This window comes from Microcaecilia unicolor, chromosome 6 (genome assembly GCF_901765095.1).
Source record: "Microcaecilia unicolor chromosome 6, aMicUni1.1, whole genome shotgun sequence".
In the NCBI taxonomy this organism is placed as follows: Eukaryota; Metazoa; Chordata; class Amphibia; order Gymnophiona; family Siphonopidae; genus Microcaecilia; species Microcaecilia unicolor.
The window spans coordinates 167,309,407-167,381,495 of NC_044036.1; the positions used below are offsets into that span (position 1 = coordinate 167,309,407).

Here is a 72,089-nt window from a genome sequence, read left to right on the forward strand (position 1 = left end):
TATCTGCTGCTCAGGACAAGCAGATAAGGAAAACAAAATGTTACACACTTGTAACAGGTGCTCTCCAAGGACTGATTACTGATAAGAAGTCATCCACCAGAACCCATGTAGGAAACACCCCAGTGACTATTGTAAAAGTATTTACTGCATCTGCATGCATATTTACACTTGTCACTGTCACACAGGACTAGTCAGTTTATCATGTCAAGCTGATAAAATTCAGCTCCAATAGGAGGAAGGCAGGAAGTAAGAATATTCACCCTGCTGCACCTGCTACAAGTATTGTTGTCTCTAAGAATATAATATTCTTACTGATGGGAATCCTCAGTTAGCAGGCTTCCTTAAAAACAGAGAAATATAATTAGTTAGGCCTGCAACCAGCAATGCCTAAGGTTATGCACTGAATATGAAACACTATTCTCTACAATTTTTTGGGGGGTGGGGGGTTGCAGTTTAGAACAAAAACAAAATGTGCCTAGGACAGTATAGCTAGATTCTAACACCCAAAAATACACTGAAGGACTGACTGAGCAAGCTGATGGGTGCATCGCACACCAAAGTTGCATAAACAGGAATGTAAAAACTGCTCCATTGGTGAATCATTGGCACAGTACAAATCAGTCTATTGAAGACTTAAAGTTCTTGCTATTCAAAATCTTTAAACTCCACTGGGGCAGAAATATCAACAACTTAATGTTACAAGATCATCTTATTTACGAATTTAACACTGCTACACTATCAGGCCTTAATCAAAAAATTGACTTCCATCCATTCCTTTGAATTTCCTAATTCAGCCTGTTATGTTGTGTTTTAAAAAAATATATATAGTATTCTCTGCCATATATTGTTTATGGCATCATCACCATTAATTCATATTAGCAGAATAATCATTTTCCCTATTTCAGTTTTTACACAGTTCATAAATTCTAGCCTTTTGAAATACAGCATATATTTATGTTAAAATTAGGATTGTGATGTTTTGCCACCAACATTAATACTTCAAGATGACATTCGTTTCTCTGAGTGTTTAAAACATTGGAAAGATTTTTACTTACTCTGACCGATTTCTTTACAAATATCCACCTTTCTACGGTCTATTCATCAGGATCCTTGGCTTCCTGTTTCATATACAACCCCTTTTTTTCCCTTTTTAAATTTCATACCATACATTTTCCAACTTCCCATCACATTCCCCTTTTTTTTCTCCCTTTCATTTTTACCAGTTGGCATACTTTTTAGGCACAGCCCTCCATTTCTTAATGTATTCCCCTCTTTTTTAGTACATTTAAAGTCATCTTATAGTTCCTACACCATTTTTATTTTCCATCATGCCACTAGCAAGCATGTGACTTTCCCCAGTATAGACAACTCCACATAACCAGTAAGTTGACAGCTCTCTTTGCCCGATAAGCATGCACGTTTTCTTCTCCACACTCTGCATGCTACTTTAAATAATAGTTGATCTTTCTTTTTTCCTGTGCAAAGATTAGAACCAGCGCTTTACCAAAATCTTGAACTCCATCTGTATGTTAACAATTTTTTTTAGGGGGGGGGGGGGGGGAGAGAGAGAGTTGTCGCCACAGCACAATTTTCTTAAGTCTTTAAATCCAATGTAGGTAGCTCATTACTTGAAGACAGTATTGCTGGCTCTTTGCACTTCCTACCGGTTCATTCACTTGTCACTGGCTTTTTTTCGTACTGCACATGTTTACTGTCTTGTTCCGATGCAAGACTTCAGTATGTACATTCATTTCACTTTTTTTGCGACTCTTTTCCCCCCGAGTTTTACCATGTGCAATTGCTAGCTCACACACTCTGACATCTTTTTGTCCACAGCAGACTTTTTTCAGTACAGCATTTAAACGTTAGCAATCACTGCAAGATAACAGTTTGGTTAAGCTAAAGTTTCCCTCTCTTCTTTTCCTTTTTGGTTTAGTGTTTTTGCTTTTAAAATTTTAAGTCCATTAAGCACAGTACAGTTATGTGCTTCTTTCTTTACTATTGCTCATATTTTCACATCAATATGTGTTTTTTTTTTTTTTTTTAAACCATTCTAACCCTTTGTAATCATCTCAATAGTCATTTACTTAAATTAGGGGCAACTCATTATTCCTTTGTAATCTGCTTCTGTTCAAATCTGTCGTTTGCTTCTCTTTATTTACAGGAGTATTTGGCTTTGTATTGCCACGTTTTTTTTAATAATGCATCAATCAGTTTATGCATGCACGGTCTTTTTAAAGGTATGCCTTCTTCCATTTTCTGCTTTTATATACATTAATAGTTTATTTGCACAATAACAGAGACAAAAAAAACAGAACACTGGGCCTTCAAGACTGAGACAACAGTAGTATTTATTGATAAAATAAATATTTGGTGAGGCAAGTAACAAAAACATCTCTTGGGCTACACCCACCTTTGGAGACCAGCAGTAAGGTTTCATCAAAACACCTGCTGGTTCTCTTTCCCCACCTGGTAAATGGCATCAGCCCCTGGGAGATGTCCTGCTTCCACATCATGACTGCTCCTGACAGAGATATGAGCCTACGGCTCCCTGCTCGTTAAGATAATACACTGCAATCTGATTTGGTTGATCAACTGATCTCTGAAAACCTTTAGAGCAGTCTTATCCAATCTTTTCCTACTGGGGCCCACAACACAAAACCATTTTATTGTGGCACATGTTTCATCAAATAGTGGCCTGTCACTCATGTGACTTCCTCAGCCTTCACCCACTTTCTTTTCCCTACAGTATCAGCTACAAAACCATAGGATTCCTACTTCCCTCTACCATAACTTGGCTCCAGAGAGCCATGCTTTGCTTGAAGTTCAGGTTGGTCTCAAGAGACTTGAAACCATAAGAGCAACCTGGACTTCCAGCTTTATATGGCTCATGCTTACAGAGAGCCAAGTCACAGCAGGCAAGCAGGAATCGCGCTATGCCACAAGAATCGCTGAGCTTCCGGGGGGGGGGGGGGGGGGGGGGGGATCACTTGTTTGGCCAGCTTTTAGGCTACAGGCCAATATGTTGGAAGCCTGCTTTACCTCATTCCAGCTTGCTCTTAACTCACCAGATTTGATAAATGTCTCTGTAGTATAACACAATGTTGGATATAGAACCCATCTACATGAGCTCCCCCACCCCACCCCAAGTTGGATGCATTCATCATCAAAGTTATCTGAATTTAAGCAATTTGGAAAGCTACAGCCCTGGCCCAGACTGTCTTGATTTAGTCACCATGACAGCAACTCCGGAGGGGTACTATAATGGAAATGATATCCTGTCGATACCCAGTGGCCTGTGACCGCTGGAAAGATGTGGGTCCATTGAGGCTACCTAAGACATGCCATGAAAGCTACACGGTCAATGGAAGCACTGTAGTCTTGCACACTCATCTGCTAACAGCTGCTAACGCTAATGAACCATTGTTACCACCGAAGTAAAAGACTGCAGACAAAACATGCACTCAAGTGGTATCAAGCAAGGTGCTTAGGAATGTCAGTTTCTGGGACACAGTGGGCTGTGACTTTGGCTAGCAGACAATGAAGACTAGTGGCTCCTCGCTTGATATGTTCTTTACCAGGCAGACATCCAAGAAAACACATGACAGTGGTTTGACTGCATCAGCCTACAAGGGAAGAATTCCTTTGGAAGCAGTTCCTGACAGAGCTTAAGTTTTATACTCTGGGCAATCTGGAGTTGTTTCCAAAGGCTGACTAATTCATCTAAACTAATTTTCAGCACACACCTGAGATTATAACTCATCTAGATTAATTTTCCAAACCCATTTGTCAGATTATAAGAGGCCACCTTTTCTAGAAAAGAACAGTATCCCTATACCATCCAAGATTACTAAAAGTTGAGCTTTTGACTGACTACAAGAGAGCACAGCTTCATACTTTGCTTTGATTGGAGGACAGACTACAACTTCTAGGTCCTCTGCTGCCTTTGGCACGAGGAAAATGCTTGTTGTGTCTGGGGAGAGCAAGCACTAAAGCGACAGACGCCTTCAAACATAGCAAAACCGCTGTTGCTCTCCTCTACAATACCTCCTACATGTAGGAGCTAAGCTGGGAGTAGGCCTGGAGAGAAACTTCATTTTATCCAACAGAGTACAGCTTCAACTCTTGCTTTGACTGTAGGACAGACTAGGATTTCTGGGCCCTCTGCTGCCTTTGGCAAGAGCAAAATACTACTTGTGTGGGGGAAGCGCAAGAACAAAGGATACCAATGCCTTCAAGGGTAGTAGGACCTCTGCTGCCCTCCTCTTCAATACCCCCTAGCCATAGGGGCTAAGCTAGGGGTGGGCCTGCAGCGTAACTACATTTTATTTAAGTATTTCTTGATGAGGTCTGCAGCCTCATCTACCTTGTCTCCCAAAATATTGCCTCATAGCACAAAACATCCACAACCTTCTCCTGCAGCACTAGATTGAGGTCTAAGGCATGCAGCCGGGCAAGTCAAACACATCACAGGTTGCCTATACTATATATTTTCCATATTCCTATTTGGCTACCAACCAGCAGAGCTCCTCTGCCTTTTCATGCAGCTGAATGGCTGCAGCCTGTGGATGATGTTCCACAGGTGCATGCTCATTAAATAAGACACGATGTAGAATGCTAGCATAGTGTTCTAAAATATTTTTTCCCCAAAAGGATGTCAAGTTCCTAGTCTCAGAATTCTTGGCTTAAAGGCAAATTCAACAACACTAGAAGGGTAAGCAAAAACTAAAGCTTTTCAAATGCCAGAGCCTTCTGGACTATATACACCTGGACTAAACCTTGCTCCCCTGCCGTACAGAGTGTGGCATTGCCTATCTCTTCATCTGTACTAGGTTACTGGTGCAGACACCATCACAGCCTGCAGGGGAAAGGGAGACGTGATCAAATTACAGGATGTCTAACATCTCAACCCATCTCCAAATCAAATAGGATGGACTTGGCCATCTCCCTGACAATATTTAAAAGCACCTCAGAGGGAGTGAAGGTGTCCAAGGGAGACCAAAGGACACCTTCTATGAGGGCCTCTGGTGTCTCCTCAGACACAGAGTAGTCAGAATCACAGTCATAGGAGTATTCTCCTGAAGACATCCAAGTCTCCACCTGCCTTAAACAGAACACACCAGTCAGGCCTAGACCTGAGGCATTAAGGATTCACTGTGTTCCAAGACAGCTTCACCCCCTGGTGAGCTGTAAATTGACAGCAGTTCAGTGTATATTAGCTCTGAAGCTCAGCAAGGTCTCAGTATCAATGCACTACCCACAGTCCATGGGCCTCTAGAATAGACTGAACCGCCTCTGGCCTAGACACTGGTGCTCTTGATGCTATAGCATCTGCCAAGTTTGAAGATGCTACATCTGCTATGATCATAGGCCCAAGTGGTTCCTTGAGGGCTATCAATAAAGGCTGGGGCTTGAGTTTTAAATCATGACCTGGTCTTGGCTTAATGGAGGCTATTACAACCCATCCAATGCCACCAAGGGCAAGCTATGCTCTGGTCAGAGGTTACTAGTAACCTCAATACCACACCTGGAGGGGGACTGATGTTGATGCTGCTTTGGTTTCCGCCTGCCACACTGCAGCACCACTTAGCATCAATGAGGCCGAATCGTTCTTTGGGTGGGGAAATACACCAATGGATATGAGCCTTTGGCACCTGCTGCACTTTTTAAAACCACACAGTTTTTAATGGCAATTTTAGAGTAGATGCCTATATTTTTCTATTCTTTTGTAAAGAAAATGATTGACACTATCCTGTCTGTACAATGGTATTCCTTTCTATTCTTTGGAAACTTTGCATTGTAAACTGCTCTGATCTGAAAAATTCTAAACAAGTGTATCTGGGGAAAAAAATGGACCACAGCAAAATCAAACAGCTTAATGTTGTAAAAATTTAAAGCTGACCAGGGTCCCAAGGACTAAGAGGATCTAGTTGGTCAAGGAGAGAAAAAAAAACAGAGCAGTAAGAAAACATGGGATGACCACCTCCAACATTACTTAAACCACCGGGGGGGGGGGAAAGGAGGAGGAGGAGGACGACAATGACAGTGGCACACAAGGAGACCAACAAAGAAATGCATCAACTCACAGTAACAACTTTTTCAGGTACACCAGAAGCAGAAAGCCTGTAAGGGAAGTTGTGGGAGCGTTGGATCACAAAGCAGGAAAAGGGGCACTCAGAGAGGGCAAGGCCATAGTGGAGAATCTTAATGAATTCTTTGCTTCTGTCTTTACAGAAGATGTAAGAGATCTGCCTGTACTAGAAATGGTTTTCAAGGGTGATGATGCGGAGGAACCGAAAAATCTTGGTGAACGTGGAATATATATATATATATTTTTTTTTTTTTTTGTTACATCTGTACCCCACGCTTTCCCACTCATGGCAGGCTCAATGCGGCTTACATGGGGCAATGGAGGGTTAAATGACTTGCCCAGAGTCACAAGGAGCTCCCTGTGCCTGAAGTGGGAATCAAACTCAGTTCCCAAGGACCAAAGTCCACCACCCTAACTACTAGGCCATTGACAAATTAAAATGAAAAATAGTAGCAAATCACCTGGACCAGATAGCAAATACGTAAAGGTACTCAACGACCTCAAGCATGAAATTATACAGTTCTGCTGTTAGTAATATGTAATATGTCATTAAAATCGTCTTTAGTACCTGAAGATTGGAGGGTGGTAAGACGCCAAATTTTAAAAAGGGTTCCGGGGTGATCTAGGAAATTACAGACCGGTAAACCTATCGGTGCTGGGCATAATAGTGGAAACTGTTATAAAGAATAAAATTACAGAACACAAACATGGTTTAAAGGGACAGAGTCAGCATGGGTTCAGCCTCACCAATTTGCTTCATTTCTTTGAAGTCATGAACAAACATGTGGATGAAGATGAGCCAGTTGACATATATATGAGTGGGAAAGCGTGGGGTACAAATATATATCTAGATGTTCAGAAAGATTTTGATAAAGTTCCTCATGAGAGACTCCTGAAAAAATTAAAGAATCATGGGATAGGAGGCAGGGTTCTGGTGTGGCTTAGGAATTGGTTGTTGGACAGAAAACAGAGTAGGGTTAAATGGTCATCTCTCAATAAAGGAGAGTGAATAGCAGAGTGCCACAGGGATCGGTACTAGGACCAGTGCTATTTAACATTTATAAATGATATGGAAATCGGAACAAAGAGTGAGGTGATTAAATTTGCAAATGACACAAAACTATTCAAGGTTGTTAACACACGTGTGGACTGTAAAATATTGCAGGAAACTGGAAGACTGGGTGACAAATGCAAGGTGATGCACATTGAAAATAATAATCTGAATCAGTCACCTGCTGCTAGGGTCAGCACTAAAAAAAAAAAAAAAAAGCTAGGTGTCATTTTAGATAATATGCTGAAATCTGCTCAATGTGAAACAGTGGCCAAAAAAGTAAGCAGAATGCTAGGAATTATTAGGACAGGGATGGTGAATATCCGAGACGGAAAATAAATGCCTCTGTATCGCTCTTGCAGCCGAGTATTGTACTCAGTTCTGGTTGCCATTATCAAAAGATATAGCAGAATTAGAAAAGTTTAAAACAGCAACCAAAATGATAAAGGGGATGGAACTCCTCTTCTTTGAGGAAAGGCTAAAGAGGTTAGGGCTCTTCAGCTTAGAAAAGAGACAGATGAGGGGAGGAGATATGATTGAGGTCTATAAAATCCTGAGTGGTATAGAACGAGAAATCAATTTTTTTTACTCATTCCAAAAGTTCAAAGATTAGGGGACACTCAAGTTACATGGAAATACTTTTAAAACAAAAAGGAGGGAAATATTTTTTCACTCCACAGATGTTACACTCTAGAACTCAGGATGTGGTAAGAGCGGTTAGCGTATCTGGGTTTAAAAAGAGGTTTGGACAAGTCCATAGTGTGCTACTGAGTACCACGGGGAAGCAACTGCTGGTGCCGGGATTTGTAGCATGGAATGTTGCCACAATTTGGGTTTCTGTACTTGTGACCTGGCTTGGACACTAGGATACTGGGCGAGATGGACTACTGGTCTGACCTACTATGGCTACTCATGTTCTAAAATAGCCTTTGCTGCTCAGGCTCTGTAAGAAGACATCATCCATCACGTAAGAATATTACAGCATGCTTGTCCTCAGAATTCAATTTCTAAACTTACTGTCATATTACAAATAGGAAGCCCTTAATCCTGCACACCACAAATACCGATAATTGCTCTCAAAAGGAAAAAATTAGTTCTTACCTGGTCAATCCAGAGATTTGTAAGTTGTCCCCCTACCAGCAGGTGGAGAGAGAGAACATTTGAGATATGCTATACATGGTCCTGTACAGCAGAACTTCAGTACTGTTGATACCATAGCACTGGAGAACAAAACAATAACACCAAGCACTCTCTTGCCTCTAACATACTCTAAAACTTGTGCCAAGAAAAAGGAAAATCCAAACTGTGAACCTATAATGCAGAAACAAAAAGGAGCCACAGCCACCGAATGATCAAGGTGTAAGGTAAATCCCATAGTGTGGCAAAGAACACACGGAAGGGCAAGCATCTGGATTGATCTGTTGGGACTAATGGAAAGAAAAATCAATCAAGAAAGAACTAATTTTTCCTTCCACAACATCCCACGGATCAATCCAGACTGTGGGACTTGGCAACCCTGGCCAGTAAGACAGAAGCCCTGAAAGCGGTATTCCCGCATGCTGCAATGTCGAGTCTGTAATGCTTTGAAAAGGTACGGGCAGAGGACCGTGTAGCAGAATGGCAAATTTCCTCAATAGAAACCGCCCGAGACTCAGCAAAAGAAGTTAACTGTGTCCTCGCAGAATGCGCCCTCAAATGCGGTGGAGGCAAGTTCCCCGCCAAGACTTGCACCAAAGCAATGGCTTCCTGCAACCAGTGGGAAATTGTGGCCTTAGAAGCCTGCTCCCCCTTCTTCCGTCCTGTGAACAGCATGAACAAATGGTCTGAACATTATTCATAGCCTCTATGTAGAATAGAACATGCCACACATCCAAACTCTGCAGGGCCCGGTAGTCCTCTGGATAATCCTCCCCGTGGAAAGCCAGGAGAGACAACGGACGATTCAGGTGAAACCGGGACACAATCTTAGGCAGAAAGGATGGAACTGTTCCAGCTTCCATAGAAGGGAGTAGGGTGTCCTGACACGGCAGCCCCTGCAGCTATGACATGCGATGAGCCGAGGCGATGGCCACCAGAAAGACCGACTTCAGGGTAAGGTCCTTCAAAGATATTTGATCCAGAGGCTCGAAACGTGGTCTCTGTAAGGCTCGCAAGATAAGATTAAAAATCCAAGCAGGTGCGTCCGCCTGCCAAGGCACACACAAGTGGTTCACCCCCTGAAGAAAACGAACGACGTCCAGGTGGGCCACCGAGATGTTACGTAATGTCCCCAAAAAGCAGGCCAATGCCGCCACCTGAACTTTCAATGAACTCAGGGAGAGGTGCTTGTCCAGACCAGCTTGCAAGAAACTCAGAATGGTAGCCACCAAGGCTGACTCTGTACAAAGTCCTGCCTCAAAGCACCAGGACTCAAAAGTCTGCCAGACACAAGCCAGGTCGTAGACATAGAATGCTTCTACGCCTGCAACACAGCGGTAATCATCCTATCAGGGTAACCCTTCTTCCTCAGGTGCGAACTTGAAAGAGCTAAGGCTTAAGACCAAAGAGAGGGATCCTTCACGAGAATGGGCCTCTGCACAAGCAGACCCCTCGCAGAAGACAGATCTGGTCTGTATACCATGGGCACCAGAGCCAAGTCGGGCACTACCAGAATCACCAGACCCAGATGAGTCACGACATGGCCCAGCACACACACTACTATGGTTTATGGTGGAAGCACAACAGCTGAGACACTGGACAGATGAAGCAGAACACTGATGCCTTCCGAGCCTCACTATCTGCCCCTGCTGAAGAAGCGGGGCACCTTCGCATTGGACTTCCACACCATCGGCTCCATTGTCGGACACCCCTACCTGGCTGTGATCCGAAACAAAGCCTCCCCAGAGAGCTCCCATTCCCCAGGATCAAGCAGAGTCCGACTAAATCCACCTGGACATTGAGGAAACCTGTAATAGGCGCCGCCGACAGCAGCGCCAGGTTGGCATCAGCCCAGCAGAACAGCTTCCTGTGCCGGAGCACTCTTGGTGGCCCCCCTGCCAATTGAAAAAAGGTCACTACTGTGGCGTTGTCCGAGAGCACACATACCGTCTGACGCCAGAGAAATGAGAACTCCCGAAGGGCCAAGCAAATTGTTCAAAGCTAGAGCTGGTTGACTGATCAGGCGGCTTCTACTGCAGACCAGGTCCCCTGGACTGTCCTGTCCCAACAATGGGCTCCCCAGCCCGAAAGGCTGGTATGCGTAGTGACATCCAACTCAGACTCCATCTTCCTATCCTGCGCATCAAGGGCAAGATGGTCTTTTGGGTGACCGAGTCCACTGTAGGGAGCAACAAGGCCTCGCGCTCTCCGGAATCAGGTAGAGCCAGACATGGCATATGCCACCTACAAACCTGCATCCGGCATATCTCACTGTGCCAAAATTCAGAACCTTAATACGTAAGTACTGCCATACTGGGACAGACCAAAGGTCCATCAAGCCCAGCATCCTGTTTCCAACAGTGGCCAATCCAGGTCACAAATACCTGGCAAGATCCCAAAAAAGTGCAAAACATTTTATACTGCTTCTCTCAGAAATAGTGCATGTTCCCCAAGTCCAATTTAATAATGGTCTATGGACCTTTCCTTTAGGAAGCCTTCCAAGCCTTTTTAAAACTCTGCTAAGCTAACCACCTTTATCATTCTCCAGCAACAAAATTCCAGAGTTTACTACTTTGTAGCTTCGTCGCATGCCCCCAAGCCCTAGTATTTTTGGAAAGTATAGATGCTTCACATCTACCCGTTCAACTCATTTTATAGACCTCTATCATATCTCCCCTCAGCCGCCTTTTCACCAAGCTGAAGAGCTCTAACCACTTTAGCCTTTCCTCATAGAGTAGTAGTCACATCCCCTTTATCATTTTTGTTGACCTTCTCTGAAACTTTTCTATTTCCAATATATCTTTTTTGAGATGAGGCGACCAGAATTGAACAGCATATGATAAAATGAGAACGGTTTAAACAAACAAACAAAAAAAAAACCCAGAGCAGCTGCGAGGGTCAAAAATTTACATCAGGCGTGGATGCTGGTCAAAAACACAATGCTGGAAGACCAGGCCTAATATATTCCGTGTATTAAAAAAAGGAGGACGGAAGACCAAACGACAGCCGGCATGGTTAAAAAGTGAGGTGAAGGAAGCTAAGAAAATCCTTCAGAAAATGGAAGGAAACGACTGAAAATAATAAGAAACAGCAGACGTTATGTCAACTCAAATGCAAAGCGCTGATAAGGAAGGCTAAAAGGGACTTAAGAAGAAAAAAAAAAAAAAAAAAAAAAAAAAAAAAAAGACTGCGTTGGAGACAAAAACATAGATAATTTTTTTTTAGGTATATTAAAAGCTGGCAAAGAATCGGTTGGACCGCTAGATAACTGAGTAAAAGGAGCGATCAGAGAAGACAAAGCCTTAATCGCCCCTTTTACTCCTCAGTCATCTAGCAGTCCAATTCTTTTGCCGGCTTCCTGCTTTTAATATACCTAAAAAAAATTTTTACTACGTGTTTTTGCCTCCAACGCAATCCTTTTTTCGAAGTCCCTCTTAGCCTTCCTTATCAGCGCTTTGCATTTGAGTTAACATTCCTTATGCTGTTTATTTTCAGTCGGTTCCTTCTTCCATTTTCTGAAGGATTTTCATTGAGCTCTAATAGCTTTCTTCCCCTCACTTTTTAACCATGCCGGCTGTTTGGTCTTCACACCTCCTTTTCTTTTTCACCGTTCTTCTTTTATCATAGTCTCCTTTTTTTAAGTTAAACACTAACGTATTTGATTTCCTATGTATACTTACTTCAAAGCTAATATCAAATCTAATCATATTATGATCACTGTTATCAAGTGGCCCCAGCATCATTACCTCCCGCACCAGATCATGCGCTCCACTAAGGACTAGGTCTAGAATTTTTCCTTCTCTCGTCAGCTCCTGTACCAGCTGCTCCATAAAGCTGTCCTTGATTTCGTCAAGGAATTTTACCTCCCTAGCATGCCCTGATGTTCAATTACCCCAATATTGACTGGGCAAATGTACAATCACCCATTATTATTGTGTTGCCCAGTTTGTTTGCATCCCTAATGTTAATATTTCTGCATCCGCCTGTTCATCCTGGCCAGGCAAGACGGTAGTACACTCCTATCACTATCCTTTTCCCCTTTACACATGGAATTTCAATCCATAGTAATTCCAAGAAGTGTTTTGTTTCCTGCAGAATTTTCAATTTGATTCAATACTCCTTAATATACGCTACCCCTCCACCAATTCGATCCACCCTATCACTACAATATAATTTGTACCCCAGTATGACCGTGTCCCACTGGTTATCTTCCTTCCACCATGCTTAAGAGATGCCTATTATATTTAATTTTTCATTTAGTGCAATATATTCTAACTCTCCCATCTTATTTCTTAGGCTCCTGGCATTCGCATATAGACATTTCAAAGTATGTTTGTTGTTCCTATTTACATGATGCTTAGTACTTGACAGCATTAATTTGCAATCTTTTGTCTGATTTTCATTTAAGGACACCTGATCTACTACGGTCTCTTTTGCAACCTCACTATCAGAATACTCCATCTTCTCTGTTTTGGTGATATCTTTGAAAGATACCTTATCCCGAACCATGCGCGCTTTTGAGCTATCATTTTTAGTCGCCCTTCGCTGCACCGTTTCCAATTCTACTATATCTTTCTTGAGATGCGGCGACCAGAACTGAACACAATACTCATAAGTACATAAGTAGTGCCATACTGGGAAAGACCAAAGGTCCATCTAGCCCAGCATCCTGTCACCGACAGTGGCCAATCCAGGTCAAGGGCACCTGGCACGCTCCCCAAACGTAAAAACATTCCAGACAAGTTATACCTAAAAATGCGGAATTTTTCCAAGTCCATTTAATAGCGGTCTATGGACTTGTCCTTTAGGAATCTATCTAACCCCTTTTTAAACTCCGTCAAGCTAACCGCCCGTACCACGTTCTCCGGCAACGAATTCCAGAGTCTAATTACACGTTGGGTGAAGAAAAATTTTCTCCGATTCGTTTTAAATTTACCACACTGTAGCTTCAACTCAAGGTCGCGCCATGGAGCGATATAACGGCATAACATCCTCACACCTGTTTTCCATGCCTTTCCTAATAATACCCAACATTCTATTCGCTTTCCTAGCTGCAGCAGCACACTGAGCAGGTTTCAATGTATTATCGACGATGACACCCAGATCCCTTTCTTGGTCCATAACTCCTTAACGTGGAACCTTGCATGACGTAGCTATAATTCGGGTTCTTTTTCCCCCCACATGCATCATCTTGCACTTGCTCACATTAAACGTCATCTGCCATTTAGCCGCCCAGTCTCCCAGTCTCGTAAGGTCCTTCTGTAAATTTTCACAATCCTGTCGCGAGTTAACGACTTTGAATAACTGTGTGTCATCAGCAAATTTTATTACCTCGCTAGTTACTCCCATCTCTAAATCATTTATAAATATATTAAAAAGCAGCGGTCCTAGCACAGACCCCTGAGGAACCCCACTAACTACCCTTCTCCATTGTGAATACTGCCCATTTAACCCCACTGTTTCCTATCCTTCAACCAGTTTTTAATCCACAATAGGACATTTCCTCCTATCCCAAGACCCTCCAATTTCCTCTGTAGCCTTACATGAGGTACCTTGTCAAACGCCTTTTGAAAATCCAGAAACACAATATCAACCCTTTGTCCACGTTTGTTTACTCCTTCAAAGAATTGAAGTAAATTGGTCAGGCAAGATTTCCCCACACAAAAGCCGTGCTGGCTTGGTTTCAGTAATCCATGTGCTCGGATGTGCTCTGTAATTTTGTTTTTGATAATAGCCTCTACCATTTTCCCCGGGACTGACGTCAGACTCACCGGTCTATAATTTCCCGGATCTCCCCTGGAACCTTTAAAAAAAAAAAAAAAAAAAAAAAAAAATCAGCATTACATTGGCCACCCTCCAATCTTCCGGTACCACACTCGATTTTAAGGATAAATTGCATATCACTAACAGTAGCTCTGCAAGCTCATTTTTCAGTTCTATCAGTACTCTAGGATGAATACCATCCAGTCCAGGAGATTTGGTACTCTTCAGTTTGCTGAACTGCCCCACTACGTCCTCCAGGTTTACCGTGAAGTCAATTTCTCTGACTCGTCCGCTTCAAATACCATTTCTGACACCAGTATCCCACCCAATCTTCCTCAGTGAAGACCGAAGCAAAGAATTCATTCAATCTCTCCGCAACATCTTTATCTTCCTTGATCGCCCCTTCATACTTCACCAGGGTGATGCTCTCCTTCTAGGAGACCTCTCTCCTCCGAAGTAGCACAGGGGCTACCAGACTGGAGGTGGGACTTCTCTACAACATCCTGTAGGTCTCCTCTATGTACCTCTCTGTCTCCCTCAGCTCCACCAAGTCTGCTACTCTAGCTTCAAGAGAACAGACCTGTTCTTGAGACCTAGGAGCTCTTTGCATTAGGCACACACACATAACCGCTCACCAACTGGGAGATAATCATACATGTGACACTCAATGCAAAAGACTGGATAGCACCCCTCTCACTGCTGGACTGCTGACTCCATCTTAGTATTTTGAGTTTTTCAATAATTTAAAACTTGTTAAAGTATTAAGGATATTAGCCTACTATAAAAATGTCTTAGTTTGTATGGTATAATGTGTGATTTATTTAGTGTTTCCTTCTTAGATGGTAATGAAATGTATTTGAAACTCTGTAAGAGCTCTCCTTCCTTGTTATCCTAATTACAATAACCTTCATGGCCTCATGAATGGGAAACGTCCTCAGAGGCCTCTTGGTGCCCAACATGATAGAAGGAGCAAAGAGCAGAGACCCCAGTAGCCTGTGAATCAGGAAGGTAAATATCCAGCACCCTCAGAGCCCAGACAAATGCCAGAAGCTCCGTCTTGTGAAAAAGGTGAGAGGCAGTGAGATCATCCCCCTCCTCCGGAGGTAGCTCCCCATCCCCCAAGGCGTCCAAAAGGGCCTACAGGACTCAGGAGAATCCTCATTCACAGAGCAGAGGAAAGCCTCCGCCAACTCCTGATGCACCTCTAATCTCTGCCTCCTGGGAAGCAGCGAGATTTGGTGCCTGCTGCAAAGGCGGGGCCTGTGCCCCCCCTGGGGCCTCTTCAGTAGAAGAGCCCTGTGCATCGAACAAACTTGGGCGAGAACTGCGTGTCCTCCCTCCCCTGAGTCCCCTGGTAGGTCTCCCATGCGGTCAAACTATGCAGTGCATCAGGTGCGATACTAAAAATGGCACCTACAGGGGCAAGTGTTGAAGGGAGGCTGGCTGAACCCAACAAAGAAGGTTCCTAGAGCAGAGAACAGAAAACGCTTTGAGGACCCAAGACGCACGACAGGCTCCATCTGAGCGGTACATGGCTGGAGCGGAGCTCAAACACATAATGCTAACTCCCAATGCTGCTCTCCAGCAGCCACACCTGGAGCAGTGTTTTGGACAACTCTGCTGGCGCTGCCATGTGCCAAAGGTACTCACCCCCAGACAGCTGTCACCCCCCACACCTCAATTGGCCAGTGGAACCGGCACTAGCAGGCTGAGCAGGAGAAACCCTGCTCCCTGTCCTAGAGGAATTCCTTTTGTTTTTTTTAAAGGTAGGAGAGTGAGCTGGAGTTACCCGACCAAAGAAGGCCACCCAAGAACCAGAGCCCAGCAGGTTTGCACCAGAGTCCCAGGACCGGGACACTTCAACCCCAGCAGCTCAGCTAGACCCAAGAGGGACCAGGCCAGGAGGCACATCAATCCAGAGCTGCATGGTTATGACCATCCACCAGATAGACAAAAAGAATATAGAGAATTTCTACTGTACAGGACTGTGTATAGCAGATATCCGACTCTCTCTCTATCCCCACCTGCTGGTAGGACATAACACTCAAGTCTCTGGATTGATCTGTGGGGCACTATGGAAGCCTCGCTTTATACTACTGAATAACAGTCCATCTTCAAAAACTGTATGATAAATTATGGCATTTTTCAAAGTGTAAAAGCATAAGTAAACTTGTCAAACCCTGGGGCTCATTGGCAGTACTGTGCAATAGCATGCAAGACTTAGTTTCTATTGCCGGCTCAGCTCTTTTACTTCCCAAGATAGGTGTGCTTCAGGGGCAGCATGTAAGGCTTGAGCCAATCTCATAATGGTAGCTTGAGGCCAGATTTAGAGCCCTTGATTGCAGGATTTTAAGAGTAGCTTTGATGCATGGGCTTTGGCTGTCTGCTGCAATGACTTGTGCATGATAAGAGGAAACAGATATAAAAAAGGGAAAAAGATTGACATTTGGTGCAAATACAGATTCGTTATAGCCTAAAGGGGTCAAAAAGTCAAGACAATGACTTAAGTTCAGGATATACGTTTCCATGTTGACAAGCTAAAATTATGAAAACAAAATACTTTTCTAGTTTTTTTTGTCAGCTTTCCAGAACAGAGTCAGGAAAAATTCTCAATTCCCAATAACTAATTTTCTGTATTATAAGGCAGTAGCAACTACACAAACTACAATATTTTCATTGAATGCTTTATTTTAGTGTAATGGATACACAATTCAACTCATATGGAAAGAACCATTTTGTTTAAAGTGTTCCTACAGCCAAAAAAATGATAATTGGACAGGAATGCTTTTACAGGATTCTCTCAGGAGTTCATAAGAAAATAGAATATAACTGTTTCCTCCATGCACCCGATAAAATAATTTCGCTGTGCAGCTAGAGGATAAAAGAACAAAACCCCCGTTCTCACCTTTTAGTAACTTTCATAAGCTATGCTTTTGCTAGAACATGCTTTAAAATATCAGTGGTCAGTTGTCATTTCAGTTTAAACCTTTTACATATTTCTCCCACATTATGAAAAAAAAAAATCAGTTGAAAGATGCTATTTGACAAGTTTGGGGGAAGAACAGTGTAAATTTTTTTTTTTTTTTAACTTACAGAAGGCAGAAACGAGCACTAGAGTGCAACATTTCCTCTGGAAAGAAAAAAAGAATCTCACTATGAAAATGTGTTCCACTCTAAAAATAACCATTTAAAAATATAACAAAGTTGCCTTTCATTTTAATTTGTAGTTTTCCTTACATACACACAAAAAATGTGGCCTGGCCTATTCTGCATTCTATTCAAACCCCATCTGAATCTATCTAGCCGGATGGCTAAAAAACAAAAAAAGCAAAAATAAAAATTCATACCAAGTTAGTCCTCATGCTGTTGATTAACTTGAGGCTGCAAATCTTTGTAGAAACCTGGCAAATTCAGATTATCCACAAAAAAAAGAAAAAAAAAAAAACAACTATACAACACACCAAATCATTTTCGGGTAATAGCTAAGATGGTAATACAAGAAACGTTACTTTATATAAAATCTATATCAACTGTTTGACCAAAATTACCCCAAGTACATGAAGAGATGATGGTGGATCCCTCACACCTTTGTCTACCTCCAAACTCAACACAGTTCACTCACTCCTACCTAAGTATAATCCCTCTGCATTTTATCCTCCTCCCCACCCTTGGAACAAGCCTACCACTCACTTCTCCCTCTAGAACAAGATGATGACACTCTCCTGAATCAGCTATCCCAAAGCATGCAACATTATTTCTGCCTCTGTGGACTCCACCCTAGCCCATGCATGCTGATTCAGCTATCGCCTCATTGTTTTCTTTCTGCTTGAAATAAGCCATCCTGCTTCCCTACCTCCTCCCATCCCATGCTACTGGGGAAAGGCCAGTGGGATCAAGTGATTTCTCAATTTTGCAATCCCACACATGACTACTGCAGTGTTAGGAATCCATTAAAATTGACTGACTCATAGGAACCAGTAGAAGCTCATCTGCAGCACCTTGCATTAGGTATATTTGGGTTTAGGACACAAACACAAATTGCTGCAAATGAAGTTTCATGGTGGCCACAGGGGCTTGTGCCAACTGAGCTACCTCTCAAAAAGGAGGAGCCTAAGCAAAAAAAAAAAAAGTTCAAGTTGCTTTTAGGTGTTGATGCTATATTCCAAAGGCGTTCAGTTACCCCTGTGATATATCTAAGCCAAAAGAATAGCACAGAATATGAAACTTTAAAGGGATCACAGCTTCCATGCCACTGATTACATTGCATAGTGGAACCCTCATCTTGTTTGCATTATAAAATAATCTAGCAATTTCCAGGGCAGTAAAAAACTTACTAAACAAAAGTGCAGGAAGACTGAGGACAAGTAGTTCATTAAGAAAGCATCAAATTCTACCCCAAACTAGAATTACCATGGTTTTTCAATCCTAATGTACACACTATACTTATATAGCATCAAGTTGACTTAGAACAATTTTGATGTGTAGACCAAACTCAGGAGAACATTTAAAAGCTGATTTTACAATAGGCCCATATTATTTCCAATGTATGCTTCATCCATTGTATACATGAAACCCATTTTTATATAAATTAAAGAGAACATAAAATAAAAGGTATAACTAAATGAACCACTTAAGTTTGAATAATCTTGCCTTAGAACAGTCTAGAACATTAATAAAAACCAGGGTGCAAACTATAGTATCAACATACATGGATATCCCTTCAAATTTGGTTTCTGGAACACAATTTGATTTACCAAGTATAAAAGGACAAAATAAAATTAAATCTGAAATAATGATGGCACAGGTTGATACATGTTCAACAGAATTACTTCTACTCAGATTAGAATACACCCTATATTAATTCATTCACATGCAAGCAGCCAATAGAAAAATTTAAAGTTAAAAAAAAAAACAAAAAACAAAAAGTTTAGTCAAACTCCCCTTCCTCCTCCAGCTTTATTGATAGTTTAAAATTACATTTCTATATTCTAGGACTTCAGTTGCTTTTACCATCTGACTTTAAAAACTGATTACAAGCAAATGAAACTCAACAGTTGCCTAAGTGATATAGTATACAAAAATAACATCTTGATTTCTGTGAAAACACATTTCATTAACTTCTGAAGAGTTCCAAATTTTGTTTTCTTTGCTGTTTGCACTGATGTATTTTCTGGACTTTAGGTTTTTGTTTCTAACAAAATTCATTCAAAAACCTTGCTGTTGACATCAATATGTTAATAAGGTGACCAAAGTATTGTTATGTTTTTAAGTCCTGATTTCATTCCCATGGCCACCGACTAGCAATACAAATCTTGCTTTTTTGTTTACTCTCACTCCACTTTAAACTGTAGGTAGAGGGCCCGATACAGATGTACTTGATGTTATGAACAACTTCTGAGGTCAAGACAATCCAAGGCCATCATTGCAATAAAGTTAGATTACTTGTGGAAGTTCACACACCTCCAAATTTTTTTTTTTTAAATATACATCTCCACTCACACAGGTTCACTTGCCCAGGAACTTGGTGAGGATTTACTGGTCTGAAAACTCCTCCCACTCATTAATCCCTATTCACCAGTGGCATGGAAAGGGGGTTCTTTAACAAAGCATTATACATAACACCTCTACCAAACTAAACATAAACATTTTTTTTGTAGTTAAATGCAGAAATTCGATTTTTTTTTCCACCCCTTTCCTCCTTTTACATGTCAAGTAAAGCTCACTGGCCTGGGACTAGACTATCCGCCAACCTTGAACCAGTGAAGAGGATTCAGAGAAAATACAACCATGAAAATCAGAAAAAGGAGGGGCGACAAAGGAAAATATTAAGCTGTAGCTTCAATTGTGCATTCCCGTGCAAGGTGCCCTGACTCTCCGCAGCGGTAACAGTTGACTTCACTTGTCTTGCTGCAATTGATGGCTACATGGCCAGTTTCACCACACCTAGAAAAAGAATACAAAGAGTACTAAACAAAGTCCTACACTCCAGCAAGTGTTCATTTGTGCGCTAAATTATAACAATGACCCCCAGCATTAGACTTTAAACTGCTCTTGCATTCTTAATCAGTTTGGTTAGTGTCAATTAAAGTTCGTGCTGGATGAAAATAAAACAGTTAACCCCACGTTTATCAGTTTAACTCATGTCTGTACACAGCTAAGGTATATGACCATTACTGCATACTGAGCTTCACTGCCCACAATGTCCTTCAATGCACTTGACCACATAGCCAAGCGCAGGTTAGTCACTGTTGCGGCTCACAATACGGACCACACGATTGCATATATATATATGAATAAACTCACTGTGAAAACTCCCAAACAAATAGCACTGCCACTTTCTATGGAAATATTTCCTACATCAAGAACTTTACTACATAATACCATGTCATCATATTAATAAAAAAAAAGGAAAATTACCTGCAAAGGGAATTTTTCAGTGGTCACATCCTGCAAAGATCCATATTTATATAATCAGTGTAACTTTCAAAGCCAACAAGCAATTTCTAAACATAACAAGCCATGTTGACTTGCAAAGTCACACGAACAGGACAAGACCTGAGTGCTGACCTGAAATGGCTCTGCAAAATCTAATTTTTACAGCCTTCTAAACTTGCATTCACAGTCTATATACAGACATACACAAACTAGAGCAGGATCTGTGGACAGTTTATCTTAAGTTGGTCAAACAGGTAGATATGGCAATGGCAGGGAGAGAATGGCCGCTCTGTGGAAGTCTCTGATAGACCTCATTTGAAACACTATGTGCAAAGATGCAGATTGTGCCTTCAAAGGAGTGTGTGTCCAGAAAGCAGCTACTAAAATGATTTTTGCAAGCCTGAACATGTATATCCCATAGGAAAGGCAAGATAAGGGACATAACGCACAGGAGCTGGACCCCTTCAGAGGCTGCTCTAAACAGAAGGGGTTACAGGGTGAGGGGTTAGAAGGGTATACATTTGGGAGTAGTCCAAAGAAAATTTTTTTTTTTGCTTAAAGATAGTGGGTGCATGGGACAGACTCCCAGTGGAGGTAGTAGAGATAGTATAAATTCAAGAAAACAAAAAAAAAAAAAAAAAAAAAAAAAAAAGAGGACCTCTGAAGGAAAGAATTACTTGTGTGTAGATGGGCTGATCAGACAGCTGTATGTCTTTTGCTGTCATGCAACTTCCATGAAATGCATGAAAGCAGACTACTGCTTTGCATAAGAACTATAGCACAGAACTCAATATGACAGACAGGAAGACTAAAAGAAAATGCTTAACCAAGCAAAATCAGAATTTAAATTGGCACTTACAGGGAATTTAACCCCAATCCAAAAGAAATTAAGTTCTGTAGTTTTGGCAATTGAAAATTGTTTTTTTCCCAAGTTTGTAAAAGTTAATCTATAAGCTACTTCTAGAATATAAAAATGTAGTTACAGAAAAGGTGTGTTCTCATGAGACAGACATCTGCATGGGGAAATGTGGACTTACCTGTTGGTTTCCATTCCTCGAATCCTGTCAGACCAGTCCAGATGATTGGGTTATGGCTCCCTACCAGCAAACAGAGCCAAAGAAAACAGCTCAGAGCTCAACTTCACACCCCTCATAATGGCTAACGTTGCCTTCAGCTCTTCAGAATTGTGTATTTAAGCCACAGCAACTGAGGCAATTGCTATCTTTCCATTCACTACTAAAGCCAAACCTGGTGCAGTCAAAAATAATTTCATGGTCACTATCCCAAGAACGAGAATTCCATACACCAAGCGAACAACCACCTTCAGAGTGCACTTTACTTGCTATATTTATGTCAGATCAAGAATCCTCAATTGCCACGGCTTCTACAGATGGGCTCCGGAAGAACTCCAGAAAAAGGAGTAACAAGTAAATCCAAACTTTTTCCTTCCTTATGGTCCATGCCAGACCAATCCAGATGATGGGATGTACCCAAGCTCTACCCAGACCAGTAAGTAGCTGCAATGATCGCTCTCAAGACTCCTAATCTAATGACAACTTATACATACCAAGGCACTTACAGAAAGAGAGAAGAAGTGAAACAGAGGCAAGGGTACTGCCCTACCATTATTGTCTGTAACACAAAGTGACTTTGCCTGAGAGAACTCTTTCAGTCTAACCAATTACTCTAGCCGGTCCTTTGGAACTTATCACCTCAAACTATATCAGCAAGAGTTGGCATCCTCGACTCCTCCTACTCTATAGAAAATTCTTCATCTGTCTAAGGGCAAAGCCTTCGCTTTGATTGCTTAAAGCGCCACTCAAGACATTCGTTTTGGAAAGCCTTTGATGTGTGAATTTGCCCTTTCCACAAATGTGCTGGGCTGTTGCTGGGGAATATAGCAGGCAGAAGTCAGATACATTTTTCTATCAACATCTGTATATCTTCTGTGCAATTTTACTGTACTTGTATACTGCATTGATAGTCATCCCTAAGTGGTTAATCAAATAATTGGTACCTTGAATGCCTTAAAGAAAACTGTGTCTTATAGGACACATCAAGATCCTATCCCAAAATTTAGAAGAACCTGAGCATTTACAAACATTTCAAAAGGTGACCAAAACTGGACTTCTACCCTTGGATTGGTATGTTGCCACGATTTGGGTTGATTGGCCACTGTTGAAAACAGGTTATTGGGCTAGATGGACCATTGGTCTGACCCAGTATTGCTATTCTTATGTCCTTAAGAAAGTCCCTAATGAGAAAGTAACCCCCCCCCCCCCCACCTAAAAAGACTGAACTGGCAGAGGCATCTGGACTGTTTTCTCCTAAACCTAGAGACCAAAACTGCTGGAGTACTAGATGTTTAACACTGGTCCTCAGTCTAGACTTGCCCTGGTGCAGAGCCAAAAGGTTCAACTGTCACCACTTCAGCTGCCCCACACCACAGCTCTCCTGCCAGCCCATCAGATTCATCTCTAAAGTGCGAACTATGTTAAGGGGACGCCTGAACCACTGCCTGCCAGAGACTTGAAAGTCACCTCAGGCTCCCTAGAGAAAAGCGTCCTTGTGGTACTGTGTTATTGGAGGTATGATGTAGGGATAGACACTTATGGGTCTGAGCTCAAGAGACAACATACAGGCCCCTCTGTCCTAGAAGCTAGAAATGCAGAACGAACCTGGTAGCCAGAATGCTAGTCACTGAAAGCAAGGTCCTAAGCTTCTGATGTTCACAAGACCATGTTTTTCTCGAGACAAGAGGGCTTCCCTATGCCCAGAAATCAGAAGCCCAAATTGTGGTTCATCACTAGTCTAATAATGCCACAAAAGCCTACAAAAGTATGGGCAAAGGAATTCCTGCTGTGTAGCATCCAACCACAAAGTGAGAACACTCCAAATATTTACATGAAGGAGCACAGCCAGAACACAAACAGCCCACCCGTCATACCACCTATCCAGATTATCTTACTGAGTAAGGGAGGGAGCTGCCAGTAGTACTGCTCATGGCCCTAGTATGGGGGGTGGGGGAGAAGAAGGGCTTGAGTACTTCCAGCCAACCTCTGAATTTTGATCCTTAAATTTGCAGAACGTCTCCAGTGCAGAAGCTCCTGAGACGCATGGCTGAACACAGAGGGTAGGGCTAGCTGAGGAGAACCAACAAGATGTACAATGCTCATATAAGGAATAAAACCAGATAGTTTACAAAGTTACTTACCTGTAGAAGATGTTTTCCCCAAGGACTGCAGGACTTAAATCCTCACCAATGGGTAATGCCATAAAACAGGGCTCAGTGTGGAAAGCAGTATCCCAGCAACTTTTTTTTTTTTTTAAGAAGCCTCTGGGCAAACTCCCTACACGTGTACATTTCTACCTGCTGCTGTTGTGTGGGAACATCTCAGTCTATAGAGGAACTCCTCCTTGGGGTGGTGGAAAGATTTTGAGGATTTGAGCCTTGCAGTTGGAGAACACCTGCTACAGGTAAGGAACTGTTTTCTCTGAGGACAAGAACTGTGAAATCCTTATCTATAAAACTTCCTAGTACAGGCCATCTTCAACACTTAACAGATAACTACCACAACAAATGGTGCTGCACCAGGCAGACATCATGGTAGCAATATGCCATATTTTTCATTTTTGTCTTTTCTGCTCCCCATCTCTTCTTTGGAGGCAGCCTGAACTGAAAGAAAAGGGTCTAGGGTAATGCTTGTCCATCTTTTTGTGGCCATGACCCCATGATCACAACCCTCCCCACACCAGAGGTTAATAAGAAAAAAAAAAAAAGTGATACACCTATGGACAGACTCCCCAGGCCGTTACCCTATTTGGGGTCCTGACCCTCAGACTGGGAAGCTCTGGCTTAGGGGGTATGATTCTACACCCCAAATAACTTCTAGAATACTGTCTAGCAAAACCTATCACATTGGGAGTCTGATTTTAAGCAATAGTGGGAATCTGCACTGGACAGAAGTACTTCTTGCAGTTTCACAAATCTCTCTTGTACAGGCTGATCACCAAGTAGGGAACTGACATCCTCTAGAAAACAGTCCAGCATGGACATAAGTGAAGGATACAGCCAATTGGAAATGTAAACATCCTCATCCTATTTTGGTCAAAAAGCTAGGTGGACTTTCTACGGGCTTTAGACTGCTTCACACAGAAGGCCAAGACACTCTTGCAGTCCAAAGTATGCTGTGTATTCATCTCTGCAAGCATGTGGTTTAAAAAAAAAAAAAAAAAAAAAAAGTTGGAAAGGCTACTGAAAAGTCAAGATGGAATTCAACAACTGTAGGAAGGAACGTCAGAGTACACAGGACCACGTGCTAAGTGTATTGAGGGTCACTAGGGCCTGGAGCTTAACTAGCCTGCGTACTGAAGAAACAGCCACCAAAATTAAGACCTGTCAGGTAAAGTATTTCAAATGGCAGGTATCTAGTGGCTCAAAATATCACCTGAGGTCCCATGACACTGCGAGAGACCTAATGGGAAGTTTCATTAAGTACCAAGCCCCACATAAAGCAAGAACTAAATACAGCAGCCAGGCTGATAAGTCAGCAAAACACGCTTCGAAAGTGCCGAACCCCTTCGAGAAAAGTTGCATTGGCTCCCAATCAAAGAACGGATTATCTTCAAAATCTGCACCTTAGTCCACAAAATCATATACGGCGTAGTCCCAGGATACATGATAGACCTTACAGATCCAATAAGAAACAAAGTCATATCGTCAAGATCTTACCTAAACCTACACTACCCAAACTGCAAAGGACTGAAATACAAAACAACTTACGCATCTGGCTTCTCCTACATAAATAAGCGCACAACTATGGAATGGCCTCCCAAAAGCTGTGAAAACAATCCATGACCACCTGAACTTCAGGAAATCACTAAAAACAACCTCTTCAAAAAGGCCTACCCCAACGACCCAACGTAAACCTCTTCACCCAGCGACACAGCATAATTATGATCGTACAGGACAACACGCAATCTTCATCCGTTCTGACCCTCCACATATACCTCATACAATCACTACACAACCTTATATTTGTTATCAACCGACTGGACAAATGCCTTTGATGGTACTATGTAAGCCACACTGAGCCTGCAAATAGGTGGGAAAATGTGAGGTACAAATGCAACAAATAAATAATAAATAAACTAAAAGGCTATACTGAGACTGGGTAGAAAGTAACCTATGATGAGCTCCAACTGAACTGAGGTGTACTGAGAGGAGATATGATAGAGGTCTATAAAATGAGTGGAGTTGAACGGGTAGATGTGAATTGTTTGTTTACTCTTTCAAAAATATACCAGGACTAGGGGAGGGGGCATGCAATGAAGCTACGAAGTAGTAAATTTAATACGAATCTGAGAAAATATTTCTTCACGCAATGTGTAATTAAACGCTGGGAATTGTTGCCAGAGATTGTGGTAAAGGTGGTTAGCTTAGCGGGGTTTAAAAAAGGTCTGGCCGGCTTCCTAAAGGAAAAGTCCATAGACCATTATTAAATTGACTTGGGGAGAATCCACAGCTTATTTTTGGAATAAGCAGCATAAAATGTATCAAACTTTTTCGGGATCTTGCCAGTTATTTGTGACCTGGATTGGCCACTGGTTGGAAACAGAATGCTGGGATTGATGGACCTTTGGTCTGTCCCAGTGTGGCAATACTTATGTACCCTTACAGAGTTGGTCTTGAGACCTGCTACTGATAAATCTAGAAGACAAGCAATTTTTGTGTAGGACAAGCAAAAGGAATCTATTGTCTTGCCTTCACACCAGGTATCAAATTCTTACATTTAAAATTATATGCCCTCTAAGCAGAATCTTTCTTGGCAGCCAGCAAGAGCTAGGGACTCAGTTTGCCCTGATCTTGAGTGATCAGTATTGGAACACACTCCACTCTCATAGGACTTCTAATGGAAAGGTCCAGCAGAAGCAAGAACCACACTTACCTTAGCCAATGAGGGGCTATGAAATTCATGGCTCCTTGATGTTGCTTAAGCTTCAAAACAGCCTTTGCTACAAAGGGTATTGGAGACCATACGTACAGAAAATCCTCCCCATAAAGCAGATGGCAAGCAAGCATCAGACTAGTTTGCAAAGCAACCCTATCTTGGAGGGAAATTTGGAGGTACTTTTCTTGAATCCAGTGGAAAAGATCTACTGAAGGTATTGTCCCACTCCCAAAAAGATCCTGAAGACATCATCGTTCACTGTGTCCACTTATGGGGTTGCACAATTAGTCTGCCAGGGTGTTGTTCTTGCCTGTCAGATACATGGCAATAAGACATGGCCTACACCCATATTCTGACAGCCTCTCCAACATAGGGACGAACCCATTCTTCCCTGCTTTTTTATGTAATACATTGCCATTTGGTTGTCTGGTTATCCAACAGTCACCCTGGTTCACTCACTCACTCTCGGAATGCCTTTAAAAATTTGGAGACTTTAGAATTCTTTCCACTGTTGCAAGCTGTTGTAGAAACTTTGAGGCTTTTGTTGTATGCTTCAACATGTTAACTACCTTGTACATGTGCTTTTCTGTTTAAAAGTTATACATCTTTTTTAAATAATAATTTATGTTTAGGGTTCTCAGACCCCACCTTCCTTGCAATCACGGTGGGAACAGATTCTATTGCATTGGCCTGAAAACAAGGAACAGAGTTCTTTTTCATTCCCGATACTAAGAACTTAATCTTGATGCCCTCGGTAGCTAATTTAGAGGCCGGTCCACTAGGACAGTGGATTGCAATCTAAATTCATACATCCAAAATTACTATATAGGTTGCTCCAAATATTTTCATCATCAATATTTAAAACGGATATCCATTTCTGAAAATCATTCAAACTGAACTGAAACATTGTTGACTAAGGTTCCTTTTAGAAAGCTGCGCTACCAATCAGCATGCCCTCTAAATGCAAAGATGCCCATCCTATTCCCATGGGTGTCTTCAATTCAGTGTGCCACTAATGGTAGCGGAGCCCTAAACCTTTAGTCGCTAAAATTAAGAAATTATGTGGGTAAAGAGAAGGAGCTCATTTAAAAATGCCTCCCATATGAAAAACCTCAAATCTAAGGCCAAGTGTAATTTTTGAGATTAGACACTTTAGGATATTGGTTGGATGATTTTTAGACACTTTCACAAGTATACTAGTTGGGGAACATAATACAAAATAAAGGAAGGGGCAATAAGGAAGAAAGCAGCCTTAGATATGGGAGTTTTCATACTGGAGGCATTTTTAAATGATCCCCTTCATCTTTATCAGTCCCACAGACATCCTCCAGACCTGAACAGGAAACCAGGTCAACATCACTGGCCAGTCTATGGCACTTAGAACTTCTAATCCCCACCAGCAGGATGGTCCAAGTCTCTCTGCTGACCAGCTGCTGGCCCATATTCCAAGTCTCATTAAGGCAAACACAGGCACCTAAAGCCTTCTAAGAGCAGGGATGTGATCTGCACAAAAAGTTTGCTAAAATGGGCATCTGCTATGTTCTTTTGCCCTACTTGAAATACCACAGATTCTCTCATCGTTGTTGCTTGAACCAGATAAATCTGAGCTCCAAAATGGCACCGGGAGGCCGAGAATGAGCCACAGCTTCAGGCACTAAGAGATCAGAATGCTAGCAGAACATCTGGAAAACTGACAGCAAAACAACCTTGCCTCAATTGCAAATCGGGCCAAAGGAGCCAGCAGTGAAAATACATCTCCTTCCTTGCTCTAGCACTGCTGCTGAAGAGATACACCTAAGTAGTAAAACTCAGCCACCCACTCTGCAGACGTACTATTGGTCAAATTACACGCTTGAACAAGTGCAAAAAAAAAAAATTCACTACCTGCCCCCCCCCCCCCCCAACATAAAAAAAACAGAAGAAAAATACCATCACTAAGATTAACAGGATAGGGGAAACGGGGAAGACACTTGCAGGTGGCTACTCAGCCTGATAGGGCCCTGGACCTTTACCAGGAATCGCCGACAGCTTTAAACTGGGGTATAAGTTCCATGACCAATGCCCGAAAGCTTCCCCTGGAATTCAATCTGGGGTGCCCACAGGAGACAAAAACCACTGGTACCAGTTCAAAACTGCACCCAACCAGCTCAAGACAAGAACATTGTCAGGTTCCAGGGCTGCACCAATCCTTACGCTATTTTTAGTAGAAAGTTCCAGGTTCTCTGCTTCTGCGTGCTGATAAGGGAGCATAACCCACTGGTCTGGGCTGATCTAGCAGGATAAGAAATATTGCTACTGTGGTAAAAAGACTTTACCCATGTCTTCTGAAAATAAGATACGGGTTGGGAAGAGATGTAAACACTCCAGGATTGTGCTACATGGAGAGGGTGTCAAGCTAGGAAGTGAGGGATAAAAGGCGCAGAAGTGCTGAGGTCAGGTTTGTGTAATCACTATGGCAGGGCTGAAAGAGTGGGAGAGTGAAGGACTTTGGTGGGGGGGGGGGGGGGGTGGAGAGAAAAAAATGAATATTCTCAGTTAGAATTTTCATATCACATCTTAACTAGAATCAACAATATAATACAAGTCTTTAGAACACAAGGGGGATAATAGAACGTTACATTTCAGTGTTTTCATTCCTAACCCAAAAATATGCTAAATCATACTAAAATGGCACTGCTTCTTATTAAAATGGATTAACAAACTCTTTACTTAAAAAGTACAGTTCTACAGCACTGTTACATCATAATGCCCATAGCAACATCCATGGTAAACAGCACTTTCAATTCACTGCTGCTTTTCCTTAGAGCAATTTTTAGTTAAGTAATACACTTAGTTTTCACAAAAACAATTTAAGAGTCCACACACTTTAACTACGGATACAACTACCATTAGCTGTACCAATTCCACCATGTTATTTTCAACTTACCTGTAGCATTTGACTTTGGTGCAATCTTTCTGAATGTGGCCAAATTCTCCACAAGAATAACATTTCTGCTCATCTGCATGATCACAGTCCCGAGCCAAGTGGCCAGGTTTGCCACAGTTGTAGCAGCATTGCTCCCGCTCTTTCCTGGGCTCCTTGCAATCCTTGGCAATATGGCCACCTCTGCCACAGTTATAGCAGGCTACAAAAAGATTGTTTCAATTATTATTCACACAGATACAAATGCATTCAAGTAAACCACTTAATGTACATTTGGCTATCTATAACTAACGACTAGAAATTTATATACAAAGGAGAACACACCCTGACAGCCGAGATGATAGTTAAAAAGAACAAAATGCAGACTCATCGTTACTATCACAAGATGTAAAACAGTCAATTTTACATAACTATTCTCATTTGTACTACTTAGCCCCCACCCCTAAAGATCTTTTAGGCAACCTAAAAATATTCCCCCACATGGCAATATTCACAGCCAACGTGCTACTCCAAGCATGGGAAAATTAGGTTCTTACCTTGGTAATTTTCTTTCCTTTAGTCATAGCAGATGAAGCCATTACGTATGGGTTGTGTCCATCAACCAGCAGGGGGAGATAAGAGAGCACTCAAATTTCACAGTGCCACATGGTCAGCTAGCTCCACTGCCTCTTCAGTATTTGAAGCTTCCAAAGCAGTATAAAAAACCGCAATAGGAATAACATGAACTTTCCTCACAGCGAACGATGGCCCCACAACAAGGGCATGAACTCAAAAGGAGGGAATGAACACATCCTCCTGGAGGGAATAAACTCGTCGTCCTCTTTGTATTTATGGAGGGAATACACACATCCTCCTGGAGGGAATGAACTCAACCTCCTACACATGAACTGGAGGGAATGAACTCATCCTCCTATAAGTGAACAAGAATCCTGAAGACTGTTTTCCAACTTTCTCCCAAGGAAGGATTAGAACTTCAGGAAACAAGAACAGAACCTGAAACAGATTCACATCATACAATCATACAGGGAGGGCTCATGGCTTCATCTGCTATGACTAAAGGAAAGAAAATTACCAAGGTAAGAACCTAATTTTCCCTTCCTTGTCATCAAGCAGATGAAGCCATTATGTATGGGATGTATCAAAGCAATCCCTATATAGGGTGGGAACAAGTCATACCACTCGCTAGCACTTGTGCTCCAAAACGCGCATCCCTCCTAGCAGCCACATCCAGCCTGTAATGTCGGGCAACTGAGAGCTTCGAAGCCCATGTTGCTGTACTGCAAATCTCATGAAGAGAGAGTGCTCCAGTTTCAGCTCGAGGAAGAAATCGCTCTTGTAGAATGTGCCTTAAAGGCTACAGGCGGAGGCCGGCCGGCCGGCAAGCAGATAAGCTGAAAAGATAGTTTCTTTGAGCCAGCGGGCAATAGTGGCTTTAGACGCTGGAACCCTCTGCAAGAACCTGATAGTAAAACAAACAAATGATCAGAGGTCCTGAAAGAATTAGTAACTCGCAGATACTGCAACAGAGTCCTGCGCACATCCAACAGGTGCAACTGCCCAAAGGATTCTGGAAACTCCTCAACAAAAGAGGGTAGAAAAATAGGCTGGTTTAGGTGAAACGCTGAAACCACCTTAGGCATGAAGGAAGGCACGGTACGAACCGTGACCCCAGACTCTGAAAATTGCAGAAATGGGTCTCGACAGGACAGCGCCTGGAGTTCTGACACCCGTCTCGCCGAAGTAATGGCCACCAGAAAAACGGCCTTTAGTGTCAAATCTTTCTCTGAAGCTCGCCGTAGCGGCTCAAAAGGAGAACATTGCAGAGCCTTCAAAACTAGCCCCAGGTTCCAAGCTGGACAAGGTGCCCGCACGGGAGGACGGAGCCGAAGCACCCCTCTAAGAAACCGTGCCACATCTGGATGAGCAGCTAAAGACGCGCCTGCAACCTTACCATGAAGGGAGGCCAATGCTGCCACTTGCACCCACAGGGAATATTAGGCCAAGCCTTTTTGTACACCATCCTGCAAAAAGTCCAGAATCGGCGAGACAGGAGCCTGCATGGGTGTGATCGCTTTTGAAACGCACCAAGCATCAAACTGGCGCCATATCCTGGCATAAGCCATGGAAGTGGACCGCTTGCAGGCCTGCAGGAGAGTGGAAACAACATTACTGGAATAGCCTTTGCCTCTCAATTGCGCCCTCTCAATAGCCATGCCGTAAGACCAAAACGGCAGGTGTCCTCCATGGCCACCGGTCCCTGCGACAACAGGTTCGGTACCAGAGGTAAAGGAAGGGGAGCCTCCACTAGCATCTGTCAGAGGTCCGCATACCAAGGCCCCCTGAGCCAATCCGGGGCGATGAGAACCACTTCTCCTGGGTGAAGCCGAATCCGCAGGAGCACACGCCCTATCAAGGGCCACGGAACACATACCAGAGGCCCAGAGGCCACGGTTGAGCCAAGGCATCCAACCCGGCTGAGCGAGGATCTCAGTCTGCTGAAAAGCACAGGACTTTGGCAGTTGAGCTTGTCGTCATAAGATCCATTACGGGCTTGTCCCATTTGGCACATATCTGCAGGAATACTTAGTCTGCCAGGTCCCATTCCGCTGGATCGATTTGATGCCTGCTTAGATAATCGGCTTGCACGTTGCTCTGACCTGCAATGTGAGCTGCCGACAGAAACTGTAGATGCAGCTCGGCCCAGTGGCAAATCTGTTTGGCCTGCGCTCTGCACTGAGTGCCGCCTTGTCGGTTTATGTAGACCACTGTTGTCGTGTTGTCCGACATCACTCTGACAGCCAATCCTTCCAGGGTCACTTGAAAGGCCAGAAGCGCCTGAAACACCGCTTTCAACTCTAGGCGATTGATGGACCAATCCGACACCTCGGGTGTCCAAAGACCCTGGGCATGCTTCCCCTTGCAATGTGCGCCCCAGCCCTTCAGGCTGGCATGTCACCACTAGGCACCAATCGGGGAGCACCAGCGGCATTCCTCGCCGCAGCATGCTGTCTGAGAGCCACCACTCCATGTTGAGTCGGGCCACAGGGAGCCAAGAGAGTCTACATTGAGAATCCTGAGATACTGGAGACCATCGTTGAAGCAGGGAATACTGCAGAGGTCTCAGGTGCGCTCTTGCCCAGGGCACCAAATCCAAGGTGGCCGTCATCAATCTCAACAGCTGGACAATGTCCCAAGCACGCGGGCGGGGCATCCTCAGGAGCAGACGGACCTGATTCTGAAGCTTGCACCGCCTTTGCTCGGGTAGGAATACATATCCCGAGTCTGTGTCGAACCGTGCCCCCAAATATTCTAGAGATTGCGAGGGGGGGGGGGGGGTCAGGTGACTTTTGGCTACATTGACGACCCAGCCCAGAGATTGCAGTACTGAGACCACTCTGGCTGTAGCTTGATGGCTCTCTGTTGCGGAGTCCGCTCTGATGAGCCAGTCGTCTAGGTAAGGGTGAACCCGGATACCTTCTCGCCTGAGAAAAGCAGCTAATACTACCATTACCTTGGAAAAGGTTCAGGGAGCTGTGGCGAGGCCAAAAGGCAAGGCCAGAAACCGGAAATGTTTTCCCATCACCGCAAACCGCAGAAACGTCTGGTGCGGGGGCCAAATTGGAATATGCAAGTAAGCTTCTTTCAGGTCCAGAGACGTGAGAAACTTTCCTGGCTGTACCGTCGCACTGACAGAGCGCAGGGTTTCCATGTGAAAATGCCGCACTCTTAGGAACTTGTTTAATTCTTTTAAAGTCCAGAATAGGGCGAAAACACCCACCTTTTCGCGGCACCACAAAGTAAATGGAGTAGCGGCCGCAGCCGAAATCGGCGGGAGGCACTGGGGGAAACCATCCCAATGTGAATCAAGCCTTGTAAGTTCTCCTCTAACGCCGCCCGTTTGGCGGCAGAACCGCATCGGGACTCCACAAACACGTCTCTTATCGGGGCATCGAATTCTATTGGGTATCCTTCTCTGATCAGGTCCAAGACCCACTGATCTGAGGTAATCTTGGCCCACTCCTCAAGAAAGAGGGAAGACGTCCTCCTATAACAGGAATCGAGGAGGGGGCCGGCGCACCCTCATTGAGAGGGTCGCCCTTGAACTCCAGGTCTTGAGCCTGCTGCTGCGGAACGTTTGTCTGAGCAAAAGGAGTTCCTCTGCTGAAAACCGGCCACGAGAAGTGGACCCAGCAGAATGCCCCGGGCGGTACCTTCTAGCTTCACGGAAGCGAGGTCTATAAGGAGTGAACCGCCTGACCCTTGGAGGGAGGCCGCGGCCTATCCTCAGGTAAGCACTGGGGTTTAGCATCTCCCAGGCCTTTCACAATTTTATCCAACTCCTCACCCAACAGAAGAAGGCCTTGAAAGGGCAACTTCACCAACCTTTGCTTAGAGGCCATGTCTACCGCCCAATGCCGTAGACACAGAAGATGGCGAGCCGCCACTGCTACAGCCATCTGTTTAGCCAAAGCTCTGACAATATCAGAAAGGGCGTCAGCCAAAAAGGACAAGGCCGACTCCATTGCGGAGCCACTTCAGACAAGGGCTCCGCTCCATCACCGGGGGCTGTTCCACTGCCTGTTGCAAGCATGCCAGGCAGGCTCCAGCAGCATAACAACTGCATGCAGACGCCCGAATAGTAAGACCAGCAATTTCAAAGGACCGTTTAAGTGCTGAGTCCAGTCTACGGTCTTGCATGTCCTTCAGGGCAACACCTCCTTCAACCGGGAGGGTAGTTCTCTTTGTCACAGCTGTGACTAGGGCATCCACCTTAGGCATTGCAAAGCGAGCCAAATGCTCCTCACTCAGAGGGAATAATTGCCCCATAGCCCTGGAAACTTTCCGAGGTCCTTTGGGGTCAGCCCATTGATCTGAAATAAGCTGTAGAATGGAGTCATGCAAAGGAAAGACTAAAGCAGGCTTTTTGGTACTTGCCATCCTCAGATTTCCAGAGGAGGCCACACCACTCCCAGGATCTTCAATAGAGAGGACCTGTAAGACAATCTGAAATAAGCGCTGGCAGCTCCTCGCGGTGGAAAATCCTCACCGCGGACGGATCATCTGGATCCAGTGGCCCTTCTGCACCTTCCTGTTTCCTCTGGCCACGAGGGCCTGCCAGACCCCTCAGAGTCACCACATCCCAACCACAGGGGGGGAGGGCGCCACTCTCTGAAGGGGAATTTACCCTTCTGCACTTCTCTTGCGGCCAGATATCAGGGAAAATCGCCTCAGAGGGCAATCCCAGGCCTGCATCCACCGGAGGAGCAGTAAGGAGGGCCGTAGAAAACCCCTGTGGCTGAGCTCTTTTAAGCATATATGCATTATGAAGCAATAATACGAAGTCAGGGGAGAAAAACTCGCCCTGGGCACCCGGTTCCAGTCCGGGGCTAGTAACTCTTTGGCCAGCCTCAATTCGAGGGCCCCCTCCGGTCTCCAGACCCTCCGCCTCAGCGGGGGTTGCGCCATGTGGGCTTTCAAAATGGCGCCCGCTGCCAGCTCCACCGAGCGGGAAGAATCATCGCTCGCCATGCTCGGGCCGGCTCTTACGCCTGAACAGCACGTTTTACAGAGCCCCGCTGCTGATCTGCGCTTGCCACACTTGGAACAGCGCTTAACACTCTCTGCAGCCATCGCCGAAAAACGGTGGAAAATTCAAAATGGCGGCTTCGCGCCAAAAACATCCTGATCGCAGGCCCTCCCTGGAGGAGTCAGAAAACACTCTTACCTCACTGGACTGAGTATACAAGCTCCAGTCACGCTGTAGGAAACTGAAGGAAAAAAAAAAAAAAAGCAAGAGGTTTTTTTTTTTTTTAAACGCTGTGATGAAAGTAGAGAAAACAGCAAAAGAGGCAATCAAATCAACTCCGGAGGTACAGAACAGTGGGAAAGGCAGGGAAAGGCGAACCAATGTGCCTGCATCCACCAAGTATAGAGAGGGAAAGAGCAGGGAAAAGTGAAACTAATGTGCTCACATCCACTGGGGGGATGGGTAAGGCAGGGAAAGGGCTAACCTATGTGCCTTTAAAGTGAAGCTGCTATAGCCTCCAACACCCCGGCTAACAAATGGCAAGCCAGGAGCCACCCCCAGGCAGATTTTTTAAGGAGCTTGATCAAGCTGCAACCACCCTGCTTGGGGAGATAGAGAATACTAAAGAGGCAGTGGAGCTAGCTGACCATGTGGCACTGTGAAATTTGAGTGCTCTCTATCTCCCCCTGCTGGTTGATGGACACAACCCATACATAATGGCTTCATCTGCTTGATGACAAGGAAACAGCTTTTAAAATTAAAGCTTTTAGATTGTTTTAGAGACAAATATCTGGCAAGGTATACTTCCAGGCAGAGCACATTTCTAACAACGTTTTAGTTTACCACTCTTTATACACATTAACACCAGAGCAGTTTACAATCAATCAACTAATAAAACAGGGTGGTGGTTGTGGTAACAGGAGCCAGAGTTAGAAGACAGGCTGCCAGCAAATCCTTGCAGGTAGCAAACACCCTAATGAAGAATAAGCAGTCAGGTGTGGGCCATGGGACAGGAAAAATGATATGAAGCCCAACTTAAATTTTTGGCAGTTTAAACAAATTTCCCTAGGGCACAATAGTTGAGGACCAGGGATACATGAACCACAGAAAACTATTAAAAAAAATTAATACAATTAAAATATGTCAAGCAGGGGACCCTCGGTGTATAATCTGAGTCAACTAAAGACACCATTGGCTTTATTGATGTGTCAATCAACTCAATATATTAGAGCTGAACCATAATCTTTCACAGTCTGCTCAAACCACACCATCGAGGTCATCCAATAGTGGTTCAGTGATAAGTGCTTTAAAGTACAGGTCCAATAACCCCATGTATTTTACAATCTGCTTTAGTAACAAGTGATGCATTTTTCTACAATAGAAGATGCATTTTATTTTTGCAATCAGGATGCATGAAAACTACCTTTATCTTAAAACATTCTATTACAATGGAGAAACATTCCTGATAAAACACTGACAACGCCATAAGCAAAAACATCACATACCATCCTCTTGAAGCTCACAATCCTTGGCAAGATGGCCAGACTCTCCACAGCGGTAACAGATGTCTGGAAGAGATGAAGAAATAAATTGGAAACCTATTTTAAATGGAGAAAAAAAAAAGAAAAAAAACTGATGTTTTAATCAAGTAATACAACTTTGAAAAAATTTTTTAAATGAGGACAGACAGAATTTTCCTTACCTCTGGAAGAAGTAAAACTTCCTCTACCACGGCTCCTCCCTCCACGACCACGTCCACCTCCAGTAGGGCATTCTCGAGCCCAATGTCCAGTACGTCCACATTTAAAGCACTCGTTACTGCTCATGGCTGTAGTTAGATATGCTAAAATAAAAACCAGGTGTCATTCTTGTCAGTTACAGAATGCTCTAACTTAAGAGCTCATCAGTAAATAACTAGTGGGCCGATGGAACTCTGCACTATCTGAAACAGCGCCTGATGCATGCCACATGAGCAGTACTGAAAAATAGCTCCCTAATGCTCAATTGTAAAAAAAAAAAAAAAAAAAAAGAATATACCTGGTGCATAACCATAAGTTTTGCAGTAAGCACAGCTCTTGTACACATGCACCAGGCAAACTCAAGAAGCAAAGCACACATCAACACTGTTCTTCTATACCTTTAAAATACAAGCTTTTCAATATTTTTCCCCACATGAAAAGCTTACATTTAAGCACAGAAAACAGATGCTAAAGTGTGCTTTCACTTTCATTTGCTCTGACTCGCATACATCTGTTCCTCACTACCAGCATTTCTTTCTGCTTTCACATCAAATAAAAACCAGTAGCTTTTAAAGGAAAAAAAATCGTAAGGAATCTTAAAATCCCAATGCATGCTCCAAGCTGGCGTTGAGTTTTCAGCAGTAAGAGCGGCTTTGTTTTGTGTGCTGTTGCAAGCATTAGGAGGGAATAGGAAATGACTAACAGATTCAACTACACTTGTATACTATTTACGCTAATCTTTGGCGTGCATATTATCTCCTGCGCTGGAGTCCACTGAGCATTCTGCATTCACTAACGCCGGTGTTAGTCTGGTGCCACTGTTTGTTGAGCACTGGCCAATTAATAAATGGGTAATTCAACAGGAAATACCACTAAAGTTTTACATACCGTTCACAATTCCTTTGCAGCAATCGTACTAACAATGTAAAAAATGAATATCGGAAACATCTAACAAAATCTGCCAACTTAGAAAAAATAAAATTCTCAATTAAGATAACCTAGAGCTTCCTGGCTTACAAACAGATTTTATTCTACATGTTTTTGTCCTGTAGAAAGATATGCTAAAAAAAAGTTATTTTTGACACTATTTTTATTTTTTGATGCCGTTTCTTTATGCTTATGTGAATTTTAAAATGATGTAATTTCCTAGTGATAGCCTGGTACTCTTATTTTATAATCCACACTGATTCAATATAAATTGTAATTGTTTGAAATTATTCCAATATTCATTATTTAAGAAAGTGAAAGCCCAGTTGTACCCCATGTTAAAATACTATTCAAATGAAGATACAAAGTAGTACATCTAAATATATGTCAAACTAGTAAAAAAGGCCCGTTTCGGTAGGCAATGAAACGGGCGCTAGCAAGGTAATCCCCCACCCTCCCTCGCTCTGTCCCCTCCGAGACCCACGACCCCCCTCCCATCCAGTTCAAGGCCCCCTCACGCCCCTCCCAACGAGTTCCAGACTCCCCCTGCCTCCGATTTCAACACCCCCCTTCGCGTTACTGACCCCTGGACCCCCTGCTGCGACCATCTCGACCCCCCCGTTTCCGCCGAAAACCCTCCCCGCCGCCGTAGCGTACCTGTGCTGAGGAGGTACCCCAACCCCCCCGACAGCCGAAGTCCTCTTCTCGTCTGCACCGGCGTTGCTTGCTGAATGATCTGATCAAGTTTCTGTGCGTGTGTCTGATGTCTGACGCATGCACAGAAACTTGCGCGGCAGCCAAGAAGAGGACTTTGGCAGTCGGGGGGGGGGGGGGGGGGTTGGGGTCCCCCGCCAGCACAGGTACGTGACGGCGGCGGGGGAGGGTGGGGTCTGGAATTTGGTGGGAGGGGAGTGAGGGGGCCTTGAACTGGGAGGGGGCATTGGCACGCCGAGGAGGGGGGGGCTTCTGCTCCTTATGTTGCAGCCAATCTGGTGTCTCCTTTCCGGTGACGTCAGCTTGGATTCAGAGCTTAGCTCAGTAACTCCGAAGGAGCCACGGACACAGGCAGGCCCATTAGAACATTGGAGGTGAGAATTATTATATAGGATGTGCACATTCTGTAACTGTACAAGAAACATAGAAAAATGTAGATAAAGATCACATGGCCTGTCCAGTCTGCCCAACCATGCCATCTATTCTCCCCATCACTCCCTTACAGATCATATGTACTTGTCCAACACTCTCTTGAATTCAGGTACTGTTTTCGTCTCCAACACTTTCACTGTGAGGCTGTTCCACAAATTCACCACCCTTTCTGTGAAGTAGTTACTTCCTCAGGTTACTTCCGAGTCTGTTCTTTAACCTTCATCTTATGCCTCCTCCTTGCAGAGCTTCCTTTCAATTGAAAGACTTGCCACCTGTGCATTTATGCCACATAGAGACGTTTTAACAACCTATCACATCTTCCCTCACCTGCCATTCTTCCAAAGTATACATATTGAGATCATTAAGTCTGTTCCCATACACTTTATGACAAAGAACACTGGACCGACACCATCCGATTTATATCTTTTTTTTTTTTGAAGGTGTGGTCTAAATGAGGTCTCACCAGAGTCTTACACAGCGGCATAATCACCTCCTTGTTTCCTACTGGCCATTCATGAACCTATGCACCCAAGGTAAAATTACTCCCTACCTGACAATTTTCTTTCCATTAGTCCTAACGGATAAATCCAAAGACTTCTGGGTTATGTCCCTCTACCAGCAGGTGGAGATAGTGAGTAGAGAGTTGAACGGGGACAGAAATCCAACCTGTCTCCACTGGAATCTAACCTGTCCCTGTCCGTCCCCATGGGGAATGTAGCCCACCCCTGCAAGAAGTAATTTCCTCCATTCCAGCCCACCAAGTCCTTGCCGTGCTGCAGTCACCTTGACCCCCCCCCCCCCCCCAGAAAGCCAGATTCTGTAAGCAGTGAAAAAAAAAAATAGTAAAAGCAACAAATCATTTTCTTCCATACTCTAAGACAGCAGATGTACAGATCACAGGACCCAAAGCAGTCCAAATTCAATTCCAAAACAAGTCAGAAACAACAATTGTTCAACTCCAAAACAAGTCAGAAACAACAATTGTTCAACCACCCTCAGGATTCACCTTTGGGATTAAAAAGCAAAACCATGGACATGTGAGGGCTAGAAAAGGACTAGATAAATTAATTAAAACAAAGTTTAAAGCAAATGCCCTTAATATGTAATACTTGATGCAATATTCACACAGCAAGCAGCCTGAGGCAACAGATTATTTTATACTGAACAATTTGGAGAGATAGCCAATCTCTGAAAGCCTTTAGAGCGTTCCAGATTACCAGAAGCTCCAGGAAATTGATCTGAAGATTTGTTTCCTGGGCAGACCAAGAACCTTGAGTGTGAAGCCCATCTACATAAGCTCCAAATCTCGGGAGGGATACATCCATTGTCAGCACTTTTGTGGCTCAGGAATTTGGCATGGAAGTTCCAAATTCAAATTGGATCGAATTGTCCACCACTGAAGATAGCGTACAAGTTCTGGGTACATTCGATTCTCCTCATTTCCAGGAGGTAGGCTCAAATGCTGTGTGTCGAGCAGGGCTCCTATGAACTCCAACTGCTGAACAGGGTGAAGATGGAACTTGGGGTAGTTGATTGAGCACTCGAATAGCCATCTGCACGGACTCCAGAGCACCGTCCTCTAAGGTGCTGTTCACCAGCCAATCTTTGAGATACGGGAACACGGACTCCCAGTTTGCACAGCAATGCTGCAACTACCACTAGACACTTGAAGACCCTGGGAGCTGACGCAAGGCAAAAAGGCAACACATGATACTGAAAGCCTGTGTTCCCAGCCGAAATCAAAGATACTTCCGGTGGGCTGGAAGTATTGGTATGCGAGTATATGCATCATTTACGTCCATAGAGAGTATAGCCAATCATTTTTCTGAATCATTGGGCGAAGGGTGCCCAGGGAAAACCATCCCTGAACTTGACTAGAAATTTGTTCAGGACCCCCAGTATAGGTTGGGACGCATCCCCCCGTCTTTTTCTGCACAAAATACCTGGAATAGAATCCCTGCCCTTCTTCCCCTAGTGGAATGGGTTCAACAGCATGGGCCTTTAGAAGGGTGGAGAATTCCTATGCAAGTACCTGCCTGTGATGATAGCTGAATGAGCTCTCGCTGGGCAATTTGGAGGTTTGAGATGCCAATTGAGGGTGTATCCAAGACAGACTATTTGAAGGACCCATCGGTCGAAAGTTAGAAGAAGCCACCTTTGGTGAAAAAATATTAGCCTCACTCCCGACCGCCAAGTCGTCTGGGACGGACACTTACAGCGGCTATGATCTGCTGGAGTCAGTGAAAAGCTCATCCCTTGCTTTGCCTAGGGAGCAGCAGGGGCCTTAGGCGCATGCTATTAATGTGAATGAGCATGCTGGGGCTGAGCCCAAATAGGCTGGCAAGCCGAAGGATTATACCTATGCCTAGAATAGTAATAGGTACTCCTCCCTGGTTGCCTAAAGTCCTCCTAGCTGAGGAAGTTTATGTAGAAGGTGCCTAGGGGGAAAGAGAAGAAATTCTATCAGTTGTGTTTCTCGATTTGGTCAATGACCTCAACCTTCTCTCCAAAAAGTTTATCCTACTGGGCTCATCCTCCGCTTCCAAATGGAATGGCCTCAGCCATTTCCTTTTACAAAAGGAGGAAATCCTTTCAGGTGGAGGGAAAGGTTCAAAGGGAATCCCACAAGCGCTCCTCTTCAGTGTCAGACAGTATCTCCCTATGGGACTGCGGAGACCAAACCTGCCTTGGAGCTGAGGAACTATGTCCTCGAAAGCAGAGTCGAGAAGTCAACTCCCGCCTCAATTCCAGCAAAGCTTTTTCTCCACCAACATGGTTCAGGCTTGGGTGGCACTCGGCACTGGGGGACACAAGCAGCACAGGTGTCCGAGGCCTCAACGGGAGGTAGGGTAGGATTAAGTATCCCGATACTGAAGAACACTATTGCATAAGGCCATCCAGCAGCTCTGAGGGCAAGGCCCGGATGTGCTCAGAGGGCCGACACCAGGAAAAGCTGGGGTGCTGACTGAGGCACAGGTTGTAGAACCACTGGGATCGACGCGGGAGCAGGATCTCCACTGCTTGGAGACAGGCGCTTCAGACCACCTGTATGGAGGTGGAGCAATCCTACTGGCACCAACGCTTCTCGCGTGCCGAATCCTTTGATGCACTAGAGCTCCCACCACCATGCATAGAGGGTAACAGATGATGATGCTTCTTGGCCTTCACCCAAAGCGTGTCACCACAGCTCCTCAGTGCTGACGAGGACTTCGAATCCTCATGTCGCCTAGGGGGTGGGTCCGACGATGGATGATCCCATAGATCTGCACAGCAGGAGGCTGACAGGTGGAGACCCACTCAATGCTTCACTGCTCCCAGTGGGTCTTTCCGTGTCAAGTGGTCTGGTGGTCCCTGCGCGACCATCACGGATTTCGATATTTTCTGTGAACATTCATACATGTCCCCAATGAACATTGGTAAAGTTTTACGTTCGCCGATGCAATACTTGCTGAGATATAGTAATCTGTTTGACCGCATACTGCAGCCTTCTATGGTATGACTCAGATTTCAGCAACTTTGAGACACTATCTCCGGCAATATTTTGTTGAAACAAAATTTGGCCATCTTGTACAACGTTTTGCGCTCTATTAAACAAAATAATAAGAAATCTTCATGCGCGATTACCATGAAGAAAACTTGGAGCAAACTTGGTCCGAAAACTTTTGCAGCAGGAAAAAATTGTAAAGTTTGGCTTTTTATCTCTCTGGAATTAAAGGTGTGATAAATGTGAAACTTTGCACACAACAACTTATCAACACAAGGTGTTTGAATATAAAATTTCATTCTCCTAATATTTTCCATTAGTTCACAAATTGAGTGTAAAGTTGATGATTTTTGCAAAAACGCCAATAGGGTATTTTTAGCCCACTTTTACAAAAAAAGACCTTCTGGAAACTTTTTAATCATTTTCATTAGAAAGAGCATGTTTCAAACCCCTTAAAAAAGTAGGGTTGGTTTTTCATCGCTGGCATATAAGGCCCTAGAAATAGGGACTAAGTTGAGGACATTGCTATCGCAACATCATACTTGAACATGCATTTTTCTATGTTGTGTCGTTTTCTTTCCATTTCTGAAGTTTAAAGTGTTTAATTCATTTTTTGTATGCTATATGAATCTGTTAGTCTACTAGCGGTGCTTTTACACTAATGACATTGGTTAAATATTCTGCAAGTACGTTATTGATGCCGCGCATTAGCATGTTTCGGCTATAGGATTTTGTACTGTGTAGGTGTAGTTGTATGTTTCTGTCATAACATAAGAATCTTTATAACTTCTTTTTCAGATTCGCATTAATTTAATACACTTCATATTATTAATTATTGCGATTTTGCTTAATATGTGAAAAATGAATGTCAAAGAGTCAACTGACCCATTTTGCCCATTTGCGTTGTTAGAAAAAAAATAGTCGCCAACTTGCCACCATGGTTCATTTTATTCTAAAGAAATTGGGCTGCATTATGTGCACAGCTTGTCCGCCAATGAAAAAATGCTCATTACTCGGCGATCGGAGGTTGAGTTCACAGACGACGACCAAATCTGCAAAGCGATGTATTTGAAAAAAAGTACAAAATGAAGCAAACGTCGTGCTACAACCCATTCGACAAACAAAATCATATAGTTAAACATGGACTGTTAAAAGTCGATCTAGCCATGTCCGATGATTTGAAAAAAATTGAAAAATGTGAAGCCGGGCCAAAAAATGTGTTCCAAGTGTAAAGTCAAATATGTTTCTATGATCGAAAGCAAGGCAGAGTCATCGTCGTCAGAAAATTAAGATATGGACATTTCAGACACTCTTGATCAAAGATTGACTGAAGGCGGTTAGCTTGACGGAGTTTAAAAAGGGGTTAGATAGATTCCTAAAGGACAAGTCCATAGACCGCTATTAAATGGACTTGGAAAAATTCCGCAATTTTAGGTATAACTTGTCTGGAATGTTTTTACGTTTGGGGAGCGTGCCAGGTGCCCTTGACCTGGATTGGCCACTGTCGGTGACAGGATGCTGGGCTAGATGGACCTTTGGTCTTTCCCAGTATGGCACTACTTATGTACTAAAAATTCGGAGGTTGGCCAGTAGGGATAAAACTGGATATGTGAAACGAAAAATTGAACGCGTGCAGAAAGTGGTAGCAGAAAAAATAATGGTAGCTGCTGCAGTATCAGTCGAAGATATTGGACAAACTAGCAAGTCGGCTGCTAAGGAATGCCTGTCATGCCAAGATTACACCGACCTAATCGAAGATGTGAAAACGAAAATTAAAATATCCAATAGATCCATGAAAATTCAATTATTGACTTTGGCCCCAAAGAGTTGGTCAATACCAGTGACAGCAAAAACGTTTAGCGTTTCAGAACGTACGGTTAAAACAGTGCAAAAATGAAAGCAAGAGAGGCATTTGTGCACTACCGGATACAAAAGTTGGCAAACTGCTACCAAAGGCAATCACCGACAAAGTTCGAGATTTCTACAAGGATCATGAATTTAGCAGGATGTGCCCTGGTAAAAAAGATTTTGTTTCTGTTCGGCTTGATGGCATCAAGGTTCAAAAACAAAAGTGGTTGCTACTGTGCAATCTGAAAGAACTGTATGTAGCATATCAAAACAAATATGGTGCTGAAATTGGTTTTTCCAAATTCTGTGAGCACAGACCAAAGTAGTGTGTTACTGTCAGTGCCTCAGGCACACATTCCGTCTGTGTCTGCACCATCCATCAGAATGTTAAGCTTATGCTACAAGGTGCCAACATTAAAGAAGACTACAAGATGCTCATGGGAAAGGCAGTTTGCGATCTGGACGCCAAAGATCGTATGCTGCAGCGATGCCAAAACTGTCCTGGTGAAGAGGCACTGATAGCATATTTGGAAGAAATATTTGAGGACTGGGAATCGGAAGAATCAATAGAATTCAAACAATGGGTTCATACTGACCGTGAAACGCTCGAAACGATCTCACTGTTGACAACTTTATTGAAAAACTCGCTAGCAAAATTTGGAAACTGACTGGCCACCACTTCATTTCAAAACATCAAAGCGAATATTTGAAGTCATTAAAAGCTGGCCTAAAAGAAACCGAACTTATCGTACTGATGGATTTTGCGCAGAATTACTCGTTTGTTGTCCCACTGCTCAAGGCTTTCAGTGGGAGAATTCACAATGCCAATTGTCAACTGCTGCATAATTTCTGATCATATGCAACATGATACGGTTTCTGTGCACATGTTCATTCGGAAGTTGATTTCTGTCAGCAAAGTTTCAAATGACACGATTAACTTTGTGGCCAAGATTTCCAATATCGTCGATCCTAATATAAAATTGGCCAAACTATTGCCTGGTTGTTATGTTGCCTGCATTTATGACAATAAGTGGTGGGTAGGCAACGTTGTAGAAATTTCCATCGAACAAAATGATGTATTGGTAACATTTATGCATCCGCCAGGCCCGGTTCATTCATTTTATTGGTCTGAAAGAAAAGATGTTTGTTGGGTTCCAGCACAATCAGTTACGTCGTCAGGTCGGCAGTATCAATTCCCAGAAGTGACACTAAAGAAAGTGGCTCGTAAATTCAATAATAAATAAGCAATAGTTGGTTCATACAAACATTACGGAATTTCAGCTTGGGAACCATTTAAGATACCCACTTTAGGCTTAGGAACCTAGGATAAGCTGCCCAATCATCGGCTTGGGAACCGGACAGATACCCAAACAAGGCTTTGGAACCTTGATGAAGAAACCAAACTAGAGGCTTGGGATCCTCATCCAAGAAACCCACCTGTGGCTGGCAGCTCCATGTGACTCTGGGCAAATCACTTAACCCTCCATTGCCCCATGTAAGCCACATTGAGCCTGCCATGAGTGGGAAAGCGAAGTACAAATGTAAAAAAAAAAAAAAAAAAAAATTATATATATAGCACAGCTGTTGGGCGTGACCCCTATGGCGATGGGGTTACTGGTTCAAGTTTCTGAACTGGTAGTGACATGTCACCATGGACCAACGCAATTTAGGTACTAATAATGTCTGTATAAAACAAAAATAGAACACATGTGATGTTGCGATAGCAGCCTGCGATAGGGACAAAGTTGAGGACGTTGCTATTTCTAGGGCCTTATATGCCAGCGATGAAAAACCAACCCTACTTTAAGGTGTTTGAAACATGCTCTTTCTAATGAAAATAATTAAAAAGAGTTTCCAGAAGGTCTTTTTTTTTTTTTTTTTGTAAAAGTGGGCTAAACATACCCTATTTTTGGCATTTTTGCAAAACTCATCAACTTTACACTCAATTTGTGAACTAATAGAAAATATTAGAATGAAATTTTATATTAAAAAACCTTGTGTTAAGTTGTTGTGTGCAAAGTTCACATTTATCACACCTTTAATTCCAGAGATATAAAAAGCCAAACTACAATTTTTTCGTGCCACAAATATTTCAGACCACATTTGCTCCAAGTTTTCTTCATGGAAATCGCTCATGAAGATTTTTTTTATTTTGTTTAATAGAGCACAAAATGTTATACAAGATGGCCAAGTTTTGTTTCTCTCAACAAAATATTACCGGAGATACAGTGTCTCAAAGTTGCCGAAATCTCAGAGTCATACCATAGAAGGCTGCAGTATGGGGTCAAACAGATTACTGTATCTCAGCAAGTATTGCATGGGCAAACGTAAAACTTTACCAATGTTCATCCGCCCGCAACCTCTGAGTCATCTTCGACTCCTCCCTCTCCTTCTCTGCGCATATCCAGCAGATTGCCAAGACCTGTCGCTTCTTCCTCTATAACACTAGCAAAATTCGCCCTTTCCTCTTTGAGCACACCACCCAAACTCTCATCCATTCTCTCATTACCTCTCGCCTTGACTACTACAACCTACTCCTCACTGGCCTCCCACTTTGCCATCTATCCCCCCTTCAGTCCGTTCAGAACTCTGCTGCACGTCTTATCTTCCGCCTGGACCGATATACTCATATCACCCCTCTCCTCAAGTCACTTCACTGGCTTCCGATCAGGTACCGCATACAGTTCAAGCTTCTCCTATTAACCTACAAATGCACTCGAGCTTGAAGCCACTAGGAATCTTTATGGACAGAAAAAACTTAGAACATATCTCCGTCCCATCTGTATCTTTTCTCGGCCCTTTTCAGGTTTGTTTTTTAAACACTGCACCTGCAAAAATAAATAAATCAGGAGAAACAGGGTGTGGCAAAACAAAAGGGATCCTGGAATCATCTGCTACTACTAAAAGGAAAGAAAAATCATGAAGACAGAATTTTTCCTTCCATAGCATTAGCAGATGAATCCAGAAACTGGTGGGATGTACGAAAGCAATCCCCTACCAAGGGTGGAAAGCCACCGCCGCTCCCCGTGACTGACTATCGCTCCAAACCGCACCTCATCCCATGCGGCCATATCAACTTTGCTTGAGCTCGCAACCCCTCAGGCAGAGGTCACCTCACTAAGAGGAACGCGGAAGTCACCGCCTCCATCAGCCAACAATATAGGAGCTTAGACACCTCATAACCCTGCCGGGGGGCGACAAAGGAGGAGATCCAAACAACAGAAATAATAGACCCTGACAAATACCACAGGATGACATCACGCAGTTGCAACAAAACCGAGAGTACTCCTTGGAAAAACCGCGCGTTGAAACAAAGGAAGAAAGAGACCGATTTACATGACATGCTGAAATGACCTTCTGAAAAAAAGGATGGTACTGTCCATACAGGCACTCTGGACTCCGAATCTGCAAGAAAGGGTCTCTACACAAAAACGCCTGGATCTGCAAAACCCGACGAGCCGAAGCCATAGCTACCAAAAACACCATTCTCAGGGTACGATCCATGGCAGAAGTGAGTCACCGTGGCTCAAACAGCGGCTTCTGCCTCACCCCGGGCACCAAATTCAAACCCCAGGGCGGGCAAGAGTGACATCAGAAGGCGGAGAAGCATACCGCACCACATCCAAATGCACTGTCAAGAAAGAGACCAAGGATCAATCCCCAAATACACGCCAATGCTGCAACCTGAACCTGAAGAGAATTGTAGACTAGACCTTTCTACAACCCTTCCTGTAGAAAAGCCACTATTAGTACCAACACCCACAAAGGTGACCAGATGTGATCTATACACCACTACACAAAAGTTCCCCACACACAGGCATAAGTAGTAGTAGACAGCTTTCTGGCCTGAAGAAAGGTGGCTATCACCGTGTCGAAAAAGCCCCTTTTCCACAATCTTGAGTCAAGTCATTAAGACCACAGTGGGAAGGAACCTCCAATAGCACTAGCCCTTGGAGCAGGAGACCCAGCACCACCAGAATCCAAAACAGCTGGTCCACGAGGCACCGAACCAACCCCACATCCCAAGTATGGGACAGCCAATCTGGAGCAACTAAAACCACCAAACCTCGGGGCCAACTGATCAGGAGCAGGACTCTCCCGATCAAAGGCCATGGAGGGAACACATAATGAAATGCTAGCCAAGTATGCAGAAGAGCACCCAACGGACCCGAGCTCTCTTTCTTCTGCTGAAGAACTTGGCACCTCTTCATACAGATCAAGAGGAACACCTCCGCTGCCAACTCCCATTCCACCAAATCGAGAACAGCTGCTTGAACACTGCTCTGACTCGCAAAGTGCACTGTCAACAAGCCAAGAACGTGCCTCTCTGCCCAACTCAGAAGGCTGCTCGCTTCCGAAGCTAACGACCTGCTGAGTGTAACTCTCTGACAAAAAGCCATATCCATTGTGTTGACAAAGTGAGCACGAACAGCCTGACCATTCAGAAATTCTTGCAAGCCTCAGTGCAAAGAACACTGCTCACAGCTCCAGGTGAAGGTTCACATCCCCTCTATCATGACCACCACGACCGCCCCTGCACAAACCGTGGGAGACGAACTCCCCACCCTATGAGGCTGGCAGCTGTGACCACCACCATCCACTGGGAAGCCGCTAACGGCACCCCCTGCTAGAGGTTAGTGTCCCAAGGCCAGCAGCTCATGCTGCACCATGCCTAAGGCAGCCATGGAAGACAGCACTGGTAGTCCTGGGACATTGGCGACCATCAGTGAAGCAGGAAGAGCTGTAGCGGGCGCATATGTGCCCTTGTCCCAGACACTGCCTCAAAAGAGGCCACCATGGATCCCAGCACCTGAACATAATCCCAGTTGCAAGGTGACTCCAAGAGGTTGCATACTTGAGAACGGAGCTTGATTCTCCTGACCTCTGGCAAGAAGACCTGTCCCAGATCAAAGCACACGCCCAGAAAGTTCAGCATTTGGGAAGGAACGCGGTGACTTGAAAAGTTGATCACTCATCTCAGAGCCTGCAAGAGTGCCAGAACTCAGGTGGTGGCCAAGCGACTCGCCAGCTCTGACTCTGAAGAACCAGCCAAACCAAGAGGGAAGGGTGCACCTTGACCCCTGCCCTCAGAAGAGACACTGCTGCCACCTCCATCACACTAGAAAAACTTGCGGGGGAGCCGTAGCTAATCCAAAAGTGATGGGCACAAAACCAGAAATGATGCCCCAGGACCATAAAGTGCAGGAACCGCAGTTGTGGTGGCTAAGATAGGAATGTGCAAATAGACTTCCTTTGGATGTAGCATTGTCAAACTCTTACGGCTGAACCGCTGCTACCACGGAGTTCAAGATTTCCAAGCAGAAACCTTGCAATCAGGAATATGTGGACCCGAGAGACAGAGCAACAGTTGGCATGAACCCCTTTAATTGAAGCATCACAAAGTAAGTGGAGTATAGACCTGTATGCACCTTGGACAGTGGTACTGGCTCCACTGCTCCCCACCTCAAGAAGGGTCTTCGTTTTGTCGACCGCAACTCACCTGGTGGCCATGGTGCACCATGACTCCAAAAAGTCTCAGACAGGCGTGGAGAACTGAAACCAGCAACTGTCTGATAAGAGCGAGCATCCATTGGACAAAGAGATCTAGGCCCACTCTTCTTAGAAAAGGGTCAGCCGACCCCTCACCCGACACAAAAAGGATCAAACCTGCACCCCATCATAGCAAGGATCGCCAAGGAGCACCCTGCTGGACTGCTGCTCCCGCCGACCTCGTCACTGCGAAAGGATGAGAGGCTGGAATTCAGCTCCCTGAAGAGACCCAGCAGGCCGAGCCAGTCAGTACTGCAGGGCCACACAAAACAGAGATCTTGAAGCCCTAGTCCCAGCGTCTGCTATAGGATTGTCCTCAGGTAGGCGATGGGATTTGTACTCCCCATAAATCTTACACGAACTTATACAGATCATCGCTGTCATGTTTGCCACCCAATGATGCAGCCACAGTAACCAGCGAGAAGTTATCACCACGGCTGTGTGCTTGTCCAATGACTGCACTAAATAACGGGCATCTGCCAAAGAGCCCAGCAAGCTCACGTGCTCTGGCCACATAAGAACTACAAAGGGGCACATACAGTCAAACTTCAAAAGAACGCTGCAAGGAAGCCTCCAGCCACCGGTCCTGCATATCTTCCAGCAGCTGAGTGGTCTTCTTAGCAACCTCCGTCACCAAAGTGGGCACTCACAGGAGAGAACCTGACCCGCAAATCAACACCAACAGAAGCGATGGCCCTTGCCACATTAAGGCCCCCATCAGGATCAGACCACAGCGCAAAAATCAGGTCCTGAATGGCTTCTGTACGGGAAAACGCCTAGAAGGCCTCCATGTGCTAGCCCGTGGGGTAGATCTCAGGGAAAAGAAGAAAGGGACTGCAGTTGCTATTAACTATGTTGATGGCCTGAAGCTATCTGGAAACTCCACAACTGAGGCAATGCAGAGGCTATCAAGAGTGAAGGGCAAAGACCGACTGAGGGGTCCAAAATCAAGAGAAGGTAATGTAGAACAGTGGATATTCACTCCTTCCCAATCTTTTTTCTCCTTCTTGTCAAGGACCCCTTTAGCTTCCATATCCCCATCTCTTCTAGATCTGAAGATCCACTCCCTCCCAAAAATGCAACCTACTTAACCTAAAAACTATTTAAAAATAAGTAACAATATTTAATATCAAAATCCATAATTATAAAAATGTGCCAACTGCTATAGGGTTCTGAAAAAAAATAAAATAAGGTCACTGAAGTGGGAGGGGACCTAAGCGCCACACTGAGCCTGCAAATAGGTGGGAAAATGTGGGATACAAATGTAAAATAAATAAAAAAAAATCACAGTCCATGATGAAGCACTGCAGCAGGAGAGAAGATTATAAAAGCCAATGAGAGTTAAAAGAACTCAGTACAATTACATGGATCTTGAATGTAACTATTATAATGTACTGCTATTTTTGCGCTACAAACTGTAAACGTACCGTGTTTCCCCGAAAATAAGACACTGTCTTATATTAACTTTTGCCCCCCCAAAATGCGCTAGGTCTTATTTTCAGGGGCCGTCTTATTTTTCGGGGAAACATCGGGGTTGGCCTGCCCGCCCTCTGTCGCTCCTGGAACTAACCTTAAACACCTCCTTTCACCTTCGCAGCAAGCAGCAGCAGGGCAGGCCACTTCTTCCTTCCGTGTCCCGCCCTCGCCTGACGTAATGTCAGCGAGGGCGGGGCACGGAAGGAAGGAGAGGTCTGCCCTGCTGCTGCGAAGGTGAAAGGAGGCATTTTAAGGTTAGTTCCGGGAGCGACCTCGGGTGGGTGGAGGGTGGGCACGGCAACCTCGGGTGGGGGGCGGCCTTGTCCGGGTCTCTGCGGCCCTGCTTTCAAACAAAAATTTGCTAGGTCTTACTTTCGGGGGAGGCCTTATATCTACCAATTCAGGAAAACCTCTACTAGGTCTTATTTTTGGGGGATGTCTTACTTTCGGGGAAACAGGGTAACTCAGAGTTTACAAAAAGAACACCCCCCCCCTGCCTTGGTATGCACAAAACTAAGAACCCTGTGAACTCTAGGGTCAGCTGACAAAGGAAACCAATAAGAGAAATAGTAATAAAACTTGGAGATTAAGATAACATCCAACATACCTTGGGTTGCCAGTCATGTTCATTCTTGTTTTAGAATACAACTCAAATCATTTGAAAATGTCATATTTAAAAGTGAATGCAAAATTTTTTTAAGACATCAAAAAAAAAAAAAACAACTTTAAGATATTTACTATGCTAGTTAACTTATAAATACAGTTTTAGAAGTGCTAGTGTTAAATATTAACCATACTATGCCTTATCATATTAAGGGCCCTGTTTACTAAGCCGCGTTATAGGCCCGTTAGCTTTTTTTTAACACATTCTATCTGTGTATGCACCTACAATATAAGTGCCTAGACGGTTAGCGCAAGCGTTAATTGTAGGCGTGTTAAAACCGCTAATGTGCCTTAGTAAACAGGGCCTTGTTTGTCCGTAACCAATTTTACGTTTCCTGTAACATTATGCAGCTTACTAAAACGGCCCCAAATGCGATATCAAACCTGCATATACATTAGGTGCTAATGCATACCTAATGCAGCAAAGATGGCTTAACAAGGGTCATACTGAAGAATTCTACATTAGTTTTGCAATCTGCATGTGCTAACTATGCAGTAATTGGTGGGTGTGTGCCAAGGTGGAGAGTAGGTACCTGAACAGGAGGCAGCAAGCACTCCTGTGGTAAGTCTTAAAAATAGCTACACACTAATCCCAACGTTTATGCACAGCCAATATGGAAAGAAATTGGATTTAAAAAAACAAAACAAAAATAAACCACAAGCCCTTTTGAAGACCACGCTAGAAATGGTCTTAGCACAGCTTAACAAAAAGGGACCCCTGTATTTAAAAAAAAAAAAAAAAAGTCAGATTTATCATTAAACAATGTGGAAAATTTCATCAGACTGCTTACCCACAACAGCCTGACATTTTTGAATTTATGTAAGTTTATTTAGCTGAAAAAGCAGCTTCAAGTTTACTGAGCAGCAATGATTTAACAAAAAAAAAAAATAAAAGTACAGTTAAATCCAGAATTGGCTGCCTTTTAACACGGTGGGGTTTATTTCAGTAAGGTAATGGGCAACACAAATCAAAGTGATTATTTATTAAAAGAAATGCCTTTAAAAACTTGCTCCTAAATGTTGAAGCCTGGGAAATTACAAAAAGAAAAAGATATGGGAGGCCAAATCATTTTCAGTATAAACACAGGAATATACTACATACATATAAATAAGATCTTTAATTCTTAGAGTTTTAGCACAAAGAACGTATATATGATGACATCAAGAATGTACAAATAGATACAATTCTTAATACAACAGAACCCTGCTTCTGAAGTTTCCAAAGACTTCTGTAGGATAAACATCTTAATGTAATAATGGTCCTACAATAAAAAAAAAAAAAGTGGCATATGTGCCATTTCACAGACATTATGTTACGGTGCAACTGCTGATCACCCATAATCACCATTTGGTTCTTCTAATCTTGATAAATTCACTCTCCCTGGTTTGCTACCACTTTGGGTTGATAAGCGTATGATCACCAACGTTTACTTTTATACACGCTGGCCCCCTTTTACCAGATCTCTATAATTAGCCTAACCTTCAATTTTCTATTAAAAAGTATATACCAGTCTCCCATATTTGAAATATAAATATATCACACGGCGACAACTTCCCACCTTATTAGGGAATACACAGGCTCAATAGCTTCGCTAAACTTCCAAAAGTTTCTTATAGGCGCGCATGTCCAACGTTGTGCAGAAACACTGCAGACAATTCACAACTTACGAAGCAATCCTTTGTAAACCCGTAAAAACATTCACCAAACTAACCTAAAATTTTACAAAACAAACAAATCTTGCTTTTAAGTTGCCTACTTCCTCTGCAAGAGGCTGCACACAAGTACCGACACTAGCTTGCTAGCACCAATCAAGGAGACACAATCGATGCTGGTGCTTATGGGCGCTTTAATGCTAAACGTCCAGTGCTCCCCCCCCCCCCCCCCCCCCAAATAAAGAGGCCTTAATACTATTTCCTCCTCTAGTAGAGACAGCTAATTAAAAAGAAGTTTCGCCGAAACTATCCCAGGGCAAAGCACATGGCCTCCATTGGCCTACACACTCCCCAGCCACAGATGGGGTTAAATGCGCTAGAGGACGCGGGAACATTTAACCGCTTCTAATTTTTGTCCCCCCCCCCCCCAAAAAAAAAAAACGATTCGCGCTCAAATCAAGGGCGAACTCTCCGTTTTCGCGTAGCGTTCCCTTCCGATGGGAGCTTCCCGCCTTTCCCCACAACGCTGCAGTCCGTAGACTAGGCCCGATACGTCCATGGCACCATCCTATTTTCTAGGCCGCAGTAAAGGCTGTTTAAAAAACCAGCGCGTTCACTCACACGCCGTGCTTCTTCCCTGGATCCTTCTGGATGGTATACGGCCACACATGCGCCTATAACACGTCTGCAGCCATCCTACGGTTGGGTTTGCCGCACAAGGCCTCTAACACACGGTAGGCCAGAGCACACCGCCATGAAACCCACTTGTTTACTCTGGAGCAAGAGCAGCTTAAGTCCCCTCAGAACAACTCAGGCCCCGAAAAACCAATTCCACTTTCTTCAAGTTCGGTCTCGGCTTCCCCGGACCAGCATACGCTGCACCATTCCCTCCCCCATCACTCACCTCAGGGCGCTCGCGCTCTTACTCGTCTCTCTCCTCCCCTGTTTATTTTCGGTTCCTCCTCGCTGCGCCACACGCGGTTTGCACACGACCCACAACCCGCCGCTTTGCGCACGGCTCGTTCGGTCAACCGACCAATGAGGGTCGGAACGTGAGAAACACAATCTCATGTCACAAACCAATGAGAACTCCAGTATTAGCTGGCGCAGCCCGCCCCGCCCCTCCTCCCCGAGATCCAATAAATAGAGGGTGAGCCGTATATACTCTATTAGTAATTATTATGGGTAAAGTCGCTGACGTAGAGTAGTACAGTGAGTTAGTAGCAAGAAGTTGGTTTATGAACCGAAGAAGGGTTTGTGAGAGTGGCTAGATGGTGATTTTAGCGTCTGTTTGTAAAGTACTGTAAAATCCTTGTGGTCGTGTTTGGGTTGTTAACTCTGAACCGGCTGATGCTATGTCCTCCCTGGACTAGTTGCTATTCCTGAATACAAATACAGTATATCTTAGTCTTTCTAATTCTTGTTATTGGGTTGGATATTTCTTGGCGTTTCCGTCTGATTACATTTTTTCCGTGTGAGTCATAGAGCGATGGATGGGGCAGAGTCTACATTTTTGTGGGTTTTCTTTTCCCAGTGCTCGTTGCTCTACTAACGTACTGAATAATGATGATTTGAGGCAAAACATAAAAGACGGATATAGCGGGATTCTCGGGATCTTTTCGGATTCGATTAAATGAAGGGTATTAATGTATTTAAGTTATGTCCAATATAAAAGGTATCATCTTATTTTGTTTGATTTCTATTGATAACGATTAAATGAGGGAATGTAAGGCTGAAATTCTTCTGAGGTGCCTAATACCATTGCAGTTGAACTTGCCCTGACTCGAGTTTATTTTAAGTGTTCTTAAAGACATTGTTTAAACTTTGCCGAGAGACTGGTGCTGATAATTCAGAAAATGGGGGTGGTGGGAAACGTATGATATTTTAGGTATGTATGAGCCTGGTTATTATCAGATGTAATAAGTTCTGATTTTGCTCAATAAGATGGTCAGAATTGCTGAGAGGGATTAAATTCAGTGGAAGATGAATAACGATGAATAACAATTTGTCAAATATATAAGTAGAGGAGTGTGGTAGCTGGGTTAGTCCACTCTTAAGGTTATCAATAGAAATCAAACAAAATAAAACATGGAAAAGAAAATAAGATGATACTTTTTTTTATTGGACATAACTTAATACATGTATCATCTTATTTTCTTTTCAAATATATAAAAATCCCCCAAACAATGTCCAAATAAACTAATGGATTAGTACTTTATTTGTTCTGATTTTGCTAAGTGTTTATTGCCTATGATGCAGCCCGGGGATTGGGTGAAACATGACCACATTGAGCACTGGTTTGTGAAACAGACTAGACAAGTCTATTTTGTTTTGCATGCGTATTTATTAGGATTTAACTGCCTTTTTGAAGGAATTCACTCAAGGTGGTGTACAACAAGAATAAGTCAAACTTATGTTTCTAAGCAATAGACAGTTACAGCAATAAAATATTCAAATAACAATACAGTAGTATGGGCATAATATACTACCTTACAAATGTCAACATGATGCGTGGTATCTTAATGTGTAGTCTGAGAAAGGAGGGTGACTGCTATTTGCTCTCCTACCATATATGATAAACTGCCATGTGTTTCCAACTGCTCCCCCAGGCCTGAGAGAGAATGTAACAGCTTTCCCTCCCCCATATCCAGGTGTTTGAGAAAATAGCACAAGATTTTTCCTCAAGCCTCAAATTGCCATAACAAAGTAATGCTGCTCCATACCTAACTCTCCTCCCCCCACCCCCTCTCCCAGTCTGCCAAAGGAGCTGATATGAAAAGGCTTGTGATAGAACTCTGGCATGCAAAAAGGGTGATTGTGTACAAATGGGGAGTACACAGGACAGTGCAGATTTCTCAATAAATGTGTCTTGTGTGATGGCATTTTCAGTTTGGACATGCACAACAGTGTTCTTCTGCACCTAGATATGAACGGTGCAAAAATTGCTTACACAGGTTTTGTGACATTCATATTTGGACACAGAAGAACAAACACTAATGAGTTCCTTTTCGTTTTTGTTCTGACATGTGCATGTCTGCTGCTACTTTCCATCTGCCTTTAAACCTGGCAGGGGCTTTCTTCCCCTTGCAAAACAAGACAAAATTGTTAGTTCCATTTGAAAGATTAACTAGAAATTCTCCACAAAACCACCTCTGTCACCCTGCACCTTACCAAAAAAGTTCTCGTGTTGTGTCTGGGTCAAAAGTGAGCCGCATACACTTTGCATTGTACAGAATACCTAAATTAGCTGCTCAACATGCATTTTAATACAATGTGTGATGCTGTCTTCTGTTTGATTTAATACCTGCATACATGTCCTCTCTGCATTGTGTGCACAGCCTGGCAACCTGGTGGGTGCTTTCTGCATTGGCCCAAGAGTGCTGTGGAGGGGCATAATCGAACGTCGCCGGGGGCGCTAGAGCTGGCCGGAACTGTATTATTGAAAAAGATGGCAGGCCATCTTTTTTTTTTCGATAATACGGTTTAGCCCGGCCAAATGCCATGGAGTTCGCCGGGTTTGTTTTTCAGTGATAATGGAAAGTTATATTGGCTATCTCAAACCCCGGCCAAATTCAAGGCATTTGGCCGTGGGAGGAGCTAGCATTTTTAGTGCAGTGCCCCCCCCTGACATGCTAGGACACCAACCAGCCACCCTAGGGGTCACTGCGGTGGACTTCAGAAAAGCTCCCACGTGCATAGCTCCCTTACTTTGGGAGCTGAGCCCCCCCAAACCCCCCCCCCCCCAAACCCACTACCCACAAATGTACTGCACCCACTAAAATTGCTCCAGGGACCTGCATACAGCCTCTAGGACTTATTGCTGCTGTATAACTTTGGCACACCAGTTCACACCTGAAGACTAATCTCTCTGAAAAAGTCCTTTCTTGAAATAAGCATTTTACTCACAGTTAACTGCAGATCAGAGGTTGTGCCCCACTGGCAAAGAGTCCCCTGGTACTAAGATTAGCAGTAGGTCAGAGCTGGCACAATGGTGTACAATGCCCTCTTTCAGCACCATTCAAGGTAAGAACTACGTTCTCTAAGGTGGGTAACACAGGAAAGGGAACTAAAACTAGCTTACAAAAATGGCCACTACGGCATGGACTACAACAGGAAACTAAACAGGGCACACTCTGACCCAGTTAGCAGGGGGGGGGAAAGCACCATGGGAGTAGAGCCCAGTACCCTACACCCACCACAATGCATTGCTAATGTGACTCTGCAGGGCACCTAACAGAAAAGGTGTCGCACTCACCCGAGAGCCACATCGCAACCAGGGAAAGGCTGTCTGAGGATACAACACATTCTGCTGTCATGGAGGTGGATACGGCATTTGAGGCTGGCAAAAAAGGTTTTTTGTTTTATTTTTTTTAGTTTGGAAGGGGGTTGGTGACCACTGGGGGAGTATGGGGTGGTCATCCCCGATTCCCTCCAGTGGTATTTTGGTCAGTTGGGGCTCCTTTTTGAGGCTTGGTTGTGAAAATAAAAGGACCAAGTAAAGCCGGCGAAATACTTCTTAACACCGCTTTTTTTTTTTTTTCCATTATCGGCGAAAGCTGGCCATCTGGTAGCCATGCCCACGCCCGCCCATGCCCCGCCTTCGCTAATCTACTGACGCCCCCTTGAACTTTCGCCGGCGAAGCAACGGGAAAGTGGCGAGGCTGTCAAAAATGCCGCTTTCCATTATACCGATTTCGCCGCTTTTCCAAAATCGCCGGCCATCTCCCGATTTATGTTGGGAAATGGCCGGCAATCACTTTCAAAAATAAGCTGGATAGTGTCCTCTCTTAAGCTTGAGGTAGTGACATGAGATACCCACCCCCCCCTTTAGCCATAGATATTCCATAAAATTCACTTTTCAACTTGATTTGAGAGAGAGATTGCAAGAAGATGCGTTCTCAGCTCAGGCTGGAAGATGGAAAAGACCCCACCACCAGCTTGGAGAAAGATCAGGGTTCGCTAAGGATAGGTGAACCTTCTGCTGGGTGCATGCTGCCCTTACCCCCAACAGACAGCTCAAGGTGTGGCTTAATTTTCTGCATTAAGAGCAAATTATAATGCACTTTAGTAAAAGACCCCCATAGTCTATAAGAAAGATTACCAACTTGTCTCAACAGTATATGGAGAACCATAAGAAAGAAACAATTTATTGAAACTTGACAAAGAAGCAATTACCTATTGGCCAGTTTTTGAGAATTAGATACATTTTGTCACACTGATAAAGAGTTTCCATCAAACCCAGATTCTATTAGATTTTTAAAGATGAGTTATCTCCATCTGGTTGTGAAACAAGCATATTGAAGAGCTTGATGTGCTAATTGTGAACTACTACAGAAATCACCCCAAGGATAGGCATATTTGTGTGATGCACTTCTCTAACAAGATAGACTTGTTGATCAAAAGAATACATAGATACCGGCGTATTCTAACCTTACATGATGTTTTACAGTCCATGTATATTTACACCTGCAGTAAAATATTAAAGGGTATTGATGAAAATATTTTTACAAGATACAGGTATGGGACACAAGCCATGAGGCAGATATGACTTTTGTCCTCAAACATGGACTTTGCAAGACTGGTTTAACCCTAATGTATATCTTTATATCTTATCTCATTTGTGGTCTATGTAATAGTATCTATGTAGAATAAACCAATAGCAGATTAAGATTGGGCACATTGAGAATTACAATAGGTAATATTAATGCAGAGGCATGGTGGTTACCATATTTTTCAGACTGTAAGAGGCACTTTTTCCCTCCCAAATTTGGGAGGAAAATGTGGGTGCGTCTTACAGTCCAAATGTAGCGTACCTGCTCGCTGTGGGGAGGGGGAGGCGTGGCCAGGGCCAGTCTTAGGCCGAGGTGAGCGTTGCGACAGCATAGGGCCTCGCACTCAAAGGGGCCCACCTCCATTCCGCCCAGTGCTTTTCTTTTGTTGTTGAGGTCCGGCTCACCTGCCCACTCCCTTCCATTTGTGCACATGTGCTCCCTGTTTTGAAATCTTTAATTTACCCGAAGTCACGGTGAACCAGCAGTAAAAGCAGCAGGCAGGCTTGCCTTATCGTCGTTTCCCTTCCCTCTCAGTGCGTCCCGCCTTCCTCTGATGTAACTTCCTTTCCGTGAGGGCGGGACACGCTGAGAGGGAAGGGAAGCGACAAAGAGGCGAGCCTGCCTGCCTGCTGCTTTTACTTACTGCTGGTTCGCCATGACTTCGGATATGTAAATTAAAGATTTCAAGGCAGGGAGCACGGTTGCACGAACGGAAAATCTGGGAGCTGAGGGCGGACAGGCAGGTGGGCGGGGGTTTGAACGAATCGCTGGACATGGGGAGGGGAGGAGAATTTCTGGACATGGAGGGGGAGGGGAGGGCAGGGGAGAGAGGAGAATTGTTGGACATAGATGGCAGAGGACAAATTCCACTGCAGAGTCACACAGGTTGTGCAAAACTCCTGTCCCCATACAAGAGTGTTGCACAACCTGTGGTCCTCCAGCAGATCTCTGCCACACTTTTTGCTTCAAAATATTTTTCCTATTTTCCTCCTCTAAAACCTAGGTGTGTCTTATGGTCCGATGCGTCTTATAGCTTGTGCTGCTTGTGATTTAACCCTATGTCTGAAACTTTCTATGTAATTATCCAGCTTGTAGTTTTGTCCCTGCTGTGGGGTGAAATAAGTGTTCTTTTGTTTAAGACTGTATTCCGATCTGTTTGGTGGCCCTCTATTGTGGAAATGTGCTCTAAGACGCATTTTTCTGAAGAATTCTAGGTCTGGATATAGTTGGATTTCATCAAGTTTGCTGGATGGGCAAAAAGAAAGTCCTTTGGAGAGTACAGAGACTTCATGTTGTGATAATTGATGGTTCGAGAGGTTTATTATACCCATCTGATCTGCATCTCTAAAGGTGTCCCACTCTGTCAGACTGTCAAAGTAATGCTTTGAAGTTTCTCTTATATATACTATCTGCTACCACATTTGCTTATTTCCGATCTGACAAGAAGGGCAACCTTCGAAAGCTAATCAAGAAATGTATTAAGTTTATGTCCAATAAAAAAGGTATCATCTTATTTTCTTTTCCATGTTTTATTTTGTTTGATTTCTGTTGATAACCTTTAAGAGTGGACTAACACGGCTACCACACCTCTCTAAATAAAGATTTCAACAACTTCTGAAATGTGACATAATTAAACTGACCTCTAATATTAAGAGGAAGCCTATTCCAATGAGAGACAGCCTGATAGTACTGACTAAATAATTCTTGTATTTAACCCTTTTGGGGTTATGATAATGGAGCAATAAAACTGTAGACTTGGGATTAGAATTCCTAGGAGACAGATGGATAAGAAACACCATATAATGAGCTAAACCATGCAAAATTAAAAAGACCAAGGAACACAGTTTAAACACAACATGCGCACTCATTGGTAACCAATGGAGTTGTACCAACAATGGAGTAGCTTTCTCAAATTTTGGTACTTTGAAAGTCGGACAAGCTCTTCTATTCAGTGAAGTCTGAATTCTCTTGATTATCTTCTCTCTTTAGCCCGTGTAGACTATATTACAATAGTCCACATGGTACATTACCAGAGTCTAAGCAATCAATCTAAACATTTCTAATGAAATATTAGACCTTAGCCCCCAGATTCTATACATGGCATGCTGAGTAGCGTATTTAGGGCTCTGTTTACTAAGGTGCATTAGTGTTTTTCGCATGCCTACTCTTAGTGCACGTGCTAACCATGTTGGCACCTATAGGGATGTTGTAGGCATGTACATGGTTTATGTCCATTAAAAACATTAACGCGCCTATAACGCTGCTTAGTAAACAGCCCTTAAATTTGTGCACATGGCCAATTTATGTATTACTACATTAATGAGCCAATTAGTCTTGATAATTGGTATTCAATTATTAACACTAATTGGGCATAATTGGAATGTATTCTAAAAAGTGGTGCATGTAAATTCCCATGGATGCAGCTAAAAGGGTGCGTGATCATGGAAGGAATGTGGGCGTGTTGGGTCCATCAATCACATCTACGCATGTGGTTGTACAATTTGGAGCATGTCTAGATTTAGGTGCAGGCATTTACACCAGCTTTTTACTGGCATAAATAGTTGCATATAAATCTAAGCATACCTACCCAACCTATGCGCTATTCTATAAACCGTCTGAATGTAGATGCAGCTTATAGAATACCACTAGGCGTGTGAATCGGATATGCCTATATTTTAGTCGCCCTATATGTCTCAGCTTCCAAAGTACCTTAAAGACTGTAACGCGCTAGCTCCTGAGACTGAAATTCAAATGTAAAAGGATTATCAAAAATCACCCCCAATATTTTCATTTTGAACTCCAGAGGAAAAATCATTCCTTCGATATCTAGATCTTTATCATTAAGGAGGTTAAAAGGAGTGCTGAATCCTAAAAACGTAGGGGTCTGTTTACTAAGCCGCACTAGCAGTTTCCATGTGGCATTCCCGACACAGCCCGTTCAAAGTGAATGGGCTGTGTTGGCACTTGCACACAGCCAGTGGGGCTAGCAGCTTATTAAACCCCAGTGTTAGTTTTCTCTTTGTTCAGTTTTAATTTGAATGTTGCAGCCCATTCCTCTAATATATCTAAACTCTGATGAAAGCAACTATACTCAAAAGCTCACCCTCAAAAGGGATACATATTGTGATATCATCAGCATAGATTAGTGATTGAAAATTATGTCTAGAAAACTTACGTCCTAGTGGAGCCATCATCAGATTAAACAATTGATGATATGGGGCAACCTTGAGGAACATGGTATTGTTCTTTCTTAATCTAAAATTTGCAAATGTTAACACAGAGAAGGGGCAAAAAATTCATTACACTATAATAAATAAATAAAAAGAATCCCCTAGTATTCAGTCAGCCGCCCATGGATTTCTTTTTTTTTTTTTTGTCCCCCATCCAGCTAAAGCCAGACATTCAATGCTGGACCGTGTTCAGGATTAGACTTTGAGGGGGTCTTTTACAAAGGTGTGCTAGCGTTTTTAGTGCATGCTAATGATTAGCATACGCTAAACACTAGAGATGCCCATAGGAATATATGAAAAATCTAATAAATAGACCGTCGTACATATAAATATGTGGGGACTAGATACTACATGTATTCCATCAAGTGTCCCCAACAATTATTCCTCATCCAGCTATCATACTCAATGCAACAGCAAAAAAAAATTTTAAACTTTTTATGGGGTCCATCAGATATGGTAGCAGCTCACACCATAGGGGATACTCAGTTCCTTTCTCAGTTTTACCAAGGAAAATGGTTGTGGTGCAAATCTTCATTGGATCACCCTTCAGCTTTAACTTATATTTTGGGGATCCTAAAAGTATTATGAAGAAGAATAGGGTAGCATGACCTAAAAGGTTTGAGGAACACTACCACTGAATGGGATAAATACATTTATGTAAACCATTTTGATTTGTTGTGAAAGACAGTACATAAAGTTCTGAATAAACGATAAAGTTGCTAAGCAGCAAAGATAAATGGTTAATTATACTGGTGGTTATCCCTAGGTAGATTTTAAGCCAGACTTAACTGGTTAATGGGTCCTTTTTCTAAGCTGTGAGCTGTTTTCCCCACGCACCAGGGCCCTTTTTACTACAGTGGGTAAAATGCCCCTAAAAATTGGCCATGTGGTAAGAGTACTGTTACCGCATGGCCATGTGGAGGGGAGGAGCACTTACCGCCCCCGATTGAGGTGGTGGTAAGGGCTCCCCCAGTAACTGGGCAGTGCGTAGTGATGCCCGATTTACTATGGGGTTAGTGCCGCGCTATTAAATTTTAAAAAATATTTTCCAGTGCACCAGAAATGGCACATGCTCGAGCTAGAACTACCACCAGTGGCCGCATTGGGCCAGTGGTAGTTCCAGGATAGGAAGTGGTAAGCCTGCATTGGGCTTACTGCCACTTTGAAAAGGGCCCCTAATTTTTTTGGCTGATAATTCAACCAAATCTAGGTGAGCAAAATACATTGGGTCGGATTTAGGTCTGCAGTTTGTGACAGTGGGTAACCTGACTGGCTAAGTCATGACCCCATCCTACAAATGCTTCATTCAACTGGGTGTATTTGCCCATCTTGTAATTTTGGGAGGGTAAATTTAGCCACTCAGCACATTGGAGCATTCTTAAAATCAAAGATTTAAGCGGCTAACCTGAAAGTAGCTGGTTAAACCTTTTTTTTTTAAACCGACCCTCTGTTACTGTATGTACATTTCTGTTAATATGCTACAGAATTTCAAGTAAGTTGCTGTAGGAGACCAGCAGCTGTGATAATGGTGGATGATTCGCTAGTAAAGGCCATTCCTTTCTCATGAATTTTTGCTGCTTTCCATTGTAGCAAAAAAGCAATCAGAATGACAAAAGAGCACACTTGTATTATTTATAGCAAACAGTAGATATCAAGTCATTATTGTGAGTGGGCGATGACTTCAGTCCTCCTGTAGACATGCTTTGATTGGCTGTATGAAAGGGGTTATGTTTCTGCTTGCCAGTCTTAATGGATACAAAAGCTTTTCTAATAGTAATTGGTTGTATTGATTTTTTCCCCTCTTGCCTTCTCATTTATAGGAGCATGTGACTTAAGACATTATGTTATTTTTTTTGCCCCATCCGGAGTTGTCAGGAAGGAACATAATTCCCTCCTTCTCTTTCTTTCTCTCTCTCTCTCATATACACATAAAACACACGCTTTAGATTCTCTGCATTGTATCATCATGGTTATATTGAAATTGCAGTGGTGCTAGCTGGTACAACGCCTGCTATCATGTGTCTTGGATAACATTTTCCCTCTGTGATATGGATACTTTTGACAAAGGTGACTGAAGATGGCTTTTGTGTTCATTCCCCTGGCCTCATTCTCTCCTTTCACTACGGTTTACTAACTGAGAAGGTTTCCTTTGCTGGGATAGTAAATCCTCTTGCTGGAAATGAAACATCATATCACAAGGCACCTGGTCCTAATCTATGTCCGATGGGCTTTCAAAGGGTTTGCTCTACCAGGAAGCATTAGGGGGCAATTTGGCGTGCAGAAGAATGAAAAGAAACTAGTGGAATAAAACCAAGGCAGCTTGGTTCTGCCCAGGTCAGCTACATCAGCCACAAGCCTTTGGATTTAAAGGTAAGAGGCTATTATTTTACTTCAACTATTCTTGGTGAGCAGATTTTTTTTTCCTATATAATGCAGGAATTACAATCAGTATAAGCAATGCTGTTTTAATTTTTGTTTTAAGAAGTAAATGACAATATTTGAAGGCAGTATATTTTTTGCTAGCTTTTAGAAGTGATTGTGTCCAAAAGTCTTTGAACATACATTACAGAGTATGGACACTGATAATGAGGGTCATGGATTAGATATACTGCTTTTCTGTGGTACAACCCAAGCAATTTCTATTTATATATGCAGCTACTTTCTCTGTCCCTGGTGGGCTCATAATCTACGTTTTTGTACCCATGGCAATGGAAGGTTAAGAGACTTGTGCAAGGTCGTAAGGAGGGTTAGTAGGAGAAGTAGGATGTGCGCTTTGGCTTTCCTGGGTCTCAGCCTGCTGCTCTAACCACAAGAAGAATAACTGACTCCTTTGGTTTGCAGTTTGAGAGAACCCCACATACTGTAGTTAAAGCTCATCATGTCTGTCCCCTTTGAAAACAGTTACTTACTAGCTGATAGCTGGTGAAATTCACTAGATGAGCCCATTAACTCTCCTTGTCTCTGGCAGGTCACCTCTCTGCAGCTTGTATATTTGGTCTCTATCCAGGGCCGCCAGGCCTGGGGCAGAGCTGCCACCCCCCCCCCCCCCCCCCATGATCATTGCCACTGCTGCCCCCCCTCCAGGATTGCTGCCACCTATGCCCCCCCCCCCCCCGGATCGCTGCTGTTGCAACTACATTATAAATACCTTGGCTGGCAGGGATCCCGAGGCCCTGCCAGCAGAAGAGGTCTTCCTCCAGCGCTGCTCTTCACTCTGCCCATTGCCTGCCCCAGCTACTGCTTTTTCTCTCGGTGCATGTTCGGTTTCAAAACCAAGTATGAGCGGCCCGAGAGGAAAAGCAGTCACTTGGCATGCAGTGGGCAGAGTGAAGAGCAGCGCTGGAGGAAGACCTGCAGTGTCTGGTCCTCCCTAGCCACCAAGGGGGGGGCCTGGTGCTGGAGTTTTCTCTCTCCTGCTCCTGTTGGGACGTGATCACCTAGGTCCTGTCAGGAGCAGGAGAGAGGGACCTGGGGAATTTTGCTCCCCCTGCCTCCCCTCCCCCAGCAGCCCTCTTTCTATCTCCTGTGGCTGCTGCAGAGTGGCCTATGGAAAACAGGGCCTCAATATGTCCACAGATGTTCTGGCATGACTGCATACATTAGTTATTTCAGCCAAAGTGCCTGGGGCACACACACAGGAAACAAAAAGCCTGGAGTGCCCTATCACTCAATTTAGGATGGGCCAAATTGTTCAGATTTTTATCTTCTCCAGAAACACCATTTTAATGCAAGGGATGCTCAGGAATTATCTAATGTTTGATTATCTTACTGAAGGTTGGACATGAAAATAGCACTAATAACCAAAACTTGTAGAGTCAAATGGAACAAATCAGAGACAATATCACCTCTTAAGCAGTGACACTCAACCGATCAAGCTGACTGTGGCCTAGATGAGAGCAACTGGAAGGGGAGTGGGTTAATAGGTTGCACGGGAATGCAGTAGAGAACGTTTTAAATAAAACCACAAGGTATGTTATTTTTCCTTGCTGAGAACATTGGGCCACTAATCTACAGCCCGATGCTCGTGTGCTGCATCTTAAAGGAACTGGGCATAAGATATCCCCCAATATATACAATGGCTACTGGCAGACATCCCCCTCCCAAAGACTCTACCCAATATCACATACCTCTGAAAGGCCCCCCTCTCCTTCAAAGCCCCTTAGCCTCTCTTAGCCCCTACCCTAAGCGTACCTTTACAAATCCCTGAAGTGTAGTGGGTATGGAGTAGGAGCCATCCCTAGTAGTTCTAGCACTTGCTCCTGCTGGATCAGAGTTCAAAATAGCACTGGTGACACCTAATGGCTGTCTTGCATCTTGACCCTTAGCAGTAGTACTATAAGGCTACCACTAGAGGTCATTAGTGCCATTTTGAAGCCAGTTCCAGCAGGGGCAGCAACAACTGGAGTTTGCTTCTGCCCTGTCCTCACTAGAACCCAGGGATTTGTAAAGGTAGGTCTGTGGGCCATACAGGAGGATGATTGGGGGGGGGGGGGGGGGGTCAATGCTGCAAACAGTGGGCTTATTGGGTGGCTTATGATAAAAGGGAGTCTTCAGAAGGAGGAAGGAGTATGTGATGGGGGAAGGATGGTTTGTTATTGGAGGTGCTGCTGACTGTTTTTCATTCGGCAGTCTTAATGCTAAATTCCGTTCTCCTGAGAGAGCGTGAAGAGAGAATATGTGGAAACACTCACTATGATTTATCACTATTTTGCACTTCAACACTAGCAGATAAAAAGGAAAAACGAATAATGAACTGAGTTGAAGCATATATGTGCAGCACACTCTATCCTGGCGGCACCCAGCACTCCCAAGCTAAGTACCGGTACTTTTTTCAGGATGGTAGTTTGTCTGAAGTATTAGATTTGATCATTAGTACTGTTCTGTAGGAAGGAAGGGCATGCGGTGCTATGATGTGGGTTGTGGTGTTGTGATTATAAGCTGCTCTATAGCTTAACTCATGCACCCAGTTCTGAGCACTGTTTAATTCATACATATTTAGCTATATAGCTCACCACTAGTCACATAAGGTCTTTTAAGGTACAACTGGTTAAGGTACACAATAGGTTTCTGTTTTTTTGCTTATTGATAAAAATGTAATGCCAAGAAGTGTAGAGTGATGCACTTGGGGTACAGAAACCCAAAAGAGATACTAGATAGGAGGGGAGAGATTAGTAAGCTCGACTCAGGAGAGAGACCTTGGGGTATTGGTGTCCAAGGATCTGAAGGTAAAGAAACAATGTGACAAGGCAACTGCCATGGCCAGAAGGATGCTAGGCTGCGTAGATAGGGGTATAACCAGCAGAAGAAAGGGGGTGCTGATGCTCCTCTACAAGTCGGTGAGGCCCCACTTGGAGTATTGTGTTCCGTTTTGGAGGCCGTATTTAGCTAAGGATGTAAAAAGATTGGAAGCTGTGCAAAGAAAAGCTACGAAAATGGTATGGGATTTACGTTGCAAACCGTATGAGGAGAATTGCCGACCTGAACATGTATACTTTGGAGGAAAGGAGAAACATGGGTGACATGATACAGACGTTCAAATATTTGAAAGGTATTAATCCACAAACAAACCTTTTCGGTGATTCTTTACTGAAAGATAAAAAACATTTATGCTACATGACATGGCTGGCTAGGCCTAGAACATCTGAAAGGTCAGGGCTGGTTTTAGACATGGTGGGGCCCAGGGCGGAAATTAAGGAGGGGGCCCCTGATCCCTGATCTCCCCCCCCCCCCCCCCCATCTCCCTAACTGCATTGCTACTACACAGTCCAGGCATTTTTATTTATTTATTTCCTTACTTACTTACCTACCTACCTACTTTCCCTTTCTCCCCACCATAGTCCATCTCCCTCACTTCCCCTCACCTTGCGGTCTACTTTAACATTTTTATTTCCCTTCTCAGAGGGGCCCTGGTGCAGCAGCCATCCTCACAAACTGCCTCTGGCTATCCCAAAACTTTCCCTCTCTGCCGCAATCCACCCAGACAGAAACAGGAAATTGCATCAGAGGTGGATGGATTGTGGCAGAGAGGAAAAGCTTCGAGGCAGCGGCAGCATGTGAGAATGGCTGCCATGCTGGGGCCCCTCTAAGAAGGGAAATACATTTTTAAAGAATATTGGGAAGGGAGAAAGAGATGGACTGTTGTGGGGATAAAGGGAATTGATGCCTGGACTGTAGGGCCCCTTTGAGCTGTTGGGCCCAGGGCAGCTACCCTGTTTGCCCCCCCCCCCCTTCATGCTGGCCCCGCAAAAGGTATATCCTTTATGACTGTGAAAATATGCAGGAGATGGAATACACATCCCCAGTTACATCTTTGCAATGGATCTTTAACGTGAGCACAAGTGAAAATTCAAGGGGCCGAGCTGTCTCTCTGAGTTCATAGGGTCTTTGATTGATAAACGGTTCAAGGGTATGATGGCACGAAAAGATGGATGCGGGTTTAGTAGCATAGGGTGGTAAGCTTTTACAAATCAGGGTTGACGCACTGGGCATACTCTTCATAGATTCTCTAAATTTTCTGCCCATGAAACTTGGTAAGCTCCCAAAAGCCTTGGGGTTTGAAGGCAGCAAAGGGTACTTTCCTTACTTTTTTTATCACCATGGAAAATCAAAGCTATGTGGGGGAAATACCTGAGGAAAAGTACTAAGGTGTTGTGAGCATGATACCTGATGAGAGAGGCTTTCACACGAGTGAGAACAAGCACGAGACATTTGATTCAGAAAAAGAACTTGGCCTTCTACTGCAAGCAGGATGTGTTCATTTTGCAACAGGCCTGTGTCCTGTACAGAGAGGAAATTAGGAAAATGACAGAGAGGTTTTTGGAAGTAGAAGTAGAAGAAATACCGGGGATGAGCCGATGACCCTAAAGAATTGTATAGACCCGTTTCAATACATCACACTCACTTCTGTGTGTATGGCCATGTTCAGGTTTATGTGGACCGAGAAGTCTTGCTTACCAAACAAAAAGGATAAATCAATTCCTGACATTGTGTGCACACTCAGATTTTCTCACCTAGCAAGCCAAATTCATCGTTCAGTTAGACGCCACTAGCATATACTGGAGGGACACAATTGTCTGGTTGTTGCCTATGCCAGAGAAAAGAACCTCCAAGAAATGCTCGTCCCCTCTAGTCTTCCAGAACTTTCATCTGAAACAAATGAGACATCAACATAAGAACAAAAGAGTAGCCATACTGGGTCAGACCAATGGTCCATCTAGTTCAGTATCCTGTTTCCAGCAGTGGCCAAATGGACATCAAGACATCACAAGTGTGGCTCCTGCAGTGTGTGCCCACATGCGCTAGAACTCTCGCTCTTCAAAAACCCTAGTATAAGACGTGAATAAAAGCTGTCTCATACTTCCGACTGTTGTTCTGCCAGTGTCATCTATATTATACAACGCCCCTGCTCTCTCATATATGTTAGTGAAACAGAGACTTATCAAAATATGGATAATAGAGCAATGCAGCTGCTTTAATAGAAAATGGAATCAGCACCGTTGGTATCTCACTGGAATTCAGTTGGTCATTCCGTAGATGACTTGAAATTTTCCATCTTCAAGATTCTTAAAGGCCACTGGAGAAGAATAATTACCAACCAAATGTTACTTCGTGAAGAACAAAGCCTTATTTTCCAACTTCAAACACTTACTCCTTTGGGCCTCAATATGGGCATATACTACAGACCGTTCCTGTAAAACCTTCGCCTCACACTCTTTCATCAATAACCCATAGGGTCTCATCTGCTTTCAGATTCAGTTCATCGGGTTTCACTTACTTAACTCAAAGTCATTTAGTAACCATGTTTAGACACCCATTTTATGATAGAAGAGATACAGAATACAAAATGATTCTCTGAATCACTAGACGCTACTCATATAGGTATTCCTCTTTTACATTTTTAGCCTTTTAGTCACTGAGGCAGACTCAGTTAAATTTTTTAGAATAACTTTAGTCTGACTTATGACATTTCTTAATTAATTAGTAAAATCAGGAGTATTCATTTTATGTATATTAAATTAAACATAGAACCCCAAGAAATCTGTTGCTAGAATCTTCAGCTGTTAATGGGTTGGGTGTACTTTGTCCTCTCTGACTGTACTTATTTTAGCATTGATTTTATGCCCATTGAGTATTGTAGATAGCTGGTCATTTTGAATATACAGCCACTCTTTTCATTTTTCAGTCAGGAATTAAATACAAAACCTCCTATGCATCTAGTTTCTCCTTTTTGGGCAGCCAGCTTTGGAACGCTCTACGAAGATCCATCCGAACAATCAACAACTACAGTATCTACCCTTCAGAAAAATGTTGAAGACCCATCTCTTCAAGAACGCTTACCCTAACAGCCCAACTTAACTTTTTAAGCCCACCCATATGACTCCTGTCCTGACAATTATTATACCCTTAGACCATGTTTCCCAATCTCCTTATGCTCATCTCCCAATCTTTTCTTCTCCATCCTCCCTACATCATACCCCTTCCAATCTCTTTTCCTTTTGCTCATCCTATCTTTGTTTATCTCTCCATGTTCAATTTACATATCCTTAAAATCCCACTATTACTATGTTTACTACAATTTGTAATATTCTCCTTCAAAACTTTGTAATTCTATTTACTATGTAAGCTGCATTGAACCTGCTATGTGTGGGAAAGCACGGGGTACAAATGTAATAAATAAATAAATCTTTTATTGATACTTTTAATGTTATATTTGCAGTCATATGTTTCAAACTTTCAGTTGTTCCCCCCCCCCCCTTTTCATTCCTTTTTAAATTATTTTGTTGTTTTCATTTTTTCCTTTAGTGTTTTACAGCAGGCACTCCTGTTCCGGTGCTTTTCTCTATGTGTCACCTGGAAGTGCACGGAGGAATTGTGCACTTCTAGGTAATACTAACTTCTTCATTGCTTCTTTTAGAACCATGCACACCCGCCTAGAGCTGTACAGGGTTCTTGACATGCTACAAAAATGCTGTCTTTATCATAACACAGACTCTATGATTTTTGGGAGCAAGGAGGGTGAGTGGAATCCTCCATTGGGAGATTATTTAGGTGAATTAACGAGTGAGATACCTAAGGGTGAGCATATCACAGAGTTTGTCTCGGCTGACCCCAAAACATAAAGGCATAGGCTATCCAATGGGGAGACCCACCTGAAGGTGAAAGGAATCACAGTTAACAGTGAAAACTGTGAGAAAATACATTTTTGCAGTTTAAAGGAGCTAGTTACGGATTATGATCCAAGGGTGGCAGCGGCTGATGGAACAAAAATATCCATCCAGCAAAAGGGGATTGTCAGGAACAAAGCCCAATGGAACATAGAGAGTCAGGTGCTTAAAAAAAACTCCAAAGGGTTGTATATGATAAATGGGTTTTAGTTCAAAATTTTAGCACACTGCCATATGGCTACTGATTTATGTCCACACATCTTGTGTAATGTATTAAAAAACGTCTTTGCATGTGTTTTATTATTGTACCTATTTGCATTGTAATCATAATTTTTAGCATGTATTTTTACACAATATTTCTTAGGTTAACACTGTTAGAGCAAAGCGACCCCTGTATAAAAGAATTGTTGTGTAACTATTTTCATTTTAAAAAGAAAAAAAAGTTTGCTTATCTGTAACTTTTCCCAGTCAATAAAACCCCAGAAGCTGCCATACATTTTATTCATGTGACCTTGCCTGTCTGGGATGGAGAACGAGGGTTGCGGGGTAGTCTTCCTTGCTAACTGTTTTGCATGATTTGGTAGTAGGAGGAGGAGCTTGTTTGAGCTCACACAGATAGGGAAACTGTTATGATGCTTTGAAACAGGAGGGCTGTGAGAGGAGGATGAGGAAGGGGTGTGGGGGTGGGGTGGGGTATGGGAGGAGGTGTGGATTCTCTCACACAATACAGCACAGTACTTCCTCAGCTGGATTTGCTCATGAGGAGGAGGGGAAGGGGG

The 72,089-nt window shown here is 43.6% G+C and overlaps 1 protein-coding gene across 3 annotated transcripts; it reads right to left on the reverse strand.

The window, feature by feature from the left end:
- Positions 1-16,712: 16,712 nt before the first annotated feature.
- CNBP (CCHC-type zinc finger nucleic acid binding protein) lies at positions 16,713-54,399 on the reverse strand. 3 transcript variants are annotated; one of them, XM_030207442.1, is made up of 5 exons: positions 54,269-54,399; positions 36,581-36,721; positions 36,384-36,446; positions 29,355-29,553; positions 16,713-19,985 (listed from the first exon to the last, which is right to left on the reverse strand). In XM_030207442.1, exons 2-5 carry the CDS (start codon positions 36,702-36,704, stop codon positions 19,868-19,870), a joined length of 504 nt encoding a protein of 167 aa, XP_030063302.1. In that variant the 5' UTR covers positions 36,705-36,721; positions 54,269-54,399; the 3' UTR covers positions 16,713-19,867. The 3 variants fall into 3 exon arrangements, with proteins under 3 accessions (XP_030063302.1, XP_030063300.1, XP_030063301.1); XM_030207440.1 differs by having other exon boundaries at positions 36,384-36,476; positions 54,269-54,396; XM_030207441.1 differs by lacking the exon at positions 54,269-54,399 and adding an exon at positions 54,130-54,232 and having other exon boundaries at positions 36,384-36,476.
- Between the last annotated feature and the right edge of the window lie 17,690 nt (positions 54,400-72,089).

Coding starts and splice junctions, on each gene's coding strand:
- CNBP (XM_030207440.1), bottom strand. CDS start 36,704: ATGAGCAGTAACGAGTGCTTTAAATGTGGACGTACTGGACATTGGGCT. Junction 29,554..36,383: donor TTGTGAGCTTCAAGAGGATG/GTATGTGATGTT, acceptor ATCTTTTTGTAG/CCTGCTATAACTGTGGCAGA. Junction 19,986..29,354: donor ACCAAAGTCAAATGCTACAG/GTAAGTTGAAAA, acceptor TTCTTTTTCTAG/GTGTGGTGAAACTGGCCATG.